Source organism: Lolium perenne, chromosome 6 (genome assembly GCF_019359855.2).
Source record: "Lolium perenne isolate Kyuss_39 chromosome 6, Kyuss_2.0, whole genome shotgun sequence".
NCBI lineage: Eukaryota > Viridiplantae > Streptophyta > Magnoliopsida > Poales > Poaceae > Lolium > Lolium perenne.
Window position 1 is genome coordinate 108371144 of NC_067249.2, and position 71909 is coordinate 108443052.

General features: G+C 47.5%; 3 protein-coding genes across 3 annotated transcripts; 1 reads left to right on the forward strand and 2 right to left on the reverse strand.

The window, feature by feature from the left end:
• Positions 1–4351: 4351 nt before the first annotated feature.
• On the reverse strand, positions 4352–4847 carry LOC127325925 (ethylene-responsive transcription factor ERF110-like). Its single transcript, XM_051352755.1, has 2 exons — positions 4461–4847; positions 4352–4372 (listed from the first exon to the last, which is right to left on the reverse strand). The coding sequence occupies exons 1-2, from the start codon at positions 4845–4847 to the stop codon at positions 4352–4354; spliced, it is 408 nt and encodes a 135-aa protein (XP_051208715.1).
• Positions 4848–6081: 1234 nt separating this feature from the next.
• On the forward strand, positions 6082–16159 carry LOC127325933 (uncharacterized). Its single transcript, XM_051352759.2, has 2 exons — positions 6082–8010; positions 15682–16159. Exons 1-2 carry the CDS (start codon positions 7223–7225, stop codon positions 15755–15757), a joined length of 864 nt encoding a protein of 287 aa, XP_051208719.1. The 5' UTR covers positions 6082–7222; the 3' UTR covers positions 15758–16159.
• A 25874-nt stretch (positions 16160–42033) lies between these two features.
• LOC127325961 (probable sodium/metabolite cotransporter BASS3, chloroplastic) lies at positions 42034–45011 on the reverse strand. The gene is made up of 5 exons (XM_051352775.2): positions 44551–45011; positions 44358–44453; positions 43801–44107; positions 43440–43687; positions 42034–42729 (listed from the first exon to the last, which is right to left on the reverse strand). Exons 1-5 carry the CDS (start codon positions 44937–44939, stop codon positions 42492–42494), a joined length of 1278 nt encoding a protein of 425 aa, XP_051208735.1. The 5' UTR covers positions 44940–45011; the 3' UTR covers positions 42034–42491.
• Between the last annotated feature and the right edge of the window lie 26898 nt (positions 45012–71909).

Below are 71909 nucleotides of genomic sequence, written 5' to 3' on the forward strand. Positions count from 1 at the left end.
CATGGGTTCCTTGTGAACCTTCTTGTGCGCACTCATGAGATGAGGGGCCGCGGCAAGCAACTGGATGTCATGGACTACATTTGTCATGGGATGCGTGACTGTGCTTTTCTTCGCAAGCTTCCTCAGTATGGGCCCTACATCATGAGGCTCATTTGTCTCAAGTGGGCGCAAGCGAGCCGTGGAGATCTTCTTGAGCAATGCCGCCCCAACATCACTATCCATAAGGAGAAGAGTCCTCTTGTCAAGAATCATGATCTTCCAAGGTTCGGCAAGGGGGCTCCCAAGGACAAGGAGGAAGAGGAAGCCGATAGTGATGACTCCGACTACGTGCCCAACTCCGTCAAGACCAAGGGTCTCTTTGCCAAGCTCACCGCTCGCCTCAAGAAATCCTTTTGCTTCAAGAGGGACCTTGAAGATAGGATGTATCAAGCTCATCATGACAACAAGAAGATTCGCCAACGCCAAAAGGCGATGATGAGGCACATGCAGCTTCCTGTCTCCGAGGGCTCCGAGGACAACATCACTCCTCCCGGTGAGTGGAAGTCCAAGCTCATTTGGTCAAGTTCCGAGGACTCCATCCCCGAGCCACCTCATGGAAAGGGCCATGCTCAAGATGAAGACGACGATGATGAAGAGGAGGAGGATGACGAGGAGGAGGACGATGATGACGAGTGATCCCATTGGGACGTTAGTATGCTTCTTCTCCCTTTTTGGTGTCTCGATGCCAAAGGGGGAGAAGTTGATCTATTAGGACGGGAATTTGCATGGGGATGCCAAGGGCTTGGTGCTTCATTTTGGTTCTTTCGGCCTTGGCATAAAATATTTTCCCTAGTTATTTGGAACTCTATTCGTATGTGTGCTTGCTACTCTATTTGTGGATCTCCCGATCCCCCGGTTTGTATTAAGACTTAATCATTCGTAGCCTATTGGTCTTCACTATTTATTTCTTGATTGGCTACATCAATTTTATGGAGGCACTTATTGTGAGTTTGGGTTTTCTCAAGGCAAAGGTATGAAAAGTTCACCCAAAGTCTCTTATATGATCTTATGATTGCCTCCATAGTGTGCTTGTGCTATATGATCTTGTTATGTGTTCTTCTTAGCACTTGTGCTTGGTTTGTTGAATCTAGGGGGAGTTTCTCTCTAGGATGTGTGCATTTGTATACAAATGCATATTCTAGATGTGCACACATCTAGGGGGAGCTCCGTCTACTCTTGCAAACCATACCTTATCATAATCTCCTATGCTTTATTGCAAATTCGTGTGTTGTCATCAAACACCAAAAAGGGGGAGATTGTAAGAGCAAGATCCTTATCCCGTGTTTTGTGTGTTTGATGACAACACTCGAATGATTCTAACCGTGCACGAAGATTGTCTTTGATAGGTTTGCAAGGTGTACGTTGCCCTCGCCGGACACATTATGATCGGAAGACTGAAGCGTAGTTCTTAGGCTTTCTGGTTTTGTGTGTGTGTGTCGCGAGGTAACATGGTAGGAGAGGAAAATAGGAAAAGCAGTTTTAGCCATAGCGGTACTACCGGTACCAGGAGCGGTAGTACCGCTACCCCTACTGGTACCGCTCTGAGGTACCGCTCTGAGGTTTCCCACGATTTTTGTCCCACGGTACTAGTTACGGTACCTCTGCGGTACCTTGAGCGGTAGTACCGCTTGCAAGCAGTAGTACCGCCCACGGTACCGCTCACCGTACCGTAACTAGTTACGGTAGTACCGCTTCGGTACCACTGTGGTACCGCTTTGAGTCCAGTAAGGTTTGGACCCCATTGCGGTACCTCAAGCGGTACCGCGAGCGGTAGTACCGCTTTGTGTCCACGTGGACAAGTTCAGTGGGGATTTCGAACTCAGAGCGGTAGTACCGCTTACCCAAAGCAGTAGTACCGCTTAGGCCAAAACTGCATCTGACGGTTGGATTTGAGGAGACCTATATAAAGGCCTCTTCTTCTCCAGCTCGTTTTTAGCTCTTCTCTCTCTCTCCTCCATTGTTGCTGAGCTCAAACTGAGTGGATCTCCCTACCTACCCAATCAATCTTGCTCATACTTTGTGGAGTGGTAGAGGAGACCCCGATCTATCGTTCTACCGAGAGAAATTTCACCAATTCGTGGTAGTCCTTAGTGGATCTTGGTGGTAGAGTTCCTTTTGTGGAACCTTAGAAGAAGTGCACCTATGGAGGCTAGCTTGATGTTGTGCTAGCTCCATAGGTTGTTGGGAGCCTCCGTGTGGTGTGGATCTCACCCCAACCTTGTGAAGGAATCACCGCCTCGACCGGTGTCATAGTGGAGAAGGGGGAGCCCCTTTGTGGATCTCTCTCGAGGAAGAAGGTGAGGCCTTCCTTCGTGGTGTGGCCGCCTAGCCTCTTGTGTGAGGCTAGCACCTCCTCAACGCAGATGTACTCCCTTTTGTGGGAGGAACCGCGGGAAACAAACCTCGCCTCGTCTCCGCGCCCTCCGGTTGTCTCGCTCCTTACTCTTACTATCTTGTTTGATTCCTTTGCTTGTTGCACTAGTCTAGGATCATAGTAGGAACACTGCCATCGCTAAAGGTATCACCTTTACCTTCCGTTGCACTAAAAATTGAAAAAGGCTAAAACTTGACGTAGCGTCCATTCACCCCCCTCTTGTTCGCTACGGTCCATTCAGCGGAGGCATTGAGTTGACGGTTGTAGAATTCGGTGGAGGTCAACCGAACGGGATCTTGTGGCTTCCGGTATCCATCAACAATGATCTCCCATAGCTCCACACAGCAGCTGCGAATGTGAGATTCCATGGAAGATTTCCAAAAAGGAAAGTGAGTTCCATCAAAATGGGGAACATTCCCACTATGGTTTATATGAGGCATGGGTGAAGTGTTTTTGGGATAGTCATGATTGACTTGATGGTAACCTTCCGGAGGAACCGAAATCCCACTAGAGGTTCCACTAGTCAAGTTCTTAAGCATGGCAGTCATTTGTGCCATTTGGCTTTGTACTTCATCCTCCTTTTTCTTTTTCTCGGCATCATATGCCAAGAATCTGGATTTCATTTCTTTAACCGAAAGGTTAGAGTCTTCATCCAGACCCTCGAATAGTTTATCCATCTCACTCTTAAGGCTGTGAAGCCCTTAATAAGAGTCCAGGCTCTGATACCAGTTGAAAGTTCAGAGATGGTAAACCTAGAGGGGGGTGAATAGGTTTCTACAGATTTTAATTCTTTCTTTGCAATATTAGGCTTTGCGGAATATAAAGATGAGCCTAATGCAAACTAGGTGAAACAACCTATATGAGGATACAAGTAACTCAAGCACGAAGGCTCTCACAGGCAGTTATATCACAAGTAAGGAGTTCGGTTAGAGATAACCGATAGCACGCGGAGATGAGGGTTTATTCCCGTGTTCCCTTCCTTTGCAAGAAGGTACATCACGTTTGGAGGGGTGGAGGTCCCACGAAGGATTCCCCGCGCCACGAAGGCTCACCCTATTCTTCGGAGCCTATCCCACGAAGTAATAGCTCACTCACTTGTGGTAGACTTTGAGGTAGCCTCCAAACCGTCACAATCTTGTCAGGAGCAAATCCACAGCCCAGATGCTTCCGGACCTCTCTTGCCCACCTAGGGTTTCCAAGGAACCCTAGAGAGCAAGTTTCTTGATGAATACAAGAGGGAATAAGATTTGGCTTGGTAGAACAGTAGATCGGGTCCTCCTCTATGGTTTCCCCGGAGGGATTTGAGTTTGGGTGGAGGAGGAGGGAGATCTGAGGCTTTTGGTGTTTCTAACAGTGGAGTATGAGAGAGAGAGAGAGCTCAAGAACAGCTTGTAGTGTAGTGCCTACCCCTTCAGAGGCAGAAGAAGGGGTATATATAGTGTCACTTGAAATGTGGCCGTTGTCAACTTACCACCTCAGCTTTCTCCCCGAGAATCCCCATCAACCGGACCAGGGACCGGACCGTCCGGCGCACGGCCCGGTCCGACCGGGCCAAGGACCAGACCGAGACCGGAACGGTGAAGTGTCGCGCAGAACTCCTCCCAAATGGCATCAACGCAGGAGCCGGTTGGCGCCGGGGCGCCCGGTCCTGCACCCGGTCCGACCGGGCGACTGACCGGAAGTGTTCGGTCCAAACCGGACCGCTGACCGGGGCAGATTCGTGTCTTCCAGTAGTCCCCCCGGATGGCATCAGCGCAGGGGCCGGTTGGCGCCGGGGCGCCCGGCCCTGTGCCCGGTCGACCGGGCGGCTGACCGGAACTGACCGTCGCAGGGGTCGGTCCGACCGGGTCTCTGACCGGCAGGATGCTGTAGACCTCTTTTTGATTGTTGTCGAAGTGGGGGGTCTCCTTTAGCCTTCTTGTTCCTTTGATACACCATTTATGCCTCTTTGGCTAATACCTACGATTATCATTACAACATGTATTAGGCCAAATACTCTAGCACGGAAGTGTCATTGTTACCAAAATAATGGATAAGGGTAAAATACCCTTACAGCGTAGAAGGCTTCCATGGCGGCGACGTCTTCGGAGAATCGACGCGCCCACTCGAGGCGGAGGGCCTCCTCGCCCTCGGCGATGAGGAGGCGCTGCTCTAGCTCCCGTTGTCGGCGCTGCTGCTCGCGCGTGATGACCGGCGGCAGCGGCGCGAGCATCTCCGCCTGCTCCCGCGTCCAGACATCATGAAAGTTCATGGTCCGGCGGGAGCGGCCGAGTCGCCAGGCGACAGCGTCGTACGCCTGCGCCGCCTCGTGCGCCGTATCGAACGTGCCGAGGCGGATCCGCTCATCGCCGGAGCGGATTTCCACGTCGAATCGGCCGCTCGGCCACGCCCGAATGCCGTGGTAGCCGGAGGTGGGGCGACAGCGCGGAGGCATCGTCGGTGCGGAGGGGGAGCGTCGGTGCGGAGGCGGAGCGTCGGCGGGAGAGAGGGAGAGGTGGGGAGAGAGATGGAGCGGCGCAGAGATGAAGTGCCGCGTGGAAAGTTCAGGTCGTTGGCGCGTTCGCGCGTGTCGCTTTTATAGCGCGCGCGGCAGCGGATGCGGCAATTCTCCCGCGCGGAATAGCGCAAACGTGCGCACGGTAAAGATTTTAGCGCGCTTGCTTTTTTCCCGTGTCCGCTGGAACTTCGCGCGGGCGCCCGCGCGCGCCAAACCGGCAGTTTTTTTTGCCGCGCAGCCGTTTTAGCGTGCCTGTTGGAGTTGCTCTTATGACTGGTCTTTTGTGTTACCCTCAAATAAATAACAGCCCTTCATTTTCGTCCATCTAAAGGACTAGAAAATTTTATACCATTCTCCAAAACGTGACAAGTATGTTACATACCTTTGCCAAATTTCGCACCAAACAGAAAAAGGCTGTAAGGGCATCTCCAACGCCGCATCCAGCGGGGGCACCCATACCAAAATAGCCATCCAATTCTGTCCGGTTTGACCCAAATCTCACGCAAATCTGGGGAGCTTTTGCGTGGCCACGGACAGACTCGCGCGTCTCGCGTGTCCTTTTCTATCCGCACATGTCCGGATGAACCCCACTTGGGAGCCACACATCCCAATTTTTTCTCCCTCCTCCTCCTCTCTCCTCTATCTTCACCCCCTTTCTCCAACTTTTGCCCAGCCGTCGCCGGATTGTGGCTCGCCGGAGGAACTGCGTCGTCGCCCATCGCATGGAGTATGCTGTCGCCGTCTCCTCCTTTTTTAATCACTACCGGAGGTCGCTGCAGCTGAAACGAGCTCCGCTCGCGCTGCGCCTCACCTGCACGGAGGCGGCCACCGCTGGCGAGCTTGCGGCGAACTCTACCCGCGCCTCGCCTCGCCTGCACGGAGGCGGCCGTCGCTGGCGAGCTCCGGCCGCGCTGCTGCAGGGCCAGGCCGCCCCGCGCCCTGGGCCGCGCCGCGCCCGACGCGAGCAAGGCCGCAGCGAGCTCCCCTGTGGCCGCCGCGCGTCGCCGCACGGAGGCGGGCGTCGCTGGCGAGCTCCGCCCACGCTGCTGCAGGGCCAGGCCGCCCGCGCCTTGGGCCGTGCCGCGCCCGACGCGAGCAAGGCCGCAGCGTCCTGGCTCCTGGCTCCGCGGAGCTCGGCCCGGCCGCCGCGGAGCTCGGCCCCGGCCGCCGCGGAGCTCGGCCCCGGCCGCCACCCACTTCCCCGTGGCCGCGCGCGTCTCGGCGGCGCGGAGCCCGGCCCCGCTGCCCCGCCGCCGCCCACTCTCCCGTGGCCGCCGCGCGCTCGCTTGCGGCGGAGCCCGGCCCCGTGGCCCCCGCCGCTGCCCACCTCGCCGCGTCCGACTTCATCGCAGTCCGCCTGCCTGCTGCCCGGCCTGTGCTGCACGGCGCACCAGATGGGCAGCTGCAGGATGGGCGCCACGGCCGACGACGCACGCGGCGAGAGCTGGGAGGCTGGGGGCGCCGTGCTTGCCTGCCGCCCTTGTCGCGGCGCTGGTGGCGAGGGCATGCGCATGCGCTTGCGTCGGCCGTGCTTCGGGCCCTGGTCCTCTACAACGCCAGACACGGAGAGCTCATCGGCGGCGTTGTGCCCACCTGCTGCACCAGGGACGACGGGGCGGGGCAGAGCTAGCTGGGGAAGGGCGGAGGACGCCGAGGCCGGAACTCTCCTCGACGGACTAGTACTAGTACTATTTGGGTCTTCTTCGCGTTGGGGAGTATTACTCCAGACGGACATCCGCAGGCCATCCGCGTGTCCGGTAGACGACCCGGATAAAATGGACTTCCGTTTGGGTCTTAGAGCATCTCCACTCCTCCCTGACGAGGCCCCCGAACGACGTTTTTTTCATCCGGACGGCGAAATTTGGCCCAGTCGCGCCCCTGGTTCCTCGATTTCGTCCGGATTTGGGCCTAAATTCATCCGGCGATCCCACGCCATCCCCGGCCCCCTGGGGAGCGCTCGGGGACTCCGGACGAAACGAAAACGCGGGAAACGGCGAGGAAACTTCCCGCGCGTCTGGTGGCCCCAACTTGTCGGCAAGAGACACCGATCGTCGTCCTCATCGCATCGTCTTCCGCGCGCTGTAAAAGCCTGCCGCCGTTCAGCATTCGCCGGCCGCGTATTCCACGCGGCGAGTTAATGTCGTCGCATCGTCTTCCGCACACGCATCGTCTTCCGCGCACGCATCGTCTTCCACGTGGCATTAATCGCCGGCGCCCCCCGCGCCTATATAAGCCGCTCCGCTCGCCGCGACGCCCTTGCTCCACTCTTCCTCCATTCTCCCTCCACTCACCCTCCACCTCCACCTCCAACGATGGCGTTCTACGACGACGACGGCGCATCCAACAACGGGTTCCCCCGCCAATCTCTCCACACGTGGGAGGGGCACCTCCTCCACCAGGCGGGGTACCCCTGCCCGCCGGACACGAGGCCCCCCGGCGGCGGGTGGCGGCTAAGCGCTGGTGGCGTGCCAATCCCGCCGCCGCCCCAGGGCCACGCCCTCGACGTCGCCATCGAGGAGGCGCGGATGGCGATGACGGAGGAAGAACGCGCCGACCTGCGCCACCACCCCGAGAACTACACTCGGTGGAATTCGTTCTTCCTCCGGCGGTGGGAGTGCGAACTGGCATCCTACGACGGCCCGCCACCTCCGCCTCCGCGCAACAACGCCGCGGGTCGCCGGCGTTGGTGGAGCGCGCCGGATAGGACGCTCCACAACGTCCTCGAGCACATCGAGGGCGGCAACTCGCCGAGGCTCACGATGCCCCCTCCATCGAGGGCATCGACCAGCCGCCAATGGGGAAACAGCTGGCAGGCAAGGGGTATGGCTGCCAGTTCCTCGTCGTCCGGTTCGGCGGCGAGGTCGATCTCCAGGTCGGCGCCATCCTTGGCGCCGGTGAAAAAGGAGCCGGATTCCCCGCCGAGGCACCGCACGCGCGGCGGCGGCATCGTCATCCGCGAGCCATCGACGGCACAAGGACGGCGCCGTCCCAAGCGCGACCACGACACCTCTGGCGAGCGGAAGCGCAAACCGGCCAAGGTGAAGGTGGAGGAGGCCGACACCGCCGAGGACGCCGCCATCCTCGAAGCCGTCATCGCGAGGTGACAAGGTATCAACTTGTCAATGCCTATGGATTGTAGGCTAGGGTTTAGTTGGAAGTAGAGGGTAAGTAGATCTCGAAGGTTTCAGCCGGAAAGTACTCGACGAATATGAAAACTAGGGTTTGCAGACAATGATTCGATTGATTCTTCGTCCCTCGACTCCCCCTTTATATAGGAGGTGGAGCCGAGGGATTCGTGCTATACAAGTTTACAGAGTCCGGGACGGTTTCTAACTCATCCCGCCAGATTACAAATAACACTTCCTATTACAGCTCTATCTTTTCCTTAAATATATCTTGGGCTCTCGAATCTTCTTATTCTTCGGGTAGTGGGCCTTCATTAAACCCCGGGTACTATATTCGGCAAGCCCATTTGGGATGCCTATGTCAGTAGCCCCCGAGATTTTGCTTGAATCGTAGAGTCAGGGAAAATCTCCTTTATTACGTTTAAGAAAGCTTTAACTTTTTTTTATATTTCTTCACATAAAATTCTATATTGTACAGGGATACTGGTAGTTGGGGCTAGTTCATCTGACGGATCAGGTACTAGTTAATTGCTCTAGTGGCAATCCGCAAAAACCTACTTCAAAATCACGTCCCTGGACATGATCTCGGGATACTGGTGTAAACTTCGACAGGTGCCGCTTAAGGTCTTACCATTCTGTCGAGTCCCAGTCAAATTTATCGGGTACCTAACGCGTCCGTTAGGATTTTTCTTCGTATCTGTTGATACGGATAAAAGTAGCAGAGCGCAGTCTTCGGCGATGCCACGCCCAGCAGAACGGATCTGGGGTCTTACCTTCGCAAATTTGCGGCATTCAGAAATTGATCGCAACTTCGGCGTTCTGAGAATATATTGTCGAGTGCTTTTCCGGCTGTTGGAATGGCACATTTTATCGAGTCAAATATGACTTATACTGCTCTCCCGATGGGAGTATATGTAGAGTTAACTACAACTCGAAATATACTCTCTTGCTTTTCTATTTTTCCTTTGTTAATTTCATCGGGCACGCGAACAGCGTTCCCGATGGGAGTAGCCCCCGAGGCTACAGCCAAGAACTTGTACTTGGTTGTAGGCTCCGCAATTTCTATATTGCCATAGTCGAATTTTTACTTTTTGTCGAAGTAGCCCCCGAGCATTTGGGGAAAAACTTGTTTTTGATCAAAGGCTCCCGAAGTATTGAATAATTCTTCCTGTCGCCAATCTTCTTTAACTTTCCTTGTCGACATGCTTCCCTTAACCAGAAAAAACGGAGTTTCCTGCGTTGCTGTGTTTGGTGTTGTTCGGATGCTCCACAACACGCTTGGTAGTTCTTCTGGCCAGGTATGTCGAGCTTTTTCCAGTGGTCCTAACAAGCGCTTCTTGATGCCATTGCAGATGATACCATTGGCTTTCTCGACTTGCCCATTGGTTTGAGGATATGCAACTGACGCAAAGTTCAGCTTGATACCCACCTCTTCGCAATAATCTTTGAATTCATGGGATGTGAAGTTGCTGCCGTTGTCTGTGACGATGCTATGGAGCACTCCAAATCTAAAGACGAGGCCTTTTACGAATTTTACTGCGGATGCTCCATCTGGTGAATTTATCGGCTTCGCTTCTATCCACTTTGTAAACTTATCGACAGCCACTAGCATGTACTCCTTTCCTCCTGGCCAGGATTTGTGTAACTTACCCACCATATCAAGTCCCCATTGAGCAAAGGGCCATGACAATGGTATTGGTGCTAGCTCTTCTTTGGAGAGTGAGGTTTTGCGGCAAACCTTTGACACGCGTCGCAAGTTCTTACTATGTCCTTGGCGTCCTCGATTGCTGTCAACCAGTAGAATCCTGCTCGAAAAACTTTGGCTGCGATAGCTCGACTACTTGCGTGGTGGCCACATATTCCCTCGTGTACATCCTTCAGAATTATTCTTCCTTCTTCTGGTGTGACGCACCTTTGCAAGACGCCTGAAATACTTCGCTTATACAATTCTCCCTTGACCACCGTGAAAGCTTTGGAGCGTCGAATTACTCGCCTTGCCTCAACTGGATCGTCGGGTATTTCTTTCCTCAGGATGTATGATATGTACGGCTGCATCCACGGTATCTGTATCACCATGACCAGGTCCTGATCTTCTTCTTCGTCCTCTTGCTTTTCCTTGGTAGCCCCCGAGGGTTTCTTCTCCTTCTTTTTTGATTTTGTCGACTTAGTGGATATCTCTGTTATTTCTTCCCAGAATACACCTGGCGGTACTGCAAGGCATTCCGACCCGATGTTTGCAAGAACATCGGCTTCGTCGTTGCTCAATCTGCTAATATGGTTTACTTCGCATCCATCGAACAACTTCTCGAGTTCGTTGTATACCTCCTTGTATGCCATCATGCTATCATTGACTGCGTCACATTGGTTCATAACTTGCTGTGCCACCAGCTGTGAGTCGCCAAAGATTTTTAGTCGAGTTGCACCGCAGGCTTTCGCCATCTTCATCCCGTGTATGAGAGCCTCATATTCTGCTTCATTGTTGGATGCGTTAGGGAACGTCATCCGAAGGATGTACTTCAACTTGTCGCCTTCAGGTGATATGAGTACTACTCCTGCGCCAGCCCCTTCTAGTCTCTTGGACCCATCAAAGTTCATGGTCCAGGTTCTCGATAAGTCTGGAGGTCCTGTATTTTGCAACTCCATCCACTCTGCGATGAAGTCCGGCAGTATTTGCGATTTTATTGCTTTTCTTTTTTCATACGTGATGTCCCGAGGGGAAAGTTCTATTCCCCAAAGGGAGACACGACCCGTAGCTTCTGGGTTGTTCAGTATATTTGACAAGGGAGCTTCATTGACCGCTATGATCGGATGTGCCGAAAAATAGTGGCGCAATTTTCGTGCTGTCGTGAATACTCCATATGCTATCTTTTGGTACTGCGGATACCTTTGTTTTGATGGCGATAAAACTTCGCTGACGAAGTATACTGGCCTCTGCACGCCGTGGAGTTTTCCTTCTTCTTCCCTTTCGACAACTAACACCGTGCTCACCACTTGGGGTGTGGCTGCGATATATAGCAGGAGGGGTTCCCTTTCTTTTGGTGCCACCAGAATTGGCGGTGTCGAAATTGTACGCTTCAAATCCTCGAAAGCTCTGTCGGCTTCTTCGTTCCACTGAAATTTATCTCCTTGTTTTATCAAAGCGTAGAACGGCAGTGCTTTTTCTCCCAGCCTAGCGACGAATCTGCTCAGAGCTGCGACTCGCCCCGTTAGCTGTTGTATCTCCTTCAACTTTGTTGGCTTCCTCATTGTTACGATAGCCTGTATTTTGTCGGGATTTGCTTCAATCCCTCTTGCTGAGACTAGAAACCCCAAAAGTTCTCCTGCTGGGACGCCAAAGGAACACTTCGTCGGGTTCAGTTTGAGGCAGAATTTATCAAGGTTGTCGAAGGTTTCCTTGAGATCCTCGATCAGAGTTGCCCCCTTTTTTGATGTTATGACGACATCGTCAATGTATACTTGCACGTTCTTCCCAATCTGTGTCGCCAAACACTTCTGCATCATCCTTTGATATGTTGCTCCCGCATTTTTTAGACCAAAGGGCATTGTTCTGTAGCAAAACACGCCGTAAGGTGTAATAAACGCGGTCTTTACTTCATCTTCTTCTTTCAATCTGATCTGGTTGTAACCAGAATAAGCATCCAGGAAGGAAAGACGTTCACATCCAGCCGTGGAGTCGATAATTTGATCGATCCTCGGGAGGGGAAAGTGATCCTTTGGACAATGTTTATTGAGACACGTAAAGTCGACGCACATGCGAAGGACCTTAGTGTTTTTCTTCGGCACCAGCACAGGATTTGCTACCCATGTGGCTTCTGTGAATATCTCTTTGATAAAACCAGCTTCTTGTAGTCGATTGATTTCTGACAGCATAGCTTTGCGGTTTGGTTCCGAAAAACGCCGCAAAGGTTGTTTGATTGGTCTCGCTAGTGGATCCAAATTTAGGTGGTGCTCGGCAAGTTCCCTGGGTACTCCTGGCATGTCAGCTGGACACCATGCGAAGATTTTCCAGTGCTCACGGAGGAACTCGACGAGCGCGCTTTCCTATGCGATATCCATGTCGTTTGCGATAGATGTCGTCTTTTTTGGATCTGTCGGATGAATCTGCACCTCTTTTGAATTTTTCTCGGTACTGAAAGTTGACTCTTTGTTTGGCCTTCCAACGTCTGGCAGTACGTCGTAATCAGTCATGCTTTTTGATGCCAAGTACTCAGCTTGCATCCCGAAAGTTTCTGACAACCGGTGGAAGTCCTTGTCGCATTTATCGGCTAAGGCAAAGCTTCCTTTAACTGTGATTGGTCCCTTTGGTCCAGGCAACCTCCACAACAAGTATGTATAGTGTGGCACTGCCATAAATCTAGCATATGCTGGTCGTCCCAACAGAGCGTGATATTGCGACGGAAAATCCACGACTTCAAACTCGAGCCTCTCGATTCTATAATTTTCTCGGGTCCCAAACTGAACGTCGAGATTGATCTTTCCCAATGGATAACTTGGTTTCTCCGGTGTGATGCCGTGGAACCTTGTGTCTGTTGGTTTCAAGTTTGCTAAGGATATGTTCATCTTCCTCAATGTATCTGCATACATAAGGTTTAGGCTGCTGCCACCGTCTATGAACACTCGAGAGACATCAAATCCCGCGATAATTCTTTGGCGAGAATAAGTGCTGGCCCTCTGGTCGAGGAACTTGCTGCGGATGATCTGCGATTGTGAAGCCGAAATCTTGTCCTCACCAATTAAGATACTCAACTGATGGTGGGGGCAATAACTCTGCCATAAACACTGTCGTGAGATTACTTTACGAGCTCTATTGGACGGCCTTCCCTTCGAATCATCAACACTGCTCCATTGGAATTAGGATCAACATAAGGTGGTGGTGCAGGTGCTGCCGCTATTACGAGCTGATGCCGATTGTCGTCTGTAATCGCGGGAGGAGGTGGCAAGTGAATCTCGCCCGGGTTCTCGAGGATTTCTCTGTGCTGCCCGCGCATTAGCGTTCTCTGCATACCGCAACATTGCTTGAAAATTTCGACAATCCTTCTCGCAAGTGCCACCTGTCTTTTTCCGTTGCTGTCGAGGAAAAAATGCATCTGGCACGGTCCGTTCATCATCTCTTCAGGGGACACGAAAGGTCTCGGGAACCTAGGCCCGCTATTTTGCCTGTTGCGTGAATCGTCCCTGTTATCACCCCGCTGCTCACTGCTTCTCTGGTAATCATCTCTGTTGCTTCCTCCTGTATTTGTCCGAAAACCTGCCGAAATTTGACCTGGAGCGTCGTAGTTCTGGTACGTCCGAGGAAATCTTCGCCTCGGCTGATAGTTTCGACCGCGGTCCTCCTCTGGCGACCTGTGTCGTTTGTTGTGGACAGCGTCTTCTCCATCTGCCCATTTATTTGCTATCTCCATTAACGCGGATACTGTCTTTTGGATTGGTCCTTCCCAAGTCTTCGACGAAATCTCCACGCCTGACTCCTGCGACAAACGCATCTATTGCTCTCTCGTCAGATATATTTTCTGCCGAGTTTTTAATGATATTCCACCGCTGGATGTACTTCCTCATTGGCTCATCTGGCTTTTGTCGACACGCTCTCAACTCCTCTAACGACGCGGGTTTTTTGCACGTGGATCTAAAGTTCTTGACGAACACATCCTCGAAACTTTCCCAGCTGTCGATGGATCCTGGAGCGAGTTTCTTTATCCAAGATCGTGCGGCTCCACTCAAATGCACCTGGATACTTTGCATGGCTGTTGCCCTAGTTCCTCCTGTGAGCTTCACCGTCTCCAGATAGTCGACTAGCCAATCCTCTGGATCTTGAAGGCCGTCGAACTTCTTGAAATTATCGGGTAACTTGAATCCTGAGGGGACTCGAGTTTTCCGGACTCTCCTCGTAAAGCATGGCAAGCCACACATATCTTCGTCGGTCAATTCCGGAGATTGCCGATGATCCCTTCTGCTTTGCCGCGCTCTGTCGACTCTTGCCTGTGCTGCTGTGTCTCTTGCTCCGCTTGGCCCTTCAGGTGCTGCCGCTGTTGCTGCTGCAGGTCGTGGACTATTTTGCCTTGCCGCTCCTTCGGGAGGCGTTGATACAAACGCTGTCCCCATAGCTCCAACTCCTGCTACCGCCATATTGTACAATGTTTCCCTTGGATCACCTGGCGGGGGTTTAGACGCAAGGATAAAAGCATGTGTCGCCATATACCCAGCCTCTGGTGTCTTGGGGATGATGTTTCCTCTTGTATCTATCGACATGAAGGACATGTCGAGGTTCTGGACCAAGTGCTCTCTTTCTGCTTCGGGTATGTGTTGCAGCCTTGATCTTGCTCTGTTCCGCGCCTCCCGATGGCTATCACCTGTAGTTCTAGATTGTCGACTTAAATCTGCCCTTCTCCTGCTGGATGCAGAAGCTGCCTCCTTTCTCCTGTTCAACTCAGCTGTCTGTTTTTCCAATTCCCTGGCAGCTCGTGCGAGCCTATATTGATATGCTTGCAGTTCTTCTGGTGTGGCCGTGGTAGCCATTGGTTCTGTGCCGTTCATAGCTCTCGCGGCTCTGTCCCACGCTGCTTGTGAAAGTTGAACTCTATCTCGCGGCTCTGGCCCGACGTATTTGTTGCCCAGGCCTTGCCGCAGATTGGAGGGATCGACGTATGGATTTCCCAGACTGTCGAAAGCCTCGGATGTCTCCTCTTGATCTTCAATGGCGTAAATCCGATGATACTTTGTACTCAGATCTACGTTGGGTTTGGTGACATCATCGTTGAGATTGATGAAGACCTTGCCCAATGTGAGAGATTTGTCGATGAAGTCGTAACTGTCGACATCGCTTGAGCCATCGCTTATATATGAGTCCGCGGATGACTCAAACGACATGTCGTTGAAGATCTTGGCGAGTTTTTCTCTTGTTCTGGTGCTGACGTAATGTGTCGCCGAGGTTTCTTCTTCTCCTGACTCGGTTGACGATGCATAGCTTGAAAAATCTGAATCGATCACCGACGATCCCGACGAAATCAGAATCTCGACACGATACGACCCTTCCTTCTCGACGCGAAAGTGAAACCTTCCGAACGTCATCTCCATGGGCTCCGCCAGATACGCATATGCATCCAAACGGGAGGGTGGGTGAGGAACAAAATCGACAAGACCAGCAGCGATCTGTTTACCTCGATCCATTGTGTTGCTTGCGGTTGACGATGTCGAAGATCTTGAGCGTGCCATCGAGATCAGCTCCTTACGCCTCTAGTTCCCACAGACGGCGCCAATTGACAAGGTATCAACTTGTCAATGCCTATGGATTGTAGGCTAGGGTTTAGTTGGAAGTAGAGGGTAAGTAGATCTCGAAGGTTTCAGCCGGAAAGTACTCGACGAATATGAAAACTAGGGTTTGCAGACAATGATTCGATTGATTCTTCGTCCCTCGACTCCCCCTTTATATAGGAGGTGGAGCCGAGGGATTCGTGCTATACAAGTTTACAGAGTCCGGGACGGTTTCTAACTCATCCCGCCAGATTACAAATAACACTTCCTATTACAGCTCTATCTTTTCCTTAAATATATCTTGGGCTCTCGAATCTTCTTATTCTTCGGGTAGTGGGCCTTCATTAAACCCCGGGTACTATATTCGGCAAGCCCATTTGGGATGCCTATGTCACGAGGTCCCTCCAGGACCTCGTGCCCGCCGAGAACGCCATGCCGCTCGACCAGGCCTGCGCCTGGTCGAGGGAGCAGTGAGAGAAGGAGGAAGCGGAGCGGCAGGCGAGGCTCCTCAAGGACGCCGCTCGCTTCCGGCGGCCTGCGACTCCTCCATCCGGTGCCGTCGTCCCCGTCGTCGACCTCGAAGCCTCCGACGACGAGCTGTACAAGCCATCACCGTCCCCGCCTCTTACCAGCGGCCGGTGGGGAGACGCCGGCCAAGGCAGCAGCCATGCGGCTTCGGCGCCGCCACAGTTCGACGACGACGACGACGATGGCGGCGACTACACGGTGTTCTACCGCTATTTCGGCATGTAGATCGCCGTGTTTTTATATTTACAGTTGTATTCCCCTGGCCGAATTCGAAATATAGTCGAATTCGGTCTCTATATGTACGAACTCCGCCCTCTATATAGTAAATATCATTAAATTTAGTCTAAATTCGACCGTTTTATGCCGTAGTTTGTCAAATTTCCGTTTTTCAAATTTAGATCGCCGTCTTCGCCTGAGATCGCGGCTGAGAAACTACTCCTCACCACGCTAAATTTACGTCCAATCCGAACGTAAATTTCCCCGGATTTCGGTACGGGGAGGACAAACGAGTGGAGATGCTCTTAGCGTTGGAGATGCCCTAACACAGCCTTGGGCCTAATAGCGTTCCTAGCGCAAGACTAGACCCAGGTCGACGTACAGCCGTTTGGTAGCCGGAAGGGGACGAGACCGACCTAACCCAATTCTCATTCTTTCGGACGTCGCCGCCGCCGACCGTCGGTTTCCTCTACCTTATTGTTACCAGAAGAGTTACAGGGAGGTCAGGGATGGATTTACAAGCCAGGGAAAGCCCTGGGGGTAGGAAAAAGAAGACTACTCAGGAACTAGCTTGTCTGCCCAGAATATCAGCTGTGGTTGAAGTTTTGTCGATCGGTTGCTCCAACTCCTTGGTAATGAGATTGAGGAGGGCATATCTCCCAATATATTTGCAGTTAAACACCCTATCATTTCTTGCTTTCCCGTGTAGGCATGCAGCAACACAAACTGTCCAAGTTTGGAGGCAGCAGTTTCATCAGTAATTGAGACAAACTGGCTTAGAGTGTTCGTAGAAGCGGCAATATTGGCTAGCCCAAGTTTCTCCCAAACCCACGTAGCTTGTTTGCAATGAAGAGCGATGTGATGTATGGATTCAAGTGCTGGGCATTGGTCATAGCCAGCGTCGACACACCAGCACTTGTTTGCCATATTGTCCTTAGTGTTTAATCTGCCCCAGAACACAGAGTTCAAACCTCTCGGAACAAGAATAAAGAGTAATTTGTGCAAAACTATAGTCACACACACTCATGTCCATACGCAGCAGTATTGGTATCGGTTATGATACTGCATTAGTGAATCTTTCTATTCTTAATAGGTGATCCCATTTTTCTGCCCATACAGCCTGCCATGTCACCAAGTTTGCCCCCAAGCATTCTCACCCGTCCACTTCCCCCGTTAAGCACGACATCGTATCAACACGATTCATTCCACTTCGGAGAGACATGGGCTGATTGGTTGGTCCACTTCCGAACGGCATGAGCTGGAAGATACGCTTCAGACTGACATGGGCTCCGTTGGTCCAATTACAAATGGGCTAGAAGATCTCGCTCGACTTGCGCGACGTTCCTCCTAAAAAAATGAACGAGACGCGGAATCTATGTTCGTCTTCCTCCATCACCGCCCCCATCTCTTCCCCTCCCCACAAACTTGAAGCGGTGATTTAATACTCATGAAGTCACCTCACAATCGGAGCATTCAACGAGTGAAAACTGCCAGTGGAGCTCACCCGCCGCCGTTTCCTCCAGCTTAAAAAGCAGGCCGTGGTGGTGCCATTCGCCTCCACTCCAATCAGGGTAGCCTGCTCACGCCGCCACCATGCCCAACCACTCTCCGTCCTAATTTATCCTTCCTTTTTTTACAATCCCTAAATCTCTCAATATATCTTTCCAATCTAACAAGTTCATCACTAATCATGCAGGTTGATCTCCGGCTGGAAGTGACGTTGTACAAGCACCCAATTAATTCCATTGGATTTTGCCTGGCCATCCGGATTCTTTGGATTTCTTGGCTTCTGGTCGCATTCTCGGCTAGATATGTGGTACTGTATTGTATATTCACATCCCCTTCCGATATCTCCCGTTCCTCTCCTTGATCGTTCCTCCTCCTCTATATATATACACCCTTCCCCTGTATTGTTCATTTAATTTTGTTTGTTTGTTTTGTTTTTGTCGATCACCATGTTGTCTTTATTCTCGAATTCAGGTTGGCCTTCTTCCCCATTGCCAAGCACCATCGTCCGAGCTGTGCTTGGAATTGGATTGCATAGTACCTATGATGGCTGATTATTTGGTGCATTAATGTCGCATCCATCGAGGTGGCATGCCTGGTTGTCCCAGCATGTACGCATTGGCCATCCAATTTACTTAGCAGTTTGGTTGTGCATCTCTGTAGCCAGGTTAGATTGCATTTTTCTATTATCTTCTAGGCGAAGTTCAGGGAAAGATGGAAAGTTAATTAGTGTAGCTTTTAGACAGATATATTGGAACTTATTCACATGTCTGTCCAATTTCTAGAAGCAACGGAAATTGAATCCATAATGGGATCACAATACTGCATGGATTCATGTCAAAAAAAATACTGCATGGATTACACGCCTCAGTTGTTTTGTTCCAATTGCCGGCTACATATTTTCTTAGCCAGGCTTAAGTATAGTTACTTACAAGCTATGTGGTAAGTCTGAATTGGGGCAGAGCTGAAGACATTGCCAGAGATTGCATACTGTCAGGATGCATCTATAACTCAATGTATAGAGCATGGAACGTACATAGCTATGTAAAATTCTGGTAATTCGTGTTAAGTCTCATTCTTTAAGGATAATTTCAAACTAACATCTCTACTTGGTGCTAGCAACAGAAACGACCCAACTTGGTCCCTAGCACTGGAAGTAGAGGTTTGTAATATAACTGTACAATATAGATAGAGCAGCAATATGTTGTTATAGTTACATTCAAATTCTCAGAATTATTATCCAGCTCAAATATGTATTTGTTTAACTTTATGTGCTTCAGTATTTCTTCACGTAAAAGAGCATGCTTGGTGACCTCAATTCTTACTGACAATTTTTTCATTTTGTTATAAGATGAAAAATGGCACAATATTATATCTAATAGACTTCTGTCCTTGGATATAAATACAGTTTTCTTCCCAAGAACGATTTCCGATTGTTCTTTCTTTGAGCAAAATATCAACTACCAATTTCCGCAGCACCGCGCGGGGTATCATCTAGTTTAAGAAGATGGTATGAACACCATAATATATTTAAGTTTTCTTTTGGTTCCTAATTTGTTTGTGATGTGTTGAAAACACAGAACAGGCTTTATCCAGTTTTGTATCGTGTGTCATCCCTGCACTAGCCTAGTTCTGTGGAACGGTTGAATTGTTGTACATAGAGCAAGTTTTTGTACCCAGCTGCTAGCGATAAATGGTAAACAAAATACTGTATTGGTTTTGAATAGTCTTCTGGTTCACGCCTAACTAGGAGTGGATGCCTTTTAGTTTGAAGCGTGACTGTATTGAAAAACAGAGGGTGACTGTATTGAAAACTAGAGATGTTGTGGGTATACTTCATGGGTGTACCATCGACAGTGCCTAGATCCGGCAAGCCCGGGTGGCCCACAGATGGTGATGAGGCATGTGGCCCATCGGGCGGCCCAGTTGCTGTTGATCCTGACGGATGAAGTCCGGCCCAGGTAAAGGGAGCCGGATCCGACCGACTTTGAGGAGTAACCCGGATCCATGAAGGCCCAATAAGGAACCCGGATCCGGCACGACATAGATGGGAAGGCGGATCCTTAACGTGCACGGCAAGATATTGTACCGTAGTTAGGCAACCTGTATCCGGCTAGGACTCTCCATGTAAACCCTAGATCCGTGCGCCTTTATAAGCCGGATCCCGGGAGCCCTAGAGGCACAAACCTCAACTCATTGTAACATCGCGAAAGCGCCCAGATAATTCCAGACAAGCAGCAGTAGGCCCTGTCATCGTGCAGGTGTTCTGAAGCTGGGTAAATCGCGTACCACCGTCCCGTGTGCACTCCGCCCTATGTCCCCTACTTCTTCTCCCCCTCGTGAGGATCCCTCCTCCGAGGCACCGTTGATTAGGCAACGACAGTTGGCGCCCAGCGTGGGGCCTGCGGCGTCTGGAGGCCGGAACCGGGAGGGTTCCGCCATGGGAAGCTACGACGACACCATCGCTGTGGGGCGCGTCCTTTACGCCGGAAATCTACCGTTCGTCCCTCCGGATGAGTGTTGGATTCCGGCTAAGACGAACCCCGTCAAGCTCTCCATCGTCCCAGTTGGCGGCATACACATCTTCATCGGGGAAACCGTCGATTCCGACGGAAACCCAATGGTAAATAACGCGGACGCGACCGCCGCCGAGCTGGACGCAGTCACGAAGATCCGATCTGAGATGCAGGAGCTTCCGAAGGAAGATTCCGCCTCGGATCTGGAAATTTCAAGGCCCACCCAATCCGCCCCTGAGAAGGAAATAAAGGTGGAAGACCAATGCAGATCCGCCTGGGTCTCTCAGGTGTTAGAAAAGCAGAGGTGCCACTTCGTACACTTCTTGGCCCATACCGCCGGAACCGCCCCTCAAGAAGACGGAGCTGGTCCTGAGCAGGTTGAGGCACCGGAAAACGACGCTGCTCCGGTCAGGTCGAGCCTGTCGGAGAAAGCGGAACTCCGGCCGAAGAATCGATTTTGGGCGATCTAAGCCCAATTTCCGGGGATACCCCCTCCATGGATACCGAAGAGTTCAACCGCAAGCTAGGGGAGTACGGTTTCGGTGATCAGCCTGAAGTTGAATCCGCCCAGCCTAAGCAGGTACTTGCGACTGTGGCAGCGCTGGGAGAACCTGGATCAGAAGATGCAAACACCCAATCCGACCCTCAGCCATCCCGTCAAGGATCTCCAATGTCGCGGGAGCGACCCCGTAAGGATTCCTCCTCCGAGGACCTCCTGTCGCCAGAGGAGATGGTTGCTCAAGCAGGCATGGATGCAATCTATCGCTCGGATATTCTTAACAAACCCATCACTCCTGAAGACGTCGAAGCACTAGAAGCTAAGAGGCTGGAGATGCTGGCCACAGCCAAGAAGTTCGCCGACACCGCAGCTGCAATGCTCGATGAAAGGAAACACGCCGCAGTTTTTGTGGAAGACTTCATCCAGCGCGAGCAGGAGGTAGACGAAGGACTGGCAAAGGTCAAGGAACTCCGGAAGCATTGGGAGGACAAGATCGTTGAAGCTCATCAGGAGGTCGAGAGAGTCCGGCGAGAGTTGATAGCTCCCCGCAAGATCACCTTCGCAACTCCGACTGAGCAGCAGCCGTACGCCACTCCAAAGGACAATATGAAGAAGGCTGCGGAGATCTTGAAGAAAAAGGACGAGGAGATCGACATCGACTACGTCCGCACGCTCGTTGCTTCAGCAATGAGGCAGCAGAGCAAGGCAGACACTTCGCGCAAACTGGAGTCTAACCCAGAGCATTGCGTCTCTACTGCGCAGAAGGACGCCCACGACAATCGCCATCGAGATGACGAGTCGCGAACCGGATCATCGGAACGCAGAAGGAAAGCCAGAGAACACCCAAATCCAATCCCAGTGCCATCAAGGACGCCTCCGTCAGATCCAAGAAAGGGAAAGGATGCAATGTACTCTGGAAGAGACAAGTACCGTAACCCCTCTCCTCCGCCCAACGGTTACCCGCGCCCCCCTCGCCGCCGTAGTCCAGCCGGAAACACCAGGCCCCATGGGCATGGTGGAATCGTCATCCGCGACAACGTGCTGCCCTCGAGAAACAGGAACAGGGAGCGCACGCCGGAACCCCGCCGGAACCAGAACAACGATCGTGAGCCCGAGCCTAGGAGGAGTCGGAATGAAGACCGCGATCCGGAGCCTCGCCGGAGCCGGAACGACCAGGGCAGCCAGCGCCAAGGCGAAGGCAGCCGCAGGAGCCGGAGCCAGCACCGGGAGGGCCGAGGAGAATCTGAAGGCGGAAGCAAGAAGTCGGATCGACCCCCTCGCAGGTCTCCCTCACCACCACCTAGCGGTGGCGGCGGAGGTGGAGGCGGCTGGAGGTCTCGCTCTCGCTCGCAATCTCCTCGCCACGGCTCGCGTGACGCGCGGGAACGCCTCAACGAATACAGAACTGACTACATCGGACCGAAGTGCTTCGGCAGAATGATTCGAGAGGAACCAAAGCCAAGGATGAACCTCAAGCTACTCGGAAACCTCAAGCACTATGATGGCACTGAAATGCCGGATACCTGGATAGAGGATTACTACAATGCAGTGACCTTTGCCGGAGGAACCCCTAATATCGCCTGCCGCATGCTTCAGTTGTACCTTGTAGGTCCAGCCCGGATCTGGCTCAGCGACCTCGAGAAGAACTCCATCTTTTGCTGGTTCGACCTGAAGACCGCTTTCGAGAAACACTTCAGGGGCACCTACAAAAGACCTGCCACAGCAAGCGACTTACAAGCATGTATCCAGAAGAAGGGAGAATCCTCGAGACACTTCCTTACACGATGGTTGGCATGCAGGAACGAGTGAGAAAATGTCGACCACACCACTGCCATGTACGCCTTCATTGGTGGACTGCAGAGAGGAGGATTGCTGAGGCACAAGCTCACATGTTTGGCCAATGCAAATAAACTGACTTTGGATGACATGATCTCCATTGCCAGTGATCACACTGCCGCCGATGATAACGCAGGCGGAGATCTCGCAGCTACAGCAATCCCCCTACACCAACAAAAGAAGAACCGTGATAACGGCAACAGCAGCAGCCACAAGCGCAAAAACCCTGATGACCAGAAGAGTGGCGGATCCGAGATGGTCGCCATGGCGTTCCAACGCGGAGGTCCAGGAGGCGGAAGAGGACGCGGCCGTGGAGGCAGAGCCGGCAGGGGCCAGCAGCATGGCACTGAAGTCACAGCTGCCGGATCCCGTGCCCCGCAAACCTACGAGGAGTACAGAGACATGCCCTGCCTAGCCCACCTGGATCCGGTTACAGGGAAGTCCACTCACACCAACCGCAACTGCAAGTGGGTCAATGATTTGAAGAACGACCCGGAAGCAGGATACAAGCGAGCCCGGAAGCACCGCCCACGCGGCAAAGGAGGCAAGGGCAAGAACAAGGACAAAGAAGAGGACAGTTCCGAGGCGATGGACGAGGATGATAACTCGCCGGATCCCAAGGCAGGGTCCGCAGGTAAATCCAACCCATTCGAGAAAAAGAGCGTGGGTGCTTATCACACCTTTCTCGGAACCCCAACAGTCCGCGCTACCAAATCAGCTATCCGGATCCTGAACGCCACAGTTCCGGCTGTGCCGCAGTATGTCAGGTGGTCGGAAGTCCCGTGCACATTTGACAGGGAGGATCACCCTACCATTGTGCCAAAAGAATGCTACGCCTTGGTTGTAAGTCCCCGCATAGACGAGTATGACTTCTCCAAGTGCCTCATGGATGGCGGAGCCAGCTTGAACATCATGTACCTGGAGACTCTAGAGCGGATGAACCTTACCAAGGAACAACTCAAACACAGCAACACTGAGTTTCATGGCGTGGTTCCGGGTAAAAAGGCGAATTCCCTCGGCAGCATCACACTTCTCGTGGCCTTCGGCGATGTTCAGAATTTCCGCGAAGAGAAGATCACGTTTGAAGTTGTGCCCTTCAAGAGCTCCTACCACGTCATCTTTGGCAGGCCCACCTACCACAAATTTCACGCAAGAGCGTGCTACATCTACAACAAGCTCAAGATTCTGGGTCCCAATGGTATGATTACCGTATCCGGAGACTACAAAAAGGCTCATGAGTGCGAGTTGGGCGAAGCCGCCTTCGCAGAGTCTGTGATATCCGGAGAAGAGCTGAAAGGCTACAGAGCCGCGGTGGATCCGACTGAAATGCAGACCACCAAGAAGCAGATCTCCGAGCACAAAAACTCCTTCAAGGCCGCGATAGAGACCAAGAAAGTCAACTTCAAGGAAGGCGACGATTCCAAGCAGGTCTCAGTCGGAGCCAACATGGACCCCAAATAGGAAGACGCGCTCGTCGAGTTCCTCCGCGCTAACATAGATATCTTCGCATGACATCCTTCTGACATGTCCGGAGTACCAAGGGAACTCGCCGAGCACTACCTCAACATAAACACGGGGGCTAAACCGGTGAAGCAAGCTATGCGACGCTTTGGAGACAAGAAGCGCCGCGCCATAGGAACGGAGTTAGCAAAGTTACTAGAGGCAGGTTTTGTAATAGAAGTTATCCATACTGACTGGATCGCAAATCCCGTCCTTGTACCCAAAAAGAATTCTGAAATACTAAGAATGTGCATCGATTACTCTGGCTTGAACAAACATTGCCCGAAAGATCCGTTTCCCCTGCCGCGCATTTACCAAGTCATTGATTCGACGGCAGGGGCGGAACTTCTGTGTTTTCTTGATGCGTATTCCGGGTATCACCAGATCCGGATGAAGGAGTCCGACCAAAAGGCGACCTCATTCATCACCCCATTTGGCACTTACTGCTATGTTACTATGCCTTTTGGCTTGAAAAACGCAGGTGCCACCTACCAACGTACGATGCAGCCGTGCTTGAAGGACCAGATTGGCCGGAACGTACACGCCTACGTCGACGACATCGCGGTCATGACCCGGAAGGGATCCGACTTGATCAGCGACCTTACAGAAACCTTTGAGAATCTCCGTCGGTACAAGATGATGTTGAATCTGCTAAAGTGCATTTTTGGCGTACCAGCTGGAAAACTCCTTGGCTTCATTGTCTCAAACAGGGGCATTGAAGTTAACCCGAAGAAAATCAAGGCAATCTTGTGCATCAAAAGGCCAACTTGTCTCAAAGATGTGCAACGACTAACTGGTTGTGTCGCAGCAATCAGCAGTTTGTTAGCCGTCTTGGCGAGAAGGCACTACCCCTGTACAAGCTATTGAAAAAAACAGACAATTTTGTCTGGGATGAGGCAGCAGATGCAGCACTTCAAGGGTTGAAGGAAATACTCACCTCCCCACCTATCCTAGCAGCTCCAGGAGAGTCAGAGCCTATGCTCCTTTACCTGGCAGCTACCAACAGAGTCATCAGCCTCGTCATCGTGGTGGAGCGACAGGAAGAAGGTCACGAGTACGGAGTCCAAAGGCCAGTCTACTATATTAGCGAAGTCCTTACGGAGTCCAAACAACGCTACCCTCATTTTCAGAAGCTAGCCTATGGAGTTTTCCTAGGCAGCAGGAAGCTGAGACACTACTTCCAGGAGCATCCAGTAACAGTCGTGAGCAAGGCTCCGCTGTCAACGATTCTCAACAACGCTGACGCAACAGGACGCACAGCAAAATGGGGCATTGAATTATCCGCCTTCGACATCAGCTACAAAGCCAGGACCGCGGTCAAATCCCAGGTCTTGGCAGATTTCGTTGCAGATTGGACGGAAGCTCCGAATGCAAATTTGGAGCCGGAATCGGAGACATGGGTTATGCACTTCGATGGATCCAAGCAGCATCAAGGCTCAAGAGCCGGAGTCACCCTGAAGTCCCCTACCGGAGAAGAACTGCAGTACGTTTTGCAGATCCACTTCGAAGCTACAAACAATATGGCGGAATACGAGGCTCTACTACACGGATTGCGCATTGCCAAGGAGATAGGGATCAAGCACATCATATGTTGCGGAGATTCCGACCTGGTGGCACAACAAGTAGCCGGAACCTGGAACGCCAGAAACTCCGTCATGGCGGCCTACAGAGACGAAGTTGACGAGATCGCCAAACATTTCCTCGGATACGAAGTCAAGTACGTCAGGCAAGATGACAACGCAGCGGCAGATATGCTATCTAAACTCGGATCCGACAGGAAGCCAATTCCGCCTGGTATTTTCCTGGAGCATCTACGGATACCCTCGGTGAAGGGCGCTAACCAGGAAAACCCAGAGGTGGCAGTGTCTCCGGCCAAAGAAGTGATGGATGTCATTCCGGCTTGGACACAGCCTTTCCTGGATTACCTCATTGATCAGAAGTTGCCAGAGGACGAGGTCCTCGCACGACAGATCATCAGGCGAGCAAGATCCTACACAATTGTTAACGGACAGCTCTATAAACGAAGTGCAACAGGGGTATTTCTCAAATGCGTCTCCAATCAAGACGGCATTGACATCCTCAGAGAGATCCATGCAGGGGATTGCGGGCATCATGCCGCTCCCAGGTCACTCGTTGCAAAAGCTTTTCGGCTAGGGTTTTACTGGCTTACAGCTAAAGAAGATGCTGACAAAATAGTCAAGACCTGCCGAGGTTGTCAGTACTACGCTACTCAACCAAACGCTCCAGCCCAAGAGCTGAAGACCATACCTATCACCTGGCCGTTTGCGGTCTGGGGGCTCGATATGGTTGGTAAGTTAAAAAGATCATCTCCTGGCGGTTTTGAATACCTTTTGGTCGCTGTTGACAAGTTCAGTAAGTGGATTGAGGCAAAGCCAGTGAGAAAAGCCGACGGTGCTACGGCACTAAAATTTTTCTGCAGCCTCGTGATGAGATTCGGCATCCCACACAGCATAATCACAGATAATGGCACAAACTTCGCACAGGGAGAATTGAAGGATTATTGTGAGACAGTAGGGATTCGACTGGACCTTGCATCTGTGGCCCACCCACAATCCAATGGTCAAGTTGAAAGGGCTAACGGCCTCATATTATCAGGAAATAAGCCACGCCTTGAAGAACCGCTGCGACGAGCAGCCGGAGCTTGGGCTGACGAGTTGGAAGCTGTCTTGTGGAGTTTACGAACTACCCCTAACAGGTCAACATGATTTACCCCATTTTTCCTGGTATACGGATCCGAAGCCGTGCTTCCCTCCATCATCATCCACGATTCACCTCGAGTTTCCGCCTACAACGAAGAAACAGCTGACGAGGCCAGACAGCTATCTGTGGACCTGATCGAAGAAGCTCGGAATCTAGCTGACCAGCGCTCCGCCATTTACTAGCAGAAGCTCCGATGTTATCACAGTCGTCGAGTTCGGAATCGCTCTTTCATGGCAGGAGACCTGGTCCTCCGCCTTCGGCAGGTGAAAGACCATAAGCTGCAATCTCCATGGGAAGGACCCTTCGTCGTTAGCAAAGTGCTTCATAACGGGTCATACTACCTTGTTGATTTCCGGGAGCTGAAGGACAAACCTGCTAATTGGCACCGGAAACGCAAGCGTGAGGATCCGGATGACATCTACGACGAGACAGATCGTCCTTGGAACATTGCACAGCTACGTCCCTTCTACACTTAGCATAATTTTTCCGAGTTGCAAACTCTGTAATAGTTATACATGATCAATGAAATAAAGCTTTTGGTTCACTCTCTGAGTCTTTTACCTCCTTTACTTGTTCATTTTTAGATCGTGTATGTTTTCCGACTAAAACCGCAGAGCTGGATATTTCCGCCTAGGCGTGTATAAAAGTTGTGATTTTTCAAAAATCGTCCGTTAGGACGTAAGCTTAAGTTTTCTGATTGAATTGTTTTCTGTTGCGAACTCGTGGATTCCTAGTAGCGATTTCCGGCACCTATGATTGGGGGCTTGTTTCCGCGGTTATTGACGGATTGCCATTAGGCTTCGTCGCCGCTGGCGAGTGTTTCCGGCTAAGGTCTTCTGGCTCGCGGAAGGTCAAGCGGGTAAGACGGAAAACAATGAAGTCAGCACTTGCTTTCCGACACAAAACGAAACATGCACATAATATTAAAGGATAGCAGGATAAGTGTTTCCGCCCCATGCATAGTTGTTTCGTTCCTAGCTACTTAAGAATTTAAGTTTTATTACAAACCCACTCTGGGGCCAAAATGATGCAACATTGTTTCATTGTTCAAACATGAACTCTACTCGGAGTCCTCCTCTTCAGATTCTTGGTAGGCGGAGCCATCGCCGTCACTGTCGCTGGAGCCAGCCTCGGAGTCATCATCGGAGCCTTCTCCGGAACGCTCGATGCTTGACCCGGAGCCTTCCGCGTAGTACTCCGGCTCGCCTTCTTCCTCCTCTGCATCGGAAAACCCTTTGGGCAGATCGTACTTGTGATACCAGAACGAGTGGTTCACTCGCCTGACAAACAGCTGCTCATGCCCTTTGGTTTCCGAGAGGATGGCGCCCATGTCGGAACCCTCTGGAGTTCCGCGCGCAACATCCGCAAAGCTGAGTGAAGGGAAGTGAGCCTTGCAGGTGGCCAAGACCAGAGAGGCGACTCCGCGAGCGGAAGACTCCTGCCAATCCTTGATGAATTCCGGCACCTGCTCCATTAGCTTGGTCATTGTGTCAATAACGGTGGTTTTGGCCCTCTTCAAGGACAAGGTCTTGGCAATTCCGCGATAGGCTGCGAATAACGCGTCAATGGAACTCCGCGCTTCGTCATAGGCCTCCGTCCTCTTGAGGGCTGAATCTTTTGACCACTCAAAGCCAAGGCTCGCTGTGGAAAATGGGGTTCAGTTTCTTCGAAGACAGAACAGCATATGTCAAAGTCGGAACAACACCAAGGAGAAAGTGCTTACGGAAGATGAGCTTGTCAATGGCCTCCGCCTCCGCTTCTTGAACCTTGTTTTTGGCCACTAAGGAAGTTACCCGACTTTGGCTCTTCTTTAGTTTGTCATTCAATTCCGCCAGGTCGCGAGCGTGCTTCTCGGAGAGCTCCTTCCTCGCCTCATTCTCCTTGTCGGAGGATTCCTTGATGAAGGCCTTGAGGGACTCGTTCTCCGCCTCGAGCACCTTGACTTTGGCAGGCAGGTCATCGAAGGCAGCGTGCTTGGTAGTTTCTTCTGTAGGCGCAAAGTTGCACATATTATGCATCGTGAACAGTTATATCAGCATAAAAAATCAAAACTCGGATATCGTACCCCGGAGGCGGGTCTCAAGATGCTGGATAGCCTTTTGGCTGTTTTCCGCGTTCTGGCGCAGCCCTTCAATCTCCGTGATCTGCTCCAGCACATGAACGCGCAGATCTTCGTGCAATTTCCGCGTGGTCTGGGAGGCAGAGAGGAGTTAGCAGGATATTTAAAATCTTGGGGGCTAGCGAGGAATTCAAAGTCTTGAAGGTATAAAATTTTAAATTTCCGCCTAAGGTACATATTGGAGAAAGCATCGGCTAACACATGTTCCACGGAAAAAATGTCTGACCCAATGCTTGGGGGCTAGTGTTACCTGGCGCACGTCCTTGTGCTTGGCGAAAAACACTTTCAGACCGTCCTCCAGATTGGTGAGCTCTTGCATCTCCTCGTCCGCCTTCCCCCACACCGTGTTCGACATGGCGGAAACTTCCGCGTGGCGTTCCGCGAGGGAGCGCTTTTGCAGAGACGGAGTTGGTTGAGGGTTGGCCTGAATCGTGTTGGAGGCATGGATGAGCTGCACCTTCTGCTCATACTCTTCCTCTGTGGGCTCCGCGAAAGTGGCGCTTGGTTGATCAGGCGGAGGAGCAGACGAGGAGGCGCCCTTGCCGGAATCGCCGTGGCCAATGGGATCTTCAGGAAGGTCATCGAGGTTGATGACGTCCTTGGGATCCGGCTTGGAGGCAGATGAGGCTTTGGGTGGGACCTCCACCTCAGGTGTAACGGGGACTGAAGCCGGAGACGGCTTGACTTTCTTCTTCAGGACCCTTGGAGCTTTGGGGGGCTGGCTTCCGGAACTTCAGTAAAAGAAAAAAGCATAGCGACTAAGTAAAGGTTTGCTCGTGAAAACAGAATAATTTGTATTCCGGAAACCAAGCGCTTACCCGGAAGGCTTGAAGAATTGCTGAATATCAGGTTGGCCTCTGTTGCTGGTATCGATAAGCTTGAGACGCTTTTTCTCCGCCTCCGCTTTCCGAGTAGCCGCAGTGCTGAGCACTTCGCGGGCGCGTTTCGCGGCGGGGCTGGAGGGAGTGGCCATCTTCCTCTTGGAAGGGCGCGGAGCATCGTGAGCTTCCGCCTCCGACGCGGCCTCCGGATCCGTGGTGCCTGTGGTAGGGACCCGAACGAGAGTTCCGAGTTCGCTTTCCTCGAGGGCTTCGAGCTAAGGCACAGAGTTAACACTTAGACAAAATGTTCGAATGCAAAGGAAACAGTGGACTAAGTCAAGACGACGTACCGCGGTTCCGGAACCATTCATGCGGATATCTTTGTTACACACGTGAACATGAAGTTCACGCGGAATCTTGATGAGGAGCCGGATCCTCTTGTCGATGGCGTCGGTGGAGAGATTATCCTTTGTGGCGCGCATTGAGTCGTCGCGCCCTGTGTACTGGAACATCAAGCGGTCCCTGTGTTGGAGCGGCTGGATCCACTTGGTGAACCATGACAGGGTCAGGTCCTTCCCTGTCAGCCCCTCTTCCGTTAGTTTGCAGATCCGCCTAACGGCGCGTGTGAGCTGGGGCGACTCGGAGAGGTGGGGCCAGTGAGTCCTTGCCGGAATCTCGGTGGCGGGGCAGTTCTTGAACGGCGGCAATCTCCTTTTGCTCGCCGGGTCGGAGACGTCCTTCAAATAGAAGAAGCCCCTAGACCAATACCGCGCGGATTCGTGGCGGTCGGTGTGGGGGTAGACGCGGCCCGGGCGGATCATAAAGGTGATGGATCCGCACGTCACCAGCTCGGAGGACTGGCGGATCCTCTCCTTCTTGACGGAAAAGTAATACTGGAACAGGGAGAGCTCGGGAGTTACCCGGAGATGGCCCTCGCAGAGGGTGACGTGATTGCTGATCGCAAGCACGCTATTCGGAGAAATGTTATGGGGCTGGAGCCCATAAACCTTCAGGATCTCCAGGAAGAAGTCCGAAGGCGGAAATGAGAAGCCTCGCTCCACTAGTGCTTTCGTCAGCACCATCTCGTTGTCTTGAGGGGCTGGAGCTAAGGCATTCGGAACTGTCCTCCAGCTTCCGGGTTGCAGGAAGCCTTCCCCCTCCAAGTTCTTCAGCTCGGTCTCGGTGGTGGTGCAGGGCCACCATTTCCCTTTGGATTCCGAATCCCGCTGACGGGCTTTGGATTTCTTGGCAGAGATTTCTTCCGCCTTCTTCTCTGCTTGTTCCGCCTCGGAGGTTTTCGCCGGGATAGCTGAGGTGCCTTCGGTGTCCTTGCCGGAATCCTTGGTGGGATCCAGCTGGACTGGGACGAAGGGAGGCGGAGCGGAGGAGAGAGGCGTTGCCATGATCGGCTCAGCGGTTGGAGGCGGAGTCGCGGAAGACATCTGAAGATAGAAAAGATCGCGGAAATGCAAAACTTAGTCGGATCTACGTCTTCGTCCTAAAGATCATCCCTACCAGCTACGGTGAAGGATCGGAGCTCGGAGAACTTACCGTAATGGGTTCCGCGTTGGTCGGAGTCGCCGGCGACGAGGTTTTCGTACGGTGGCTCGCCGGAGTTAAGAACACGATGAAAACCACGGTGGTGAAATCGTTCCGGTGATGCTCCGGTGAGTTTTCCGGCGGGTTCCGGCACGGCAGAGGAAGAGCTCGCGGGCGGCGCTGCGTAGAGAGGTGAGAAAGGGGGGTGAATGAGGAATTAGGGTTGACGGTGGATATTTATAGGCCGGAGGGACGAGATTCGTGCTCCACATCCTGTGGTCGGAACGCAAGCGTCTCACCGTTGGATGCGTGACACGTGTCCCAACCCTAAACAGTAAAAATGGCTAAGGATAAGTTACCGCGCAAATCGCTCGAAAATGGCGCCAGAATTGGCGGAACCGTTTGAGTCTTTTAAGATTCCGGGTATTCGCGTGAAGATAAGCAGTTCTCATTCACAAGCAGGGGAGTAACCCGGAGACCTGTTTTGAACCATCGATGGATGAAGTCCCGCGGGATGGGAACATTTCTCCGACTGAAGGTTGGAAAGGAAGAGAATGTAAGGTTGGAGTTCTTCAAGTTTCTCCGCGTTATCAACATTGCCGGAGACCATGATGGGCTAGCAAGGCGGAAACAGCAGGCGAAACTCGGAGAACTCTGGGGTCTACTGTTGTGGGTATACTTCATGGGTGTACCATCGACAGTGCCTAGATCCGGCAAGCCCGGGTGGCCCACAGATGGTGATGAGGCATGTGGCCCATCGGGCGGCCCAGTTGCTGTTGATCCTGACAGATGAAGTCCGGCCCAGGTAAAGGGAGCCGGATCCGACCAACTTTGAGGAGTAACCCGGATCCATGAAGGCCCAATAAGGAACCCGGATCCGGCACGACATAGATGGGAAGGCGGATCCTTAACGTTCACGGCAAGATATTGTACCGTAGTTAGGCAACCTGTATCCGGCTAGGACTCTCCATGTAAACCCTAGATCCGTGCGCCTTTATAAGCCGGATCCCGGGAGCCCTAGAGGCACAAACCTCAACTCATTGTAACATCGCGAAAGCGCCCAGATAATTCCAGACAAGCAGCAGTAGGCCCTGTCATCGTGCAGGTGTTCCGAAGCTGGGTAAATCGCGTACCACCGTCCCGTGTGCACTCCGCCCTATGGCCCCTACTTCTTCTCCCCCTCGTGAGGATCCCTCCTCCGAGGCACCGTCGATTAGGCAACGACAAGAGAGTTTCCGGAGGTTTTTTTTTTTTGGAACACAAAATGCAGAACTACTTTATAGAATATTAAAATGGCTCAAAAGATGGCTAATCTGAAACCGGGCCAAACTGGGAATTATTGCCTCCCAAAACTGGTTAGATAGCACTGAATACCATTACGCAGTGCTTGGTGCATGCTGCAGCAGATTATAAGTGTCACTAATAAGGGTGCTCAGTTTTCTCTGAACCACTTTTTTAATGTCACATATATATGCTACATTATAAATGCCACATAAGGGTGCTCGCATATATATGCGAGACATATACTGAAGTGTAGAAAAACTCATGCATGAATTAGGCAGTTTGCAAAAAAAAAACCCGTGGTATCTTTTACGACAGTCAAGACTTATATCTGGTAAGATCTATTGTGGATATTTCGTAATGTTGATGTCTAAATAAAATAATTGATGCCAACCATTTCATTTCGATCGTCTTCAGCTAGCTCCTAACCTGATGTCGGGACGCAGTAGCTACACTGGTGAGGGTGGGGACTCTATCATGTCTTGGCCCCATGACGAGTTTTCGAGCATTTCCACGGACAGGGTTAATGTGCTAAGGTTGCGATAAACTATCAGATCTGCTTTGTTTTCTCTAGTTTTGAGCCTTCTATTTTCTTCAATGGTTCAGACCCATGCCAAGGCTACTCGGGTGGATGGTGGGAAAATTAACATGGAGCATGAAAATATGAGGTTACACTTGGAGGTAAAAAGACAATGTCTTTTGATAGTTGATTTGGAAGAGCAGGTTCGGGACGAAAAGAAGACTACAACAAATGTGATGCCAAGCCTCAAGATGATGGAATTTCTACCATTTCAGGATGCAGTGATAGAAGAGCTCGAAGCCAAAGTTAAATAAAATAATAACAAAGATGTTGCACAAGACAATATAAAGGAGCTTCAGGTTCTTATACATAAGTTGATCAGATTTTCGGTGCTGACCCTCAGTGTAGCCATCGCCTTGGCTGTTGTATTAACTTACATGTATGTAGCTAGAGTAATTATTCCAACCATGTAGATTCTCCATTCCTGTATCTTGGAAATCATGTCCTCAATAGTAATCCAGTTTGGTACTACTTATGTTATTCAATTTGATTCATATCTGGCATCACCTCTCCTGTTTTTGGACATCTATACCACACCGCAAATAGTGGATAGGCGCACAACTCCTATTCTAGTGCTTACCTCCATCACAAGCTATGAATAATAATACCCTAAAAAAAGTTATGAATAATAATGGTTACAAACGTGTAAAGGAAACACTTAACATGGTTACAAGATGAGGACCGGAGCATTACACAAATGATGTTACTCCGCGACAGAATGATTGCAAATGTACCCACACAAACGACAACAATTTAATTCAACTCTGTCTGTCTAGAAACGAGATGACAGACCAACACATGTTGGAAAAAGGCATAGACGAAGAAAACATACGCATCCCTAAAATTGCAGAACATCGATATAGTGATAACATGCAACAAACCAATGCTTGAGTAAAACCGGCTGAACGCAGTTTACGAACGGACTGAAATATTATATTTCAAAACTATTTGACATCAAATGAGTACCAAGTACTTTAAGCAAAATAAGGAAAATCACTCTTGCAATTACATTCAGTTTTACCAACAACTAGTTCATATAATAGCATAGCAAAACTACAACCCGGCAAGAGTTGCTGATCTTGGGAGTTCAAAAGTGAGCCAAATTCAATGAAGAGCTGTCTGTATGAGGCTCTACAGCAAATCCATGTCTGCAAGCAAGAGATAACTGGGCTGACTGAGAGCTTGACTTCCATGTCTATTGCTTTGGAGGAAGCAAAGAACAGAATGCCTCGCTTGATGCTACTATCCGGGAAATGAAGATAACACCAGCGATGTGCGTCGACGGTCATGGACGAGACCTAGAATTTAACCTTGTTAGTATGGAGATGTTGTCTAAAGCTAGAATAGCACAAAGTATGAAGCAAAGTGAAATTTGGTGCGCATTGACATGCCTTCCCATTTTGCTATTGCTGTTTATTCGATTAGAACCACACTTGCCCAGCAAGTTCATTCACTATTGTAAAGTCTAAACATGCGCATGTTACAAAAGTGGAGCAACTTCAACTCTGTCTAGTTCATGTTTCTAAATGCATTGGTCCATTGTTTAAATTTTTGTTGACTAATATAATCTGTATTAAAGAAGAAGAAATTCTGGTATAAACAAATACCTGAGATTAAATGCTCTAGTCTAAGGAAAGCAGAAGCTGAGGTTAGCCTTCTTTCTGTTTCTTCATTTTGCTTTCGGACTGGTTTTGAGTTTTCTAAAAGGTGAAAATGTCGAAGAAAATTCAAAGCAATTTTCAAACTTGGGACTGATGTAAAAGAAGGTGAAAATGATTAATAACATATATGTCTCAAGGATTTCATGAACCCTCACTCTATTCTAATCATATATTTGTCTATTTGGGCAAACAAGCATGGATTCTACTTGCAACTTATATGAATTTGTTTGTAGATTGTAGGTCTGGGTAGTCTGGAGCATAGTGCAAAGAAGGAATGAACTAAATGGTACGGCACAACACTTTGAGCCTGACAGAACATGGTGCAAAGAATGAATGAACTGAATGGTACGGCACATTACTACTAATAGTAATGTACTTCGAAAGCATGTCCTCGCTAGCGCCTTCACCATCAATGTCTGAAAACCGCAATCATAAAAATAAGATTCATGTTACTAGTCAAGTAAAATCATGTCTTCTAAAGAAAGATGGCGTTGTGGATAAACAAGAGTAACTAGCTAGAGAAATATTCCTATGTACTTTGTAGCTTTGAAACCAGCCATTATATCTTCATATCAAACTTGCGAATCAATTAAATATGAGAGGTTTGTTTGGCTGTTTCTCTTCTTCTCCTTAAAACTTGTATCAATATAACGGGAGCGGTGTTTTGGAACATGGGTCCATATGCTCTCTATATTTCGAAATGCATCTTATATGCATTTTAAATTTTAAAAAATTTGAAACTAAAAGTTCGCATGTACATCTTCACGTGCTACGTGCTCACAAAGTCGTTTCATAAAAAATCGACTTATCATGTGACGTGTGTAAAAAAGACAAAATTCAGTGCTAAAAATAATGCTTTTCACAAGATAAATTTTCTCTTTTTTATATAGACCACACAAAATATTGGTTTTTCGTGAAACTTGACGAACGCATGTATATTATAAAGATGTAAATGTAGAATTTTCTGTCCAAATTTTTCGACATTTCGAAATATAATTTTTCAGTAGAGGGAGCATACGCACCCGAGAGCCGAATTGAACTTCCCCAATATAACTAACATTATAAATCACCTAACTTGGGCGGGGTGCAGCAATTACATCCTAATCCTTATGAAATAATCAGAACATAACCTGGCTAGGGGCAGCGCGCTGCATCCTGCAGGACTAGGGTGTTGTCCAGTAGTGTGCTAGTGCAGATGGTAGCCAGTCAAGTGGTAGAGCAGTAGCAGCGGTAGCGCGGGATCGTGGATCAAGACGTCAAGAAGAAGGCAGACCGGATGACGAGGCTCCGTTCAGTTGATCGCTTATGTGTCTGGTCGAATTTTGTGAAGGCAGAGAAACCGGACTGTATCTGCCGATGGGCATAATTCATGCTTTGGGGTCGACGTACCTGGCGGTGATATTGGTGATGGCCTCTCTCAATGTTGCGTCGACCTAGTGGCCGCGTCGCTCGCCGGCGACGCACGACGGGGCCGACCTGGTGGCGGCGACGCACGACAGGGCCGACCTGGTAGCGGCGGTGCTCGCCCTCGATGCATGACGGGACCTACCTGGTGGTGCGGCGCTCACCGACGATGTAGGACCAGGCCGATCTGGTGGCAGCAGGGGTGGCACGCGATGCAGGGCCTGGTGTCGCGGCGGCGGCGATTCGCGCTAGCGAGCACCGTTTCGCTGAATGGTTTCTGACTGTGGGCCGGCCCATGTTTCGTTTCTGTGGTTGTCGTTCGTTCGGTCGCTGTTCGCCTCTTCTGTTGATGGTTCGTTCGCTGGGTTCGGTCGGTACTTGTAAGTAAGGATTTTCTACACCACATGTTTTGCTGGGGCCCACGTGGCATGCATGGTTTTGTTGTTAACCGATTGCCGCTGTCGTACTGACGTACTAGTGATCATTAATTTGCACGGACATTCTTTATCTATACGCAAGCACGAGTTTTTCTTTTGTTTAGCATGACTTTTTTTTTGTTACCTGAGCGTCCTAGATAGGGATTTTTTTTTCCCTTTCCTTTCTTTCATGTATGCTTTTTCACATGTTTTACTTTCTATTTTTCTTCTTTTAACATTTTTTTCTTTCTTAATTCTTTTTCTACACTATGGTTTTTTCTTTGATTTATTCTTTCTTATATTCTTTAATTTTATTTTTCATTTCTAATTTTCATTTTTAAATCTACTCTACTTTTTTTCTTTCATGCATGCTTTTTCACGTATTTTTTTATTTTTTTCTTGTTTCTTACATTCTTTTTCTACACTATAGTTTTTTCTTTGATTTCTTCTTTCTTACATTCTTTAATTTTCTTTTTCATGTTTTCAATTTTTATTTAAGTTGTTGTTCCCCGCCGTCTATGCCGTTGTTCCCGTCTGTGTAGGTCATTGTTCCCCGCTGTCTAGACTGTTGTTCCCCCTCCGTGTAGGTCGTTGTTCCTCTCGATCTATGTGGTTGTTCCCCTTCGTGTAAGGCGTTGTTCCCCACCATTCTAGGCCGTTGTTCCCCTACCATCTTCGTCGTTGTTCCCCGTCGTCTAGAATGTTGTTCCGCACCGTCTAAACTATTTGTTCCCTACCGTTTAGGTTGTTGTTCCCCGCCGTCTATGTCGTTGTTCCCCTCCGTGTAGGTCGTCGTTCCCCGCTGTCTAGGCTATTGTTCCCCCTCCGTGTAGGTCGTTGTTCCTCTCGGTCTATGTCATTGTTCCCCGCCATTCTAGGTTGTTGTTCCCATCCATCCAGATTGTTGTTCCCCTGCCATCTTGGTTGTTGTTCCTCGTCGTCTAGGTAGGGTGTTGTTCCCCACCGTCTAAACTGTTTGTTCCCTACCGTCTAGGTTGTTGTTCCTCGTCGTCTAGGCCGTTGTTCCCCTCCATCCAGATTGTTGTTCCCCTACCATCTTGGTCATTGTTCCCCACCGTCTACGATGTTGTTCCACTCCGTCTAGGCAGTTGTTCCCCTCCGTCCAGGCTCCTGTTCCCCACCATCTAGGCACTTGTTCCCCTTCGTCCAGGCTCATGTTTCCCACCGTCTACGATGTTGTTCCCCTCCGTCTAGACAGTTGTTCCCCTCCGTCCAGGCTCCTGTTCCCCACCGTCTAGGCAGTTGTTCTCCTCCGTCCAGGCTCCTGTTCCCCTCCATCTAGGCGCCTATTCCCCACCGTCTATGATGTTGTTCCCCTCCGTCTAGGCAGTTGTTCCCCTTCGTACAGGCTCCTGTTCCCACAGTCTACGATGTTGTTTCCCTCCGTCTAGGCAGTTGTTCCCCTCCGTTCAGGCTCCCGTTCCCCGCCGTCTATGATGTTGAACAATATTTGTTTTTCCGGACATTCTCGTTCCATGAGATTCGTGTGTTGAACAATATTTAATTCAGACTTCTAGCTTTATTTTTCTGTTTTATGCCGGTATTACTTTTTTGTATTTTTATTTCGTTCAGATTAGCCTAGCTAGCTATCGACGGTATTTTATTTCGTTCAAAATAATTTCGTAAAGATGGGCCTCAAAGTTGGTACCTGAGTTTTATTTGGGTGAAACGACGTATGCGCATGTGCGTGTCAGCTCCACGCCAAAAAAGAAAAAAATGCATGCATGTGCGTACTTGTGTGCACAACCGAGGTAGCTAGGTTCCCTGAGAAAAAAAAAACGAGCTAGCTAGGTGGTGGAAAAAATGATCACTAGCTGGAGCAAGTCTGCACATGCGCGTACTGTTTTTTCGATGCAGGCAGCAAGCAAAGCGGAGCAGCGCGTAGCACCAGCAGCATGGATCGGTCTTCGGTCCCGCACTCCCGCGTACAAAATCGTCTGACACAACCATGCGGAACAGCGGAAGGCAGCGCCGTCTTCAGTCTATATTTTAGTCCCACCTCGCCGCGCCAGGAAGAGTACGACCAGCTTAAATAGCTTCCTCGCTCAAATTTCATAAGAACTACCTGGACAAGGTCAAAAGCCCAGAAAGGCAAGGACCGCGTGAAGTCTTACTTAGGTTAATTGGGCCGCCAAACCTCGGAAGCCCAACCTCGGAAGCCCAGACAAGCGATATTGATCTCTTCAGCGAAACGACAGGTAGGGAGCGCGCGGGCGCCAGGGAGGAGAGGACCCTGCAGGACGGGGTGTCTGCTTGATGTTGGGCTGGGCTGAATACTGCTATTTGTTTTCTCTATTATGTATTGCTGGGCTACCGGACCTGATCTAAGTCGTTTGATCCTGACCGTTGCTTCAAATCATACCTCCCCTGCCTAGCAGTGGTAAAAGGTACCACAAAACAAGCCTAAAACATAGGTCAAAAAAGAAACAATCTTCTTTTCTACAACAGGTTGTTTTTTGTTAATTATTTTTTGATAGAGCAAATCGTTCTTAACATGGTGAGATAATACTCCTAGAACCAGTATCAAAAAGAATAACAACATAATTGTACTACAATGAGACTGAAATAGAACTATTTTTTTTTAGATGTGAGTAGTACCAGCTGTCCAATGCCATCAGTTTGGCCTCTGAGCGCTGAACTCATGTACTCAGCGATTTTATACACGGTACACACGAGTTTTGCCTCCTGACATCAAGATCTACTCACTGAATTTACACACAAACTGAAAAAATTCAGAGCAAGCCAAAACATCCAGATCGCATTATAGCTCAGTCAAAATTCCGTCAAACTTGTGTCTGTACCGTGGATAGCCGGCGAGCGCGGGCGCATCGCGTCGACGAGGATGCTTGCGACGGAGAGCCCCATCAGCTTGCACCTGACTTATCATGGTGAATGAGGAAAGGCTGATGTTGTCTCTTGCACCCCGTTATTGCGCCTCCTCTTGAACAAAATCCCTCACCCCAGCTAGTCTACTGCTGTCTCTTGCACCCCGGTTTTGCGCCTCCTCTTGAACAAATCTGCCGCTTAGTGATGATGCTAAGCCCCCAGCTGCTGATACGACGCTAAGAGATGGGTACTGGACCACGCACTTCGCTAGGAGGTAAGGACACACATGAGATTGACGGAGGAGGCACCGAGAGAGGCGGCGACAACAGGACTGCAGCTCAAAGATTCAGAGAGAAAAACAGAGAAGAAAGGGACGGGGAATCATCACTTCTTTGACATCTAGAAATCTCTATTGCTTGACCTGATTGGATTCTATTGCTTTACTTGATTGGATTGCAGGATGTTTTATAGCAATGGAGCTAGGGTTGGTGTTGTACATGGATTTGAGTTTGGAATTCGTGTACACCTAGCAGCAACGCTCCTTGAATCAACTTTAGGGTTGGATTTTGTTCTGGACTCGGGTTCCTTGTAAGTCATCACTATCCAGCCCGAGCGGACAAATCATGCGAGTTGATACGTGAGGAAACCACGAGTCCATGACGTAACAACGACCGACGGACGAGCCCTCTGCGTTTTTCTTTTGTGTCCAAACGTTTTCTGTTTTCTTCACTTACGGGTGGCAGTGGGTAATTTCCTCCAACTTTTAGGGTAGTTTAAAGTTGGATGAAAATCTCGCAAGAAACCTTATTTTCTTTATTATTAGGTATAGATTAGGTAGGTATATAAAATATAGATTTCTAGGTGCGCATACTGAAATGTTCAAATATACGACGTAGATATGCCCGTGTACATACTCAATTACCTATATGACTTTGTACCAGGTGTATAAGAATCACCAATATGTCTACTATCTCTACTAATAAGTTACGAATCAGAGGTGTTGGTAGTTAAAAAAAACCGAACAAATTTTCGTCCGTAAAAAAAACCGAACTCCTAGCGCCATCGCTAAAAAACCTCCTTGGTCCGCCTCTACCTGTATTAAATCTTGGTCAGAGTCCTGACAGAACGTTCGATCTCTAAAAAACAGCCTTGGTCCGCCTCGACCCGTAGTAAAGCTTGATCAGAGTTATAGACAAATCGGATCGAGCGACCCACACAAAGAAACCATCCTAGCGACGTTGGATTGGAGCGACCACGCTGTTGTACGTCTGCTCCCACCCCTACCCGACTCTGAAGAGAAAAGGAAAACGTGGAGTCAGGCTTGACGTGATCTTTTTGTTTACACTAACTAAGATCCACGCGCACGAACCGCACGACTCTGGGGCGTGGGTCAAGGGCCTCATCGGCCGGCGCTCTTCGTCGGCTACACATACAGAGGCAATTCTGCGACCACGAGATGGCGATCGACGACGAGCTTTACGAGCGACAGGCCAAATAAAATTGCTTCACAAGGCAGGACGCGCGCCATTGTCTCCCGCGGCATCGGCTACACATACAGAGGCAATTCTACGATCGATGACGTACATCCGACTGATGCGAAACCTCTGCGATGCTGGATGGGACGACGATTCGATGGTAGAATATGATGCTGACATGGAGATGGATTAGACCGAGGTGGTGAACTACGGCGTGCTGATGAGTACGTACACAGGGCGGGTGACTGACAATGGCGGCCGTGGAAAGACGACGCCATGCCGAGAGGAGCAAGTTAATTAACGCGCCCTGGCCGATAGATGCTATAGAGCTGGCGACTTCGCGTTGGGTCTGCAAGTGCTGACTGCCATGCTAGCTAGCGAGCGATCATTGCCCTTTGGCTTTGGCTCATACATTCATGTACCTGGCGAGAGCGAATAGGTGACGACGGCAAGGCAGAAGCAGAATTGTTCAGAGTTGCATTAGAGTTTCTCAGAGTTGTCTTGAACGTTGACGGTGACAACAGGGACATATGGAGCCGACTCGGAGGAGTTGGGTGCCGTGGTGCCTCTGCATAACTGTCGATCCACATATGATACAAGGCTATTGATGTTCACATGCATGCATATACCAATGTGCTTGTATGGACGCTGCTTTTGGTTGCTGCATGAAACGAACATGGATGAAAAAGAATCCGAGGAGACATGAAGGAAGAAAGAAAGAAGTATCGGTCAATAGAAGTGACAAGATGAGAGCAAGACGAATAAAAACACCAAGAACACTATTGTGTACTTGCTTCAGCGGTACAACGAGGCATGAGGTCATGAGAGTATAAAGGGAACTAGAGAACAAATCCAAAAAAAAAAAAAAATTTTGTTGTAGAGAATTCACGCAACAAAGGTATTCTGAAATCAGCTTGATAAAAAAAAAATCAAAAGGATGATTGTTACTGGTATTCAGTATTTTTTTTTTACAGAAGGACTCCTAAACTTATGCAAATGAGATTGGACTCTTCATATTTTGCTTATCTATGGACTCAATTGGATATATTAGCTTTCACGGTAAAGAAGGATGTAGTCATAAAAGAAATATAATACACGCTTACAAGATAGAATAATAGTTTAATTAAGGATTTTTTCAAGGATCAAACTAAAACGCTGGTTTTCATGGATTAGCATGGTCAAACATATGCATGTATCGCTGGATACGGAAGATCTTCTAGATGCGAATAGGCAATCGATTGCAAAAATATTAAAAAACAGAAATCAAGACGTGAACATGAACATGTATAACAAAGATGTGTTTCCGCTGATCATTGGAATTCCCTAATAACAAAATTTAATTAGTTTTTCTAAATAAATGTGATGAACATATGGTCTACCCGTAGCAACGCACGGGCATTGTGCTAGTATCTAGAATCTACACACACACACACAACACACACACACAAACTAAAGAGACACCATCAATGGAACCTACAGGACATGGCATGATATATGACTTCCATCTCATTATCCTTCCACCATATGCGGCGATGCTAATGGCTTTTGTGGCGAGGTTCTACTCACCGCTGATTGTATCTTGCACAGTCTGCAAACTGCAGGTCTGTTTTTGTAGCTATGGCTTACCTCGTGCCGGGTGAGGTACGTGACGCTACTGTAACTGCAAACCCCAAATGGTCGACGATTTTCCCATCCAGGGTAGGGTCCACATAAAGGAATTCCAATGCTAAATCTGACAACTTCTTAAGATCTCGCGCCAGAGGAAGCTTGAGGAAATAATCTCAAAGGAACATCTCTTATTCGCAGGCCACTTCCCCAGTATGATGCAAGAGTCAAACCAAATATTGCCATGACAACAACAGAACATGCTGCAGGAACTGCTTGACTGATTCCAAGAAATTGGGTAGCAAGAAGTCCTGCTAGGGTGGAGCTCTGCATTCCAGTACACAATGAAATAGTCCTACAAACAGGCTCTTCTTGTCTGCAAGCAAATGCAACAAGAAACTTAGCGAAAGGGCATCAACAAAGTATGGCTGTCAGACAGTAATAGATTTCTAATTTAGAATGTAATGTAGCGGAAGAACCAAATGCTAATATGATACTAGTTTACTCCACACGGAGGATTAATTTAGTAAATACTGCCAATAACAGGTCATTTATCAGGATGGTGAGCATTTTATCGACATTCATCATGGCCATTATTTTCCAAAACTATGGAAATTAATTTTATCTACTTGGCCAACAAATAACGCTCAGTATTCATAATTAGCTAGCAATTAAATAGGGTAATTCAGTTAAAATAATAATACAAATACAGGACCCAAAGACTTCCATGGACATTAAGAGAACATATGAAGTTATGATATGTATAACATACATTACCATGTTATTTTTTGTAAATAGAAGTACTTCACTAAAGTTATGTCAAAAGGATGGAGCTAACAACACAAGTAAAAACTGCTTTTCTTTTTCTGAAATAGGTCAAGATACACAATAGAATGCAGATATGAGTATACATGAATTTGGCAGAGCTAACAAATAGAAGCATTGGAGAAAATAAATAACTCAGATACATCACAGTTCAAAGAGATTCCAAATAACACTGAATTATGCTTTAGCAAGATCAAGGACAAACAGTGATGCTAGAGGAACACGAAGAACGGATAAAGTTTTATTTCAGTATCAAATTACCTCAGCTCGGGCAACTTGGAAACCCAGTAACCAACAACAAAGGACGCAATGTGGAAAGTCACTATGGGAAGAAGTAACATGAGTCCTTGTGATGAGAGGAGCATACTCCTATTTATAGCAAGAGGGCTCCCAATACAAAGTGATGTGCATATCATAGCAACAAATGGCATTACTGGCTGTATGACATTCACCACTGGTTTTGCATAGGTATTCAGAAGGAGACCTAGTATCACAGGAACAAGAACCACCTGGCAAGCAGGAAATCAGTCATAATCACAAAAAAGGCAATGTTCATAAGCAAGAATATATGGAATGCAAGAAAGAATCCACTATTGCTAGGGATTACCAACAGTTTCATTACCTGCAAAATAGATTTTGCCATCGCGATTACATTAACTGGAACCACTGAACCAATCAATAATCCGGTGAGAACAGGCGTCACAATCACCGAAGATATGGTCGAGTAGCTTGTCAGCAGAATACTCATCGCAACATCTCCTTTCCCGAGGAAACTAGCATAGCTCGAAAGCTGCGCACCCGAGACACAGCATGTAAGCATAAAACCGGCAAAGAACGCTGATGGCATCTTGAACACCCTTGCGATCAGCATGCCGATCAGAGGCTTGAGCATGTACTGTGCCATGTAGCCAATTGACAACGGCACCGGCCTGGAAATGCAACACAGGAACAAACAAACAATGGCTTCAGCTCTAAGCTAAAGACTCCTTCCTTGACAGGCCGTACGTCGGCCTAGGACGAAGCTACAGGCACCTTCCACCGTGGCACGAAGCGGCTGGCTGGCACACTTGCAGCTGGGCTGCCCGACAGCTAAGGAGGTGTGGACCTTGGGTGAATGAATAGAAGGCAAAAAACGGAAGAGAGAGAGAGAGAGAGAGAGAGAGAGAGAGAGGGAGAGACCTCTTGAAGGCCAGCGCGAAATCGTCGATGGATAGTTGGATGCCAATGGACAGCATGATGCCTCCGAGTGCAGGTGCGTACAACTCCTTGGAGACCCTACAGAAGAATTACAATAATCAGTGACATGTGCTAGATGTCCAAGATTCCAAGCCAAAAAAATCTTCTCAAAGCGTCCAGCGGCTGCTTTGCTCACCAGGAGAAGGTGGCAGGGTTTCCGAGAGCGGCGACGGCGGTTGCGACGACGACGACCGGGAGCAGCGCGGAGACCGCCTGCGAGGAGTCCCCGTCCCCCTCGGCCGACGAGGAAGCATCGGTTTCAGCGCGGAAAGAGAGTAGCCAGGCGTTCCCCTCGCGACGCGGCCAACCGACGCGGCCAAGCGTCGGGGCGGAACAGAAGGTAGCGGGCGCTTCCGCCTGGGGCGGCCGCCGCCAAAGTAGCGCCGATGGGGAGGCGCACGGCTGCGGCGGAGAGGAGATGAAGCGCACGCGGCGGAGAGGGTGGCCGTGGTGGTGCGAGTTGGCGTGGCCCGGCAGGTAGCGAGAGGAGGAGGAGGAGGAGGCGGCCGCCAGGGCGACGGACATGGCGATGGCGAGAGGCTGTGTGAATCGGATTGGGAGGTCGAGGAGGGGCGTGGGCGGTTGGAAGATAGAACGGAGGTGCCACGTTTAAAGCTGTGAATAAACCATGTGGTTTTAATGGAAAATACTGCCTCCGTTGAAAAAAAAGCAATTGTATATTTTTAGCCAAATGTTGAGTTTTACAAATTATATAAGAGGAAATGTATAGGGAAACCTCAAACGGAGGCCGAGCTACACATAGCTCTTTATTTGCAAACACTTAAAATCCGTGTTTCAAAGTTTCAAAAAATTCAAAATAAAATTCTAGAGATAGCCAATGATGTATACTACAATGGTGTAAAATTTCAATACAAATTGCTTTATATTCTAGGCTACACAAAAATATAAATTTTAGCAAATTTTATAGTGAAGCACATTTGAATACTATAAAATTTCTCTGATATTATCATCTTCGTGTAGCCTAGAATACATATCAATTTATACTGATATTTCACACCATTGTAGCATTCATCATTGGTTACCCCTAGATTTTTTACTTCAGATTTTTTTTTAACTTTGAAATACGAATTTAAAGTGTTCGAAAATAAAGAGCCACATGTAGTTCGGCCTCCAAAACACCACTATATATATAACTGTAAGGGTATATTGCCCATATGTGTGGTTTGATGGCGTGTAACTCACACGTTCGTTGGGAACCCCAAGAGGAAGGTATGATGCGCACAGCAGCAAGTTTTCCCTCAGAAAGAAACCAAGGTTTATCGAACCAGGAGGAGCCAAGAAGCACGTTGAAGGTTGATGGCGGCGGGATGTAGTGCGGCGCAACACCAGGGATTCCGGCGTCAACGTGGAACCTGCACAACACAACCAAAGTACTTTGCCCCAACGAAACAGTGAGGTTGTCAATCTCACCGGCTTGCTGTAACAAAGGATTAACCGTATTGTGTGGAAGATGATTGTTTGCAGAAAACAAAGAGAACAAGATTGGCAAAGAGATTGTATTTCAGTATAGAGAATTGGACCGGGGTCCACAGTTCACTAGAGGTGTCTCTCCCATAAGATAAACAGCATGTTGGGTGAACAAATTACAGTTGGGCAATTGACAAATAAAGAGGGCATGACCATGCACATACATATTATGATGAGTATAGTGAGATTTAATTGGGCATTACGACAAAGTACATAGACCGCCATCCAGCATGCATCTATGCCTAAAAAGTCCACCTTCAGGTTATCATCCGAACTCCCTCCAGTATTAAGTTGCTAACAACAGACAATTGCATTAAGTATTGCGCGTAATGTAATCAGTAACTACATCCTTGTACATAGGTCCAATGTTTTTTCCCTAGTGGCAACAAAGACATCCACAACCTTAGAACTTTCTCAGCATCCCGTCCGAGATATCAATGGAGGCATGAACCCACTATCGAGCATAAATACTCCCTCATGGAGTTACAAGCATCTACTTGGCCAGAGCATCTACTAGTAACGGAGAGCATGCAAGATCATAAACAACACATAGACATAACTTTGATAATCAACATAACAAGTATTCTCTATTCATCGGATCCCAACAAACGCAACATATAGAATTACAGATAGATGATCTTGATCATGTTAGGCAGCTCACAAGATCCGACAATTAAGCACAATGGGGAGAAGACAACCATCTAGCTACTGCTATGGACCCATAGTCCAGGGGTAGACTACTCACACATCACTCCGGAGGCGACCATGGCGGCGTAGAGTCCTCCGGGAGATGATTCCCCTCTCCGGCAGTGGTGCCGGAGGCGATCTCTGGATCCCCCGAGATGGGATCGGCGGCGGCGGCGTCTCCGGAAGGTTTTCCGTATCGTGGCTCTCGTGCATCGGGGTTTCGCAACGGAGGCTTTAAGTAGGCGGAAGGGCAGGTCAAGAGGCGGCACGAGGGGCCCACACCACAGGGCCGTGCGGCCAAGGGGGGGCCGCGCCGCCCTAGGGTGTGGCCACCTCGTGGCCCCACTTCGTCTCCTCTTCGGTCTTCTGGAAGCTTCGTGGCAAAATAGGACCCTGGGCGTTAATTTCGTCCAATTCCGAGAATATTTCCTTACTAGGATTTCTGAAACCAAAAACAGCAGAAAACAGCAACTGGCACTTCGGCATCTTGTTAATAGGTTAGTTCCAGAAAATGCACGAATATGACATAAAGTGTGCATAAAACATGTAGATAACATCAATAATGTGGCATGGAACATAAGAAATTATCGATACGTTGGAGACGTATCAGCATCCCCAAGCTTAGTTCTGCTCGTCCCGAGCAGGTAAAACGTTAACAAAGATAATTTCTGGAGTGACATGCCATCATAACCTTGATCATACTATTTGTAAAGCATATGTAGTGAATGCAGCGATCAAAACAATGTATATGACATGAGTAAACAAGTGAATCATAAAGCAAAGACTTTTCATGAATAGTTACTTCAAGACAAGCATCAATAAGTCTTGCATAAGAGTTAACTCATAAAGCAATAATTCGAAGTAAAAGCATTGAAGCAACACAAAGGAAGATTAAGTTTCAGCGGTTGCTTTCAACTTGTAACATGTATATCTCATGGATAATTGTCAACATAGAGTAATATAATAAGTGCAATATGCAAGTATGTAGGAATCAATGCACAGTTCACACAAGTGTTTGCTTCTTGAGGTGGAGAGAAATAGGTGAACTGACTCAACAATGAAAGTAAAAGAATTGTCCTCCATAGAGGAAAAGCATCGATTGCTATATTTGTGCTAGAGCTTTGTTTTTGAAAACATGAAACAATTTTGTCAACGGTAGTAATAAAGCATATTTATCATGTAAATTATATCTTATAAGTTGCAAGCCTCATGCATAGTATACTAATAGTGCCCGCACCTTGTCCTAATTAGCTTGGACTACCGGATCATCACAATGCACATGTTTTAACCAAGTGTCATAAAGGGGTACCTCTATGCCGCCTGTACAAAGGTCTAAGGAGAAAGCTCGCATTGGATTTCTCGCTATTGATTATTCTCAACTTAGACATCCATACCGGGACAACATAGACAACAGATAATGGACTCCTCTTTTATGCATAAGCATGTAACAACAATTAATAATTTTCTCATATGAGATTGAGGATGTATGTCCAAAACTGAAACTTCCACCATGGATCATGGCTTTAGTTAGTGGCCCAATGTTCTTCTCTAACAATATGCATGCTTAATCATAAGGTGGTAGATCTCCCTTACTTCAGACAAGACGAACATGCATAGCAACTCACATGAAATTCAACAAAGAGTAGTTGATGGCGTCCCCAGTGAACATGGTTATCGCACAACAAGCAACTTAATAAGAGATAAAGTGCATAAGTACATATTCAATACCACAATAGTTTTTAAGCTATTTGTCCCATGAGCTATATATTGCAAAGGTGAATGATGGAATTTTAAAGGTAGCACTCAAGCAATTTACTTTGGAATGGCGGAAAATACCATGTAGTAGGTAGGTATGGTGGACACAAATGGCATAGTGGTTGGCTCAAGTATTTTGGATGCATGAGAAGTAATCCCTCTCGATACAAGGTTTAGGCTAGCAAGGCTTATTTGAAACAAACACAAGGATGAACCGGTGCAGCAAAACTCACATAAAAGACATATTGTAAACATTATAAAACTCTACACCGTCTTCCTTGTTGTTCAAACTCAATACTAGAAATTATCTAGACCTTAGAGAGACCAAATATGCAAACCAAATTTTAGCATGCTCTATGTATTTCTTCATTAATAGGTGCAAAGTATATGATGCAAGAGCTTAAACATGAGCACAACAATTGCCAAGTATCACATTACCCAAGACATTTATAGCAATTACTACATGTATCATTTTCCAATTCCAACCATATAACAATTTAACGAAGAAGAAACTTCGCCATGAATACTATGAGTAGAGCCTAAGGACATACTTGTCCATATGCTACAGCGGAGCGTGTCTCTCTCCCATAAAGTGAATGCTAGGATCCATTTTATTCAAACAAAACAAAAAAAAAACAAACCGACGCTCCAAGCAAAGCACATAAGATGTGATGGAATAAAAATATAGTTTCAGGGGAGGAACCTGATAATGTTGTCGATGAAGAAGGGGATGCCTTGGGCATCCCCAAGCTTAGACGCTTGAGTCTTCTTAGAATATGCAGGGGTGAACCACCGGGGCATCCCCAAGCTTAGAGCTTTCACTCTCCTTGATCATGTTGCATCATACTCCTCTCTTGATCCTTGAAAACTTCCTCCACACCAAACTTAGAACAACTCATTAGAGGGTTAGCGACAATAAAAATTAACATGTTCAGAGGTGACACAATCATTCTTAACACTTCTGGACATTGCATAAAGCTACTGGACATTAATGGATCAATGAAATTCATCCAACATAGCAAAAGAGGCAATGCGAAATAAAAGGCAGAATCTGTCAAAACAGAACAGTTCGTATTGACGAATTTTATCGAGGCACCAGACTTGCTCAAATGAAAATGCTCAAATTGAATGAAAGTTGCGTACATATCTGAGGATCACTCACGTAAATTGGCATAATTTTCTGAGTTACCTACAGAGAAAACAGCCCAGATTCGTGACAGCAAAGAAATCTGTTTCTGCGCAGTAATCCAAATCTAGTATGAACTTTTCTATCAACGACTTTACTTGGCACAACAAAACACTAAACTAAGATAAGGAGAGGTTGCTACAGTAGTAAACAACTTCCAAGACACAAAATAAAAACAAAGTACTGTAGGTAAAAACCATGGGTTGTCTCCCATAAGCGCTTTTCTTTAACGCCTTTCAGCTAGGCGCAGAAAGTGTGTATCAAGTATTATCAAGAGACGAAGTGTCAACCTTACCTTGGGCTTACCCTTACCTTTCTTATTGTTTTTCTTTCCCTTTGATTTAGGAAATATATGATTTCCCCCCGGTGTAGAGGTGAATTTCAGGGTGCCTTCTCCCACATCAATGACTGCTCCCAATAGTTTCAGCAGGGATCTTCCGAGTGTGATTTTTCCTGTCCCTACACATTCAATAACAAGATAATCAATGGATATTGTTCTTCCAAGAATGGTTGTATGCACACCTGCGGCTATTCCCTTAGGAATTATAACAGAGTTATCAATGGGAGTTATTTCTTCTCCTCCTTCATCGACTCCCCAAAGTTTCAAAGATTTATAAATGCTCTCAGGTATAAGGCAAAATTCAGACATAATATCACAGTTGGCACGAAGAGTTCGATCACCGATAACAATTTTAACAGTAGGATCCCATAATGAAAGTTTAGAGTTTACTAAAACTTGTTCAAGACGATTACGAACATGGCAATAGTTGTCATCCAAGCGAGATGTACTTATCTCGAGATTGTTTAATCTATTATAAATGCTAGTGAGGGCTGAATCAAAGTTATTAGCTAAATCATGTGATGCAACCAACTTCTTTATGGCATTAAAAGCTTGATCCCCATTGCAATGAAGGAAATCTCCTCCCACTAAAGCATCCAAAGCATATCTATAGCGAATCATAAGACCAAAATAAAAATTACTAAGGAGCAAACTTAGAGTCATTTGAGGTTCAGTTTTACGATAAGAAGTAAAAATTCTAGACCAAGCATCCTTAAAACTCTCCTCATCCCCTTGTTTAAAAGTGAAGACTAATTCTTCAGGCGAAGAAGTAACAGGTTCAGAGCTAGACATGGTAACAAAAGTAACTAATGTTTTTGTATTTTTAATGTAGAGTGCAAGACAGTAAATAAAACAAACTAGATAAAGTAAATGCAAGTAACTAATTTTTTGTGTTTTTGATATAGCAAACAAGATAGCAAATAAAGTAAAACTAGCAACTAATTTTTTTGTATTTTGATTTAGTGCAGCAAACAAAGTAGTAAATAAAACTAAGCAAGACAAAAACAAAGTAAAGAGATTGGGAAGTGGAGACTCCCCTTGCAGCGTGTCTTGATCTCCCCGGCAACGGCGCCAGAAAAAGAGCTTGATGGCGTGTAACTCACACGTTCGTTGGGAACCCCAAGAGGAAGGTATGATGCGCACAGCAGCAAGTTTTCCCTCAGAAAGAAACCAAGGTTTATCGAACCAGGAGGAGCCAAGAAGCACGTTGAAGGTTGATGGCGGCGGGATGTAGTGCGGCGCAACACCAGGGATTCCGGCGCCAACGTGGAACCTGCACAACACAACCAAAGTACTTTGCCCCAACGAAACAGTGAGGTTGTCAATCTCACCGGCTTGCTGTAACAAAGGATTAACCGTATTGTGTGGAAGATGATTGTTTGCAGAAAACAAGAGAAACGATATTGCAGTAGATTGTATTTCAGTATAGAGAATTGGACCGGGGTCCACAGTTCACTAGAGGTGTCTCTCCCATAAGATAAACAGCATGTTGGGTGAACAAATTACAGTTGGGCAATTGACAAATAAAGAGGGCATGACCATGCACATACATATTATGATGAGTATAGTGAGATTTAATTGGGCATTACGACAAAGTACATAGACCGCCATCCAGCATGCATCTATGCCTAAAAAGTCCACCTTCAGGTTATCATCCGAACTCCCTCCAGTATTAAGTTGCTAACAACAGACAATTGCATTAAGTATTGCGCGTAATGTAATCAGTAACTACATCCTTGAACATAGCACCAATGTTTTATCCCTAGTGGCAACAGCACATCCACAACCTTAGAACTTTCTGTCACTGTCCCAGATATCAATGGAGGCATGAACCCACTATCGAGCATAAATACTCCCTCATGGAGTTACAAGCATCTACTTGGCCAGAGCATCTACTAGTAACGGAGAGCATGCAAGATCATAAACAACACATAGACATAACTTTGATAATCAACATAACAAGTATTCTCTATTCATCGGATCCCAACAAACGCAACATATAGAATTACAGATAGATGATCTTGATCATGTTAGGCAGCTCACAAGATCCGACAATTAAGCACAATGGGGAGAAGACAACCATCTAGCTACTGCTATGGACCCATAGTCCAGGGGTAGACTACTCACACATCACTCCGGAGGCGACCATGGCGGCGTAGAGTCCTCCGGGAGATGATTCCCCTTTCCGGCAGGTGCGGAGGCGATCTCTGGATCCCAGAGATGGGATCGGCGGCGTCTCTGGAAGGTTTTCCGTATCGTGGCTCTCGGTACTGGGGGTTTCGCAACGGAGGCTTTAAGTAGGCGGAAGGGCAGGTCAGGAGGCGGCACGAGGGGCCCACACCACAGGGCCGCGCGGCCAAGGGGGGGGGCCGCGCCGCCCTAGGGTGTGGCCACCTCGTGGCCCCACTTCGTCTCCTCTTCGGTCTTCTGGAAGCTTCGTGGCAAAATAGGACCCTGGGCGTTGATTTCGTCCAATTCCGAGAATATTTCCTTACTAGGATTTCTGAAACCAAAAACAGCAGAACAAAGAATCGGCACTTCGGCATCTTGTTAATAGGTTAGTTCCAGAAAATGCACGAATATGACATAAAGTGTGCATAAAACATGTAGATAACATCAATAATGTGGCATGGAACATAAGAAATTATCGATACGTTGGAGACGTATCATGGTTTTTGGTAATTAATGACAACTTCTATAGACTAATGTTTTCATTGAGTTTATATGAAAGAATATTCCATATGTACTACCTGTATTCCATGTGTTGGATTCAAATATGGATGCCATGAAGATAAAGATGTACCTTGTGTATTGGCATCAAGATCATCGATTTGAAGATATATATGTGATATGATCAAGAAGGAGAAATGAAGATGGAGTTCTTATGTGGAGCTCAATATTGGCCATGCTCTAGCTTATGTGATAAGAAATGGATGATCAAGATCTTGAGTGCTTGATTCCAAGTGAAGAATTCAAGTTATGGCTCTAAGTCGGTTTCATGATAGTCTCATAAGTTGAGTTATGGTTGACTAAGATTTAGAGCATGCAAATAAATGAAAAATTCTTTATACACCTCAAGATAGTATGATAGAGCATGAGGAGATACAAAGAGTGAAGAATACATTCAAGTTTGGTCAACACATGAAGCATGAAGAATGTGCCACGTGAAGTCACGTGTTATGGTAAGCCTTGTCAATTATGCTTCATGAACTAACCCATCATATATGTGCCATTCTGTTGTCTATGTGGGTTAGGTATCTTTCCATGGGCATGCATCAAAACTTGGATCTCATATAGTCCATGAGAGGATGACGTCAAGTGGTGATCGTTATCAAGGTTGAGTTGGGCAAGTTCAAGTTGATAATCTCAAGAGGATCATATGGTTGAAGCTTGCCGTCCATTTGGTGATAATGGACATGTGAAGATATTTGTGAGTCTTCACGATGCAACAATGATCAAATGAGGCATTCCAGATTGAGTGGAGCTTGAAGAGTTATCATCAAGATCAAGCGGGATGCGCAAGGCAAATGTATGGCCTTGATAGGTTTTCCTTTTACCGGTCTCAAGGTGGTTGACGGAAGACCGGATTATAGGATAGATAGCCGCACTATCAAGTGGGGCTTTCAATTGGGTAACTTGATCACATCGTCTTAGGGAGCTCAATCCTTTGCATACTTTGCATATCCCTATTGCTTCTTGGTGTTTCTCTGTGAGAGGTTCTTGAGCTTGTTTCTAGCTTTACAACAAGCTCAAGTTCATCGAAAACGGAATCAGCATGCATCTTCTATTGCATTTTCGAGTTTGGACGTCTTCACCGTTTCTTGACGGTGGGAGACTCCCTCTCTAAAAACATCTAAAAATATCTTGTGAGGAGTCTCCATATTTCCAACAAAATTGGTTTCATGTCAATCGGGGTCCGGACACAAAAGTTATCACAGTTTTTGTATAACATGTTTTTCCTGCTGGCCCGGTTTCTCGCCCGGCGTGACCGGCCGTCCCACCGGCTGGCCCGGTTCAAACCGGCCCGTGGACTGGTGCCAAACGGGGCCATGTACTGTAAGACACAGAAGTGTCCCGGTCTTGTCCCGGTCACAGGCCCGATTGACCGGCCTCCTCGAGTGTGCTGAGATGAAACTCACCCAACGGTTATATTTTCCCCTAGACTATAAATAGGCCTTCTTCCACTTTGGGCTGGATAAGTTCTTCCACTCTCTCTCCTTCATTGCTGACTTTGAGGAACTTGCCCTCTCTCTTGATTCCCCCATGATTCTTGCTCATTCTTGAGGGATCTAAGAGAGGAGATCTAGATCTACAATCCTTACCATTCCATCTCTCCTCTAAGTGAGGGGAACTCTTTAGATCTAGATCTTGGAGTCATTTGTTGATTTCCTCTTTGTTCTTCCTCTCTAATCTCATCCTAGCATTTGTTGCTTGGGTGGGATTTGAGTGTGAAGGACTTGAACACCTCTAGTGTTCTTGCTTTGCATCATTGCATAGTGTTGAGCTCTCCACCACGATTAGTTTGAGTGAGAGACCGTGAGCTTGTTACTCTTGGAGGGAGACATCCTAGTTGGCTTGGCGGTTGGTGCTCCGGTGATCTCTTCAAGGAAGATTGTGAAGAGGCCCGGGCTTCTCCTTCGTGGAGCTTGTGAAGTGGTCTTGGAGCTTGCCATCTCCGGAGTGGAGGAAAAGCTAACCATAAGGAAAGGGCCATTATCCTTCGTGGGTTTGGCTCGAAGAATAGGGTGAGCCTTCGTGGCATTGGGGAATCCTTCGTGGGACCTCCACCCCTGCAAACGTGACGTACCTTCTTGCAAAAGAAGGGAACACGGGAATACATCCTCGTCTTCGCGTGCCTCAGTTATTTCTATACCCGAGCTTACTTTCCTTGTGATAGCCATCGTGCTTGAAGTATCTATTATATCTTGCTATCACTTGTTGTTCATATATATTGTGCCTATCTTTCTTAGCTCTAGTTGTTGTTGTTGCACTTAGTTGAGCCTAGCTTATTTAGGATTTCTGCTTGTGAAATAAACATTAGTTTAATTCCGTATTCTTACAAGCCAAATCCGTAAGAGTTTTTAAAATGCCTATTGATACGTCTCCAACGTATCGATAATTTCTTATGTTCCATGCTACTTTTATGATGATACTCACATGTTTTATACATACTTTATGTCATATTTTATGTATTTTCCAGCACTAACCTATTAACGAGATGCTGAAGAGCCAGTTGCTGTTTTCTGCTGTTTTTGGTTTCAGAAATCCTAGTAAGGAAATATTCTCGGAATTGGACGAAATCAACGCCCAGTATCTTATTTTTCCACGAAGCTTCCAGAAGTCCGAAAGGGAAACGAAGTGGGGCGATGAGGCGCCCACACAACAGGGCGGCGCGGCCAAGGCTTGGGCCGCGCGGCCCTATCGTGTGGGGCCCTCGTGGCGCCCCCTGACCTACCCTTCCGCCTACATAAGCCTTCGTCGATAATAGTTCCAGTACCGAGAGCCACGATACGGAAAACCTTCCAGATACGCCGCCGCCAATCCCATCTCGGGGGATTCAGGAGATCGCCTCCGGCACCCTGCCAGAGAGGGGAATCATCTCCCGGAGGACTCTTCACCGCCATGGTCGCCTCCGGAGTGATGTGTGAGTAGTTCACCCCTGGACTATGGGTCCATAGAAGTAGCTAGATGGTCGTCTTCTCCTAATTGTGCTATCATTGTTAGATCTTGTGAGCTGCCTAACATGATCAAGATCATCTATTTGTAATGCTACATGTTGCGTTTGTTGGGATCCGATGAATAATGAATACTATGCTATGTTGATTATCAATCTTTTATCTATGTGTTGTTTATGATCTTGCATGCTCTCCGTTATTACTAGAGGCTCTGGCCAAGTCGTTACTTGTAACTCCAAGAGGGAGTATTTATGCTCGATAGTGGGTTCATGCCTGCATTAAATCTGGGACAGTGATAGAAAGTTCTAAGGTTGTCGATGTGATGTTGCCACTAGGGATAAAACATCAATGCTATGTCTAAGGATGTATTTGTTGATTACATTACGCACCATACGTAATGCAATTGTCTGTTGTTTGCAACTTAATACTGGAGGGGGTTCGGATGATAACCTGAAGGTGGACTTTTTAGGCATAGATGCATGCTGGATAGCGGTCTATGTACTTTGTCGTAATGCCCAATTAAATCTCACAATACTCATCATAACATGTATGTGCATGGTCATGCCCTCTTTATTTGTCAATTGCCCAACTGTAATTTTTTCACCCAACATGCCATTTATCTTATGGGAGAGACACCACTAGTGAACTGTGGACCCCGGTCCATTCTTTTACATCGAATACAATCAACTGCAATACTCGTTCTACTGTTCTCTGCAAACATCATCATCCACACTATACATCTAATCCTTTGTTACAGCAAGCCAGTGAGATTGACAACCTCACTGTCACGTTGGGGCAAAGTAATTTGGTTGTGTTGTGCAGGTTCCACGTTGGCGCCGGAATCCCTGGTGTTGCGCCGCACTACACTCCGCCGCCATCAACCTTCAACATGCTTCTTGGCTCCTACTGGTTCGATAAACCTTGGTTTCTTACTGAGGGAAAACTTGCTGCTATACGCATCACACCTTCCTCTTGGGGTTCCCAACGGACGCGTGCTGTACGCGTATCAAGCTCTTTTTCTAGCGCCGTTGCTGGGGAGATCAAGACACGCTGCAAGGGGAGTCTCCACTTCCAATCTCTTTATTTTGTTTTTTTGTCTTGCTTTACTTTTATTTACTTCTTTGTTTGCTGCACTAAAACAAAACACACAAAAAATTACTTGCTAGTTTTACTTTATTTACTGTCTTGATCTCCATATTAAAAACACAAAAAAATTAGTTACTTGCATTTACTTTATCTAGTTTGCTTTATTTGCTATTGATAAAATGGGTACTCCTGAAAATACTAAGTTGTGTGACTTCACCAACACAAATAATAATGATTTCTTATGCACACCTATTGCTCCACCTGCTACTACAGCAGAATTCTTTGAAATTAAACCTGCTTTACTGAATCTTGTTATGAGAGAGCAATTTTCTGGTGTTAGATCTGATGATGCTGCTGCCCATCTTAATAACTTTGTTGAACTATGTGAAATGCAAAAGTATAAGGATGTAGATGGTGACATTATAAAATTAAAATTGTTTCCTTTCTCATTAAGAGGAAGAGCTAAAGATTGGTTGCTATCTCTGCCTAAAAATAGTATTGCTTCATGGACTAAATGCAAGGATGCTTTCATTGGTAGATATTATCCTCCTGCTAAAATTATATCTTTGAGAAGTAGCATAATGAATTTTAAGCAATTGGATACTGAGCATGTTGCCCAAGCATGGGAAAGAATGAAATCTTTGGTTAAAAATTGCCCAACCCATGGACTGACTACTTGGATGATCATCCAAACCTTTTATGCAGGACTGAATTTTTCTTCGCGGAACCTATTGGATTCAGCTGCTGGAGGTACCTTTATGTCTATCACTCTAGGCGCCGCAATAAAGCTTCTTGATAATATGATGGTCAATTACTCTGAATGGCACACGGAAAGAGCTCCACAAGGTAAGAAGGTAAATTCTGTTGAAGAAACCTCCTCCTTGAGTGATAAGATTGATGCTATTATGTCTATGCTTGTGAATGGTAGATCAAATGTGGATCCTAATAATGTTCCGTTAGCTTCATTGGTTGCTCAAGAATAACATGTTGATGTGAACTTCATTAAAAATAATAATTTCAACAACAATGCTTATCGGAATAATTCTAGTAACAATTAGAGGCCATATTCTTATAATAATGGTAACGGTTATGGTAATTCTTATGGGAATTCTTACAGCAATAATAGGAATACACCCAATGGACTTGAAGCCATGCTTAAAGAATTTATTAGTACACAAACTGCTTTTAACAAATCTGTTGAAGAAAAGCTTGGGAAAATTGATATACTTGCTTCTAAAGTCGATAGTCTTGCTGCTGATGTTGATCTTTTGAAATTGAAAGTTATGCCTAATGAAGATAAAAATATTAAGTCATTTGCTACAGAAAACGCCATCCAAGTTAGAATTAATGAGAATATAAGATTGATGGCCGAATTGCGTGCTAGGTGGGAAAAAGAAGAAAATGCTAAAGATAACAATGTAGCTAAAGTTTGGACTATTACCACTACTAGCAATGCTAATGCTTCACATGTTGCTGCACCTCCTACTATCAATGGTAAAATAATTGGTGTTGGCAATGTTTCCACTTCTAATGCAAAGCCTGCAAAACTGCCGGAACCTACTAAAACTGCTAAAACTGCCTGTGATGAAACTGCTGAAATTTTTTCCAACATTGGGGACAATGATCCCATTGCTTTAGATTATAATGGTTTAGATTTTGATGATTGCCACATCTCTGAAGTTATAAAGTTCTTACAAAAACTTGCTAAAAGTCCTAATGCTAGTGCTATAAATTTGGCCTTTACAAAACATATTACAAATGCTCTCATAAAAGCTAGAGAAGAGAAATTAGAATGTGAAGCTTCTATTCCTAGGAAGCTAGAGGATGGTTGGGAGCCCATCATTAAGATGAAGGTCAATGACTTTGATTGTAATGCTTTATGTGATCTTGGTGCAAGTATTTCCGTTATGCCTAGAAAAATCTATAACATGCTTAACTTGCCACCATTGAAAAATTGTTATTTGGATGTTAATCTTGCTGATAACTCTACAAAGAAACCTTTGAGGAGAGTTGATAATGTTCGCATTACTGTTAACAATAACCTTGTCCCCGTTGATTTTGTTGTCTTGGATATTGAATGCAATGCATCTTGTCCCATTATATTGGGAAGACCTTTTCTTCGAACTGTTGGTGCTATTATTGACATGAAGGAAGGTAATATTAAATATCAATTTCCTCTCAAGAAAGGTATGGAACACTTCCCTAGAAAGAGAATGAAGTTACCTTTTGATTCTATCATTAGAACAAATTATGATATTGATGCTTCATCTCTTGATAATGCTTGATATACACTTTTTGCGCCTAGCTGAAAGGCGTTAAAGAAAAGCGCTTATGGGAGACAACCCATGATTTTACTACAACACTTTTGTTTTATATTTGAGTCTTGAAAGTTGTTACTACTGTAGCAACCTCTCCTTATCTTAGTTTTGTTGCATTGTTGTGCCAAGTAAAGTCTTTGATAGTAAGGTTCATACTAGATTTGGATTGTTGTGCAGAAACAGATTTCTTGATGTCACGAATTTGAGCAGTAGTTTCTATAGGTAACTCAGAAAATTCTGCCAATTTACGTAAGTGATCCTCAGATATGTACTCAACTTTCATTCAATTTGAGCATTTTCATCTGAGCTAGTCTGGTGCACCTAAAAAATTCGTCTTTACGGACTGTTCTGTTTTGACAGATTCTGCCTTTTATTTCGCATTGCCTGTTTTGCTATGTTTGATGGATTTCTTTATTCCATTAACTTTCAGTAGCTTTTTGCAATGTCCAGATGTGTTAAGAATGATTATGTCACCTCTGAACATGTGAATTTTGATTATGCACTAACCCTCAAATGAGTTGTTTTGAGTTTGGTGTGGAGGAAGTTTTCAAGGATCAAGAGAGGAGGATGATACAATATGATCAACGAGAGTGAAAGCTCTAAGCTTGGGGATGCCCCGGTGGTTCATCCCTGCATATTTCTAGAATACTCAAGCATCTAAGCTTGGGGATGCCCAAGGCATCCCCTTCTTCATCGACAACATTATCAGGTTCCTCTAGTGAAACTACATTTTTATTCCATCACATCTTATGTGCTTTACTTGGAGCGTCTGTATGTTTTTATTTTTGTTTTGTTTGAATAAAGTCGGATCCTAGCATTCATTGTGTGGGAGAGAGACACGCTCCGCTGTTTCATATGGACAAATATGTCCTTAGGCTTTACTCATAATGTTAATGGCGAAGGTTGAACTGCTTCGTTAAATTGTTATATGGTTGGAAACGGGAAATGCTACATGTGGTAATTGGTATAATATCTTGAATAATGTGATACTTGGCAATTGTTGTGCTCATGTTTAAGCTCTTGCATCATATACTTTGCACTAATTAGTGAAGAAATACATAGAGCTTGCTAAAATTTGGTTTGCATGATTGGTCTCTCTAAGGTCTAGATATTTTCTAGTAAGGGTCGAACAACAAGGAAGACGGTGTAGAGTCTTATAATGCTTACAATGTGTCTTTTATGTGAGTTTTGCTGTACTGGTTCATACTTGTGTTTGCTTTAAATAACCCTGCTAGCCTAAGCCTTGTATTGAGAGGGAATACTTCTCGTGCATCCAAAATCCTTGAACCAAACACTATGCCATTTGTGTCCACCATACCTACCTACTACGTGGTATTTCTCCGCCATTCCAAAGTAAATTGCTTGAGTGCTACCTTTAAATTTCCATTCTTCGCCTTTGCAATACATAGCTCATGGGACAAATAGCCTAAAAACTATTGTGGTATTGAATATGTACTTATGCATCGTATCTCTTATAAGTTGCTTGTTGAGCGATAACCATGTTCCTGGGGACGCCATCAACACTTTGTTGAATATCATGTGAGTTGCTATGCATGTTCGTCTTGTCTGAAGTAAGGGCGATTTACCATGAGTTGAATGGTTTGAGTATGCATATTGTTAGAGAAGAACATTGGGCCGCTAACTAAAGCCATGATCCATGGTGGAAGTTTCAGTTTTGGACAACTATCCTCAATCTCATATGAGAATATTATTTGTTGCTAAATGCTTATGCATTAAAGAGGAGTCCATTATCTGTTGTCTATGTTGTCCCGGTATGGATGTCTAAGTTGAGAATAATCAAAAGCGAGAAATCCAATGCATGCTTTCTCCTTAGACCTTTGTACAGGCGGCATAGAGGTACCCCATTGCGATACTTGGTTAAAACATATGTATTGCGATGATAATCCAGGTAGTCCGAGCTAATTAGGACAAGGTGTGGGCACTATTGGTATACTATGCATGAGGCTTGCAACTTGTAGGATATAATTTACATAATGCATATGCTTTATTACTACCGTTGACAAAATTTCTTCTTGTTTTCAAAATAAAAGCTCTAGCACAAATATAGCAATCAATGCTTCCCTCTGCGAAGGCCTTTCTTCTACTTTTATGTTGAGTCAGTTTACCCATTTCCTTCCATCTCAAGTAGCAAACACTTGTGTTAACTGTGCATTGATTCTTACATACTTGCATATTGCACTTATTATATTACTTTATGTTGACAATATCCATGAGATATACATGTTACAAGTTGAAAGCAACCGCTGAAACTTAATCTTCCTTTGTGTTGCTTCAACGCCTTTACGATGAATTTATTGCTTTATGAGTAAACTCTTATGCAAGACTTATTGATGCTTGTCTTGAAAGTACTATTCATGAAAAGTCTTTGCTATATGATTCAATTGTTTACTCATTGTATTTACCATTGCTTCGAATCGCTGCATTCATTACATGTGCTTACAATAGTATTGATCAAGATTATAATGGCATGTCACTTCAGAAATTATCTTTGTTATCGTTTACCTACTCGGGACGAGTAGGAAGTAAGCTTGGGGATGCTGATACGTCTCCAACGTATCGATAATTTCTTATGTTCCATGCTACTTTTATGATGATACTCACATGTTTTATACATACTTTATGTCATATTTATGTATTTTCTGGCACTAACCTATTAACGAGATGCCGAAGAGCCAGTTGTTGTTTTCTGCTGTTTTTGGTTTCAGAAATCCTAGTAAGGAAATATTCTCGGAATTGGACGAAATCAACGCCCAGGATCTTATTTTTCCACGAAGCTTCCAGAAGTCCGAAAGGGAAACGAAGTAGGGCGACGAGGCGCCCACACAACAGGGCGGCGCAGCCAAGGCTTGGGCCGCGCGGCCCTAGCGTGTGGGGTCCTCGTGGAGCCCCCTGACCTACCCTTCCGCCTACATAAGCCTTCGTCGATAATAGTTCCAGTACCGAGAGCCACGATATGGAAAACCTTCCAGAGATGCCGCCGCCGCCAATCCCATCTCGGGGGATTCAGGAGATCGCCTCCGGCACCCTGCCGGAGAGGGGAATCATCTCCCGGAGGACTCTTCACCGCCATGGTCGCCTCCGGAGTGATGTGTGAGTAGTTCACCCCTGGACTATGGGTCCATAGCAGTAGCTAGATGGTCGTCTTCTCCTAATTGTGCTATCATTGTTAGATCTTGTGAGCTGCCTAACATGATCAAGATCATCTATTTGTAATGCTACATGTTGCGTTTGTTGGGATCCGATGAATAATGAATACTATGCTATGTTGATTAGCAATCTTTTATCTATGTGTTGTTTATGATCTTGCATGCTCTCCGTTATTAGTAGAGGCTCTGGCCAAGTCGTTACTTGTAACTCCAGGAGGGAGTATTTATGCTCAATAGTGGGTTCATGCCTCCATTAAATCTGGGACAGTGACAGAAAGTTCTAAGGTTGTGAATGTGCTGTTGCCACTAGGGATAAAACATCAATGCTATGTCTAAGGATGTATTTGTTGATTACATTACGCACCATACTTAATGCAATTGTCTGTTGTTTGCAACTTAATACTGGAGGGGGTTCGGATGATAACCTGAAGGTGGACTTTTTAGGCATAGATGCATGCTGGATAGCGGTCTATGTACTTTGTCGTAATGCCCAATTAAATCTCACAATACTCATCATAACATGTATGTGCATGGTCATGCCCTCTTTATTTGTCAATTGCCCAACTGTAATTTGTTCACCCAACATGCTATTTATCTTATGGGAGAGACACCACTAGTGAACTATGGACCCCGGTCCATTCTTTTACATCGAATACAATCAACTGCAATACTCGTTCTACTGTTCTCTGCAAACATCATCATCCACACTATACATCTAATCCTTTGTTACAGCAAGCCGGTGAGATTGACAACCTCACTGTCACGTTGGGGCAAAGTAATTTGGTTGTGTTGTGCAGGTTCCACGTTGGCGCCGGAATCTCTGGTGTTGCGCCGCAGTACACTCCGCCGCCATCAACCTTCAACGTGCTTCTTGGCTCCTACTGGTTCGATAAACCTTGGTTTCTTACTGAGGGAAAACTTCCTGCTATACGCATCACACCTTCCTCTTGGGGTTCCCAACGGACGCGTGCTGTACGCGTGTCACCTATTCACCCCCCTCTAGGCGACATCTCGTCCTTTCAATAACTATCTACAATATTAGTCCAGTGCTACGGTCCATAAAAAACACCTCAAATGTAAGCATGTGGCATGCAAAAATTCACATATAACTATGCAATATTTTTTCGAGAATACACTCTCTGATAAGGGGATCCCAGCAGATCCTTCTAGGGTGTTGTACGATCTTTCAGAGCGAGAACCCGTGATGTAGCCCGACCTTCGGTCTTCGCCACATCATATGCATCGACGCCGACATGTCACGCAAAGGTGAATCTTCTCCTTTATGCGTGCGTACAATTACCTATGTGGAATGGTATGCTACTTCAACCTCCGTCATATGACCATGACAGGAATACATCGCCAAGTACGGAGGAAGTGGAGGATGCCATGGATGCTCGAGGACTCAAGGCCGAGGTCGTGGAAGCATGGAAGAAGCTCCAGGCGCAGCTACACCGGAGTCGCCGGCGTCGCCAACTCACAACGGAGTCTCCGGCCCATGAAGATCAAGACCGGAGTCTCCGGCCTACATACAAGAGAGTCTCCGGACTATGTGAAGCGCTATCCACAATTCAATTAGGGTCAAGGCCCATGTACCCCCCTTCTATGCCTAAACTACCCCTCCTTAGTGGCTCCCTATATATAGGCTCCCACCTCCCCCTTCATTAGGTAAGAGTAGATGAACTAGAATTTGGCTCATGCCTCCACCATCCCTTTGGGATTAGGGAAACCCCCTCCTTAGATTATCATATCTATTGTATCAAGGCACTCCTTATATGATTAGTCTCTCACACTTGTGATTCTACCACCGTCTCTCACTCGTGTGATTCCACCGATCGTATACCGATCTTCCTCTCGGGGATTTTACCGCGTGTCTCTTCCTTGAGAGATTCTATCGGGATAGTGGTTCGGGCTATCGGGAGTAAACCGGAATTGTATCGGGTTGGTGTGTGTTTGCGTGTGTTCATCGTGTTCATCGTGTTCATCGCCGTGTTCTTCGTGTTCTTCCTCTCCCCCGCCTTTCCCTCGGTCAATTCGTGAGATCGGGCAACCCACGTGATCTTAGGCCGCATCATATGGTATCAGAGCAAAGGTTATCACGAAGTTGACCCTCGAATCTCTCCAATTTCACCCCAAAAAAATTTCTGAAAAAAATACCCAAAAAATAGCTCGAATTTGGATCTCTGGATTTGTTGCTTTTTTTGTGGTTTTGGTCCACAGATTTGATGTTATTGGTGCTGATCTATGTTTTCCCAATCTTTTCCCCATCAATTTTGTCCAATTCCGCTCAGATCTGAGCATTTTGGTGGCCAGTTTTCTACTGTTCTTCGTGCTGTTCTTCTTTGGGTCAACGCCCGCGCCTGCCTGAGCCCTGCCCCGCTCGATCCGTCCACGCGCGCGTCCGCGCAAGCCACGCCGCCAGCACGCGCTCCCGCTGGTCTACCTCACCGCGCGCCGCCGGGCCCATCTCCACGGCAACCACAAGCCGCCCCGCTCGCCTCCACCGGCCGCCGCTAGTCGCACTCCACAGCCAAGCCACCCCGTGCGCAGCACCTCACCCTGCTGGCCTCCACGCGCCCACAAAGCTCCATAGCTCGCTGCACCACCACGCCGCGCAAACATCGCCAGCACCAACCGCCTGCTTGCCTCACGCGCAGCACACAGGCCAGACCTCCTGCTCGATTCCGGCTCGCTCCACGCGCGCAGCAACACCAACATCAGCCATCCTCCATCTAGCTCCACTTCGCACAGAAAAATTCCTCTGACCGGCCCCAAACCGGCCCCAAACCGGAAAATCAGCTCGGACCGGAGCAAAACCGGGCGGCAACCGGATGGTCCGGCCCCAGACCTGGTCAAACCGGTCGCCAACCGGATTTTCGCAATTTTGACTCCACTTTTTGCCCCAAATTTTGACAACTTTCCGGAGCCCGATTGACTCCAAATTTTAACAGCTTCTCTCAAATACTCCACATAGCCCATCTCTAATTTTTGACGATTTTTGGAGCCCACCTTTTGACCGCTCGTTTTGACCCAACTTTTCGGGCATTGACTTAATTTGATCGGTTTCCGATTTGGAGTGCATCGGTTGTCTATTCCGCTTCCGCGCCTACATCAACACCGCGACGACACCGTTGGCACCCCGGATTCCGGCGCATCTTCGACACCATCGTCATCACCATCATCGCAAATTTGTGTGCCTGACACCGCCTAACGTCAATAGGTATAACTTGCCTCCCCTACCCCTTGTAGCCCCTTTCTTCCTTTGCGTACCTATCCCATTGAGAGTGGCTTTCCGAGCGTTGCGAAGCATTGCACAAGTGTCACGACCGTGAGAGGGTGTGTGTGCGTTGTGTTGAGCGAAGCTCCGAAGCAAGCTCGGTGTGAAAGATACACAAAAGTAGAAAAGTGTGACATATACATAGAGAAAAATAAAGCTTCTAAGCATAGAAAAAAAGTGAAAAAAAAGAGAGAAAAAAAAGAAATAGAAAAGAGTGTGTGTCCACCGATACCGAGAAGTGCAAAGCTTGTGCGCACTAAGAGAGAAAAGAGAAGAGTGGCATTTGTGCAAATCTTGTTGCTTCTTTCTTGTGCAACCAAGCTACGGTCTCTCTTGTGTTGGCGTGACACCGAGTATATAGTCTTCGTTAGGACCATCTTTGTCACTTGCTCACTTCCTTGGTCGCGCTAACCCCATTGTTCTCCTTTGTGTGCGTTTCCGTGTTTCCTTGACATAGATCACCACTCTTGACATTTGACTTTGGATCTTACCCACATTTGACAATAGACTTTTCCGTTGATCATTTTCGTTTGCTATCCACCCCTTACCCACCATATATAGTGTTTCTTAGCCTTTTGCGTGTGCTTTGAGTGTGTGTGTGAGTAACCCCGATACATTTCGACTTTGCTCTTGACTTGAACCATTTTCTGATACTTTCTTGATAGGTGAGATACTTGTGTAGATTTCCTTCCACCACATACATATACACCTTCCTAGTGAGATACACATGATGACCCCACTAGAGCAAGCCGAGATGAGAGCATACTTCGCCGAGCTAGATGCTCGAGAAGCCAAAATGACACCCCAAGATAAAGCCGAGTGCAACGCATACTTCAAACACCTTGAGAGCAAGAGTGATACACACCATGAGCCGAGTGAGGATGTTTCGATTTCTAACAACTTAACCTCTACTCCGCTTGTGTTGTCTCCCTCTTTGCTAGGTTGCTCGGACATCGACGACGCCATTCCCATGGAGATGAGGGACTCCACTATATGTGAGATGAGCGACTCCACTATATGTGAGATAAGCGATTCCACCATATGTGAGCTTGAGTGCCTCCACTTCGCGAACATGAGCGATACACCAAGTGAGATGAGAGTGGTAGTTGATAGGTCATGTGAGGCCATTTCAAGTTCTAACAACTTACCCTCTACCTCTAGTGTGTTCTCTTGTGTCTCATTAGGTGCCATGGATGACGAGACGCCGATCATGGAGAAGATGTACATGGTGCATGAAGATGATGATATCACATCATGCTTGTTGCTTGAAGATGAACATGGAGGCCACATCGAGCCTACCACTTCCACAACACCTACCTCATATGAGCGGAACTACAAAGGTACATATATGGGTGTTGATGATGCCATGATCCCACTAGTGGACATGAAAATTGATGAGTGCATGCATGATCTTGATGATACAAATGCTATGTCATATGCTTCTTTCATTTTCCCATGTGATGCTTTGCTTGATACCAACATTGTTGATCATGTGGACTTGATTGCTTGTGATAACATGACCATGCCATGCTATGAGTGTTTCGATTTCTATCCTATTGCTTGCAATATGTCGAACAATTTCTCTTTCCCATGTATTGCTTGCAATGTTGATAATGATGCTTGTGTTGTGACAACCTTGCCGAACAATTGCTCTTTCCCTAGGTTTGTCGACAACAATGATCAAATGTTGAACATGTTTTGTGCTACATGCTTGCAATATTCTCCCATTAATGCAACCAAAATGATGAACAATTTCTCTTACCAATGCTTGGCTTGCAATAGTGTTAATATGCTTGTAAATGAGATTGCCCCATAGTTCTCTCAAATTTTGGAGACTTTGCATATATCCATGTTGATCATGTTCCCATGTTTACTCCGCATATTCACCATATCTATTATGATGCTTGGCTTAACGCTAATGGTGATGTGCAAAAGAAATGGAACATCATGATGGATGATGTGTTCATATACCATGCACACACGTTCTTTGTTTTGCCTATGGTGTGTGTAGGTACCCAAAATCCAATGTCAACCTCGATTGAGCACGAGTTGACAAAAAGAGCTCTTGAGAGCATGATACAAGTGAGCTCCAATGAGTGGTTTCGCCCACACACTTCGACTACACAAGATCTCTCAATGAGAGCACAACGACACTTCGATAAGGTGACCTCCTTCAACTTGCGCTCTTTTGCTATACCCATGGAACTTCGGCTACTCTTTGAGTGTTGCGTTGCTTGTCTTGTGCTATTGATAGGGTTCATGATAAGTGATGCCACATTCAAGAGTTGTTGTCATCTCCCACCTCTACCCGTTCATGATGAGTTATCGTCGAGGGCGACTCTTTTTCAAGTGGGGGGAGATGATGTAGCCCGACCTTCGGTCTTTGCCACATCATATGCATCGACGCCGACATGTCACGCAAAGGTGAATCTTCTCCTTTATGCGTGCGTAAAATTACCTATGTGGAATGGTATGCTACTTCAACCTCCGTCATATGACCATGACAGGAATACATCGCCAAGTACGGAGGAAGTGGAGGATGCCATGGATGCTCGAGGACTCAAGGCCGAGGTCGTGGAAGCATGGAAGAAGCTCCAGGCGCAGCTACACCGGAGTCGCCGGCGTCGCCAACTCACAACGGAGTCTCCGGCCCATGAAGATCAAGACCGGAGTCTCCGGCCTACATACAAGAGAGTCTCCGGACTATGTGAAGCGCTATCCACAATTCAATTAGGGCCAAGGCCCATGTACCCCCCTTCTATGCCTAAACTACCCCTCCTTAGTGGCTCCCTATATATAGGCTCCCACCTCCCCCTTCATTAGGTAAGAGTAGATGAACTAGAATTTGGCTCATGCCTCCACCATCCCTTTGGGATTAGGGAAACCCCCTCCTTAGATTATCATATCTATTGTATCAAGGCACTCCTTATATGATTAGTCTCTCACACTTGTGATTCTACCACCGGTCTCTCACTCGTGTGATTCCACCGATCGTATACCGATCTTCCTCTCGGGGATTTTACCGCGTGTCTCTTCCTTGAGAGATTCTATCGGGATAGTGGTTCGGGCTATCGGGAGTAAACCGGAATTGTATCGGGTTGGTGTGTGTTTGCGTGTGTTCATCGTGTTCATCGCCGTGTTCTTCGTGTTCTTCCTCTCCCCCGCCTTTCCCTCGGTCAATTCGTGAGATCGGGCAACCCACGTGGCCTTAGGCCGCATCAACCCGGGTAGATAGATACCTTCAATTACGTGCAGAACACAACCTGAAGTAGGGGATAAATTCAGCAAAGCAACGTGGTGGAGATCACCATGCCTCAAGACCAAAGCACGACAATCCTTGATGAACACAAGAACCTTCGCAATAGATAAACGGCGGGGCCGTCCCTGGAGGGATACTTCACCAAGCACACACGCGATAGCGTCTAATCTTTACTCAAGTTGGTTCTAACCCTAAAACCTAGCTGCACCAGCCCTTATATGAGGGGGTGGCCGGCCAAGCCCCTAGTGGGCCTTCCTAGTTCGACTAGGACAGGCCCAAGTCGAAACACACAACTTATTAAAAACCCTAATTAGCCCACATATGATCATAGATATAAAATACATAAAATAAGATAACTAGTTAGGTGGAGTCCTGAAATTTGCCTTCACCTCGGCCTTCATGCCCGTATCATCCTCCCCCCTCAAGAAGTGTTGTCCCCAACGTGTGAGGGTCTTCTGGAAAAGGTGACGTGATATGAACATCACACGTCCGCGCCGTCTTCAAGTCTTGCCTGCCTTACACACCACATCCTCCCTCGCGGCTTGCTTGACTTGATACAACACGTGGCGCCTCCTTTGTTCTCCATATGAACTTGGACTTCGGCGCCAATACCGTCTTCTTGCGAGGTTTTGATGGACCCCTGTGTCGCTGAACATGACCCTTCACAAGATGTGTAATGCATGGCCCACATAAATGTCTCACACGTCCATCCTTTCCTCTATGCATCCGCAATGTCGTGGAAACCTGGACTGCAGTACTCCTAGCATGGTAGTGCCGCTGCCCACTGTCTCCACTGACGTGCTTGCCTCCCACTCCTCCCACGCGCATATGCGCCATATGCACTGAAACACTATCAGTACAAACATCATCAGTCTGTATACTGGCATCAACACAAACTGGAACTGTAGGACATGCTGCAACATCCACATCAACAACAAGTGTAGCTTCATCCGACTTGTCACCAACAAGAATTGGCTTGTCATCTACAGGCATGGCTGAAACATCACCAACATCAATGATTGGAACATCATGCACCTCATGTTGCACTTTAGGTTTGTGCAACTTCTCCTTACACACCACTAACTCCACATCGGACTTGATATGATCATCACCCATAGGCTTCAAAGTCCGTTGTTTGCCACCATGCATAAAAGAATATGTATTTGCTCTCCCAACATGTGTCATATTATGATCATACTTCCATGGATGCCCAAGTAGCAATCCACACACCTCCAATGGCAACACATCGCACTCTATCTCATCAACATAATCATCAACTGTAAATGGCACACGCACCTTATGAGTAATCTTCATCATACCACAGCTATTCAACCACTCAAGACGTTTACCTTCAGGAAGACGCCATGTAGACAACCCCAGTGCTGTCACCATCGTCTTGCTTATGCCATTAGTACAACTACCACCATCAATCATCAACTTGCAATCATTGCCCTTTATAATGCACTGAGTCTGAAATAAACTCCACCGCTGAACCGTGCCAACTGTCTTGCAAGCATCATCTTGTACCCTCTCGAGTTGCATATTCAGCCCGCTCAATGGTACATCCTCCTCCATAACCACAGTAGTGTCCATGGTATCAGAGCCAGGTTCCTTCTCCTCTGAAGATATCACCACGCCCTCTGTGACTGTGGGTACTGGACCAACCTCCTGAATAGAAACTATGCACTTGCCAGCTTCCTCTATTGCATGCACAACTCCCGACGGCTGCTCACTTGCCTCCATATATGGTAACACGAAACCATCACGAAGAACTTTTTTGAAGTCCTCCCAAGTACAAGAAAATTCTCCTCCATCAACCGCATCACACCACCAATGGTCTAACTCCTCGTCCACAGGCCAGTGAGCAAGGACATACGCATCATACCCACTGAACTTTCCATTGTCACTACAAGAAAAGTTGCCATGGCCGACGAAGTTGAAGTCGCGCCGTGGTTGCTGGTGCACCATGGCCAGCGATTTTTGGTCTCTCCGTTGTGCATGTCAAAACGGCTTTTTTCTCGTTTTTGAGGCCACCTAGCCCGACGAAAACGGCCAAAACGTCGCGTATGGTGTCCCGGGACGTGGTGCATCTCGAATTCTCGGGTTCGCCGGCCGAGTCAACGCAAATCCGCACCGCCCAGGGATGTGAGCTTGATGAGTGCCACCACTTAGAGAGCATGAGTGATACATATGATGAGGTCTAAGACCCCGTTTGTGGCCCGATCTTGCGGTTGACCCGAAATCCAAAGGAGGGAGAGAGGGAGAGCGCGAAGAACACGATGAACACGAAGAACACGATGAACTCACGCATGCACACCAACCCGATACAATCGATACTTACCCCGTGGCTCGATGGACCACGCCAATAGAATCAACCCGGAAGAGACTCGCGGTAGAATTCCGAGCGGAGAGATTGGTGAGGGAGATGAATCTAGGAGTGGGAGAGAGAGTGGGTAGCACTAGAATCTCACACACCAAATCCAATCATCCAACAAGGGTAGCCTTGATACAAAGGGGATGAAACCCTAGGGAGACAAAGCTCAACTTCATGTCTAAGCCTAAATCTTGTCTAAAGAGGTAAGGGGGCGACCGGGGTGCTTATATAGGCATACAAGGCAGCTCGGGTCGAACGGGTACAAGTTGGTAGGGTCAAACCCGTGAAATCCGGTCACAGGGCCGGTTGGACGGGTGCAGGACCGGCCCATCCGGTCCAAACCGGATCCTGGACCGGACGGTGACCGGGCGGGGCTTCGGGAGCCCCGGGATTGCTTCCGGATGGCACCGGTCGACGTTCCGGTCGAAAACCGGCCAGGCCGGTCAGGAGCCCGATCAGACCGGGCCTGTGACCGGGTGGTCCGGTCAGGAGCCCGGTCAGACCGGCCCTGGGACCGGCCGGCCCTCCTCCTCTCGCCTCTTCTTCCTCTCCCTTCTTCTTCTTCTTCTTCTTCTTCTTCTTCTTCTTCTTCTTCTTCTTCCTTCTTCCTTGCACCATGATGAATGGCTCCCCTTCCCTTCCCTTGCTTCCTTGCACCATGGGTGTTCCTCCTCTCCGGTCCTCGATGACTCTCGTACCTAATGACATATAACATACCGACATGAGGTAGCATTCCATCCAAGGTATTGACGAGGTCGAGTGTCGAGAGGAAGGAGTTCACCTTGACATATATAACGGGGGTTTGTGTTGTTGGTCCACTTGGGGGACTCCTTGGCCATGGTGTAGCGTCGATGATAGGCGGGGTTGCGCTTGTTGGTCCACTTGG

Excerpts from the sequence above, each read along its gene's own strand:
- LOC127325925 (XM_051352755.1), bottom strand. The coding sequence starts at position 4,847 with ATGCCTCCGCGCTGTCGCCCCACCTCCGGCTACCACGGCATTCGGGCG. Across the intron at positions 4,373-4,460 it reads AAGCCTTCTACGCTGTAAGG|GTATTAGCCAAAGAGGCATA; the intron begins GTATTTTACCCT and ends TGATAATCGTAG.
- LOC127325961 (XM_051352775.2), bottom strand. The coding sequence starts at position 44,939 with ATGTCCGTCGCCCTGGCGGCCGCCTCCTCCTCCTCCTCCTCTCGCTAC. Across the intron at positions 44,454-44,550 it reads AACCCTGCCACCTTCTCCTG|GGTCTCCAAGGAGTTGTACG; the intron begins GTGAGCAAAGCA and ends ATTCTTCTGTAG. Across the intron at positions 42,730-43,439 it reads TCCAAGTTGCCCGAGCTGAG|ACAAGAAGAGCCTGTTTGTA; the intron begins GTAATTTGATAC and ends ATTTGCTTGCAG.
- LOC127325933 (XM_051352759.2), top strand. The coding sequence starts at position 7,223 with ATGGCGTTCTACGACGACGACGGCGCATCCAACAACGGGTTCCCCCGC. Across the intron at positions 8,011-15,681 it reads CTCGAAGCCGTCATCGCGAG|GTCCCTCCAGGACCTCGTGC; the intron begins GTGACAAGGTAT and ends CTATGTCACGAG.